The sequence below is a fragment of the Coptis chinensis genome, chromosome 1 (genome assembly GCF_015680905.1).
Source record: "Coptis chinensis isolate HL-2020 chromosome 1, ASM1568090v1, whole genome shotgun sequence".
Classification (NCBI taxonomy): domain Eukaryota; kingdom Viridiplantae; phylum Streptophyta; class Magnoliopsida; order Ranunculales; family Ranunculaceae; genus Coptis; species Coptis chinensis.
This window is the reverse complement of record NC_141456.1, coordinates 57,988,427-58,060,515: the sequence shown is the minus strand read 5'-3', so window position 1 is coordinate 58,060,515 and position 72,089 is coordinate 57,988,427. Positions and strand designations below refer to the sequence as shown.

General features: G+C 36.9%; 1 protein-coding gene, 3 long non-coding RNA genes and 1 pseudogene across 5 annotated transcripts; 3 read left to right on the top strand and 2 right to left on the bottom strand.

Annotated features, from left to right (window-relative positions):
• The first annotated feature begins 14,966 nt into the window (after positions 1-14,966).
• LOC147524688 (small nucleolar RNA R71) lies at positions 14,967-15,059 on the top strand (annotated as a pseudogene).
• Positions 15,060-20,431: 5,372 nt separating this feature from the next.
• Positions 20,432-23,664, top strand: LOC147524687 (uncharacterized). The gene is made up of 2 exons (XR_015197082.1): positions 20,432-21,255; positions 23,115-23,664. It is a non-coding gene; the product is annotated as an uncharacterized LOC147524687 (long non-coding RNA).
• Positions 23,665-28,964: 5,300 nt separating this feature from the next.
• LOC147524686 (uncharacterized) lies at positions 28,965-34,106 on the bottom strand. Its single transcript, XR_015197081.1, has 6 exons — positions 33,967-34,106; positions 33,805-33,879; positions 33,573-33,671; positions 31,694-31,784; positions 31,056-31,193; positions 28,965-29,142 (listed from the first exon to the last, which is right to left on the bottom strand). It is a non-coding gene; the product is annotated as an uncharacterized LOC147524686 (long non-coding RNA).
• A 32-nt stretch (positions 34,107-34,138) lies between these two features.
• LOC147524685 (uncharacterized) lies at positions 34,139-39,323 on the bottom strand. 2 transcript variants are annotated; one of them, XR_015197078.1, is made up of 4 exons: positions 38,942-39,323; positions 38,190-38,306; positions 37,547-37,626; positions 34,139-34,247 (listed from the first exon to the last, which is right to left on the bottom strand). It is a non-coding gene; the product is annotated as an uncharacterized LOC147524685 (long non-coding RNA). The 2 variants fall into 2 exon arrangements; XR_015197079.1 differs by having other exon boundaries at positions 34,139-34,209.
• A 6,520-nt stretch (positions 39,324-45,843) lies between these two features.
• LOC147524684 (E3 ubiquitin-protein ligase PUB23-like) lies at positions 45,844-47,463 on the top strand. The gene has a single exon (XM_086604027.1). It carries the CDS (start codon positions 45,921-45,923, stop codon positions 47,172-47,174), a length of 1,254 nt encoding a protein of 417 aa, XP_086460153.1. The 5' UTR covers positions 45,844-45,920; the 3' UTR covers positions 47,175-47,463.
• The last annotated feature ends 24,626 nt before the right edge of the window (positions 47,464-72,089 follow it).

The window sequence follows — 72,089 nt, the reverse complement described above, 5'->3', positions numbered from 1 at the left end:
TTGAACATAAGCTATACCCACAAGGTTTCAGTTTAGGATCCCAAGTGTTTTGAGCATTAATCTAATAACAAAAAACCAGGTGTCTCAGGAAGCACGTCGATCTACTTTTCGAGATGTGAACTGGATAGGAGCCGCGTCCGAGCATTGGACAATACAATTCCATTATTTGACTACGGAGCATCCCCGGCAGTTGTTGCATGCTCCATTAGTAGAAACAAATAAAAACTATTATTAACTATAAGTTCTTTGGGGGAATTGAATTTGTGCTCGTTGCTTATGTTGGATCGTTTGAACTTTGGAGGCAGTAGCTTGAAGAGGTATGATCTATAAGAGATGCACGTTCACATTCGCCTTGCCAAACGAATTGTTGTCATACAGGAAAATGTTTGCTCTTTATTTTCTTCGATTAGCTAATATGTTTTTGAGTATATGAAAATTTGATTTTCTATTTAGAAACCAACCTTGGTTATAGTACAGGTGTAGTTTTTCTATCATGTTTTTATCAGTTTTGTTGTGTTGCACACCATCAGATTTTGCTCAAGGATGGGAGAGAACAATGATGGGAATCCAAACGTGTTGGCAACAGTGAGGCCTTATTTGCCCACTTATTCATTTGTCCATTTTGCAATCCTACATTTTATTTCCTGAAATCACAAATCGAGTTTTTATAAGTCCCCCACCTACCTAATTTACGTTTTTTGTGATATAAATATTGATAGTGTTGTTCTAATTAATGTACTCAAATTTCATGGGTACCCAATTTAGTTTTGCATGCGTGTCTAATACAATCTGGAACTTGTCCATTCTTAAACTACTTTTGAATGTTAAATGGTTAGAGATTACCCAATCATTTTATTTGAAAACGCTGTGTGGTGTGATTCTCCAAATAGTTAAAGTTTGTTGTTTCACGCATTCCTTTCGAATCTTCATTTCAATAGTTACTACACTATCCATGTCCCAGTCTCCATCTTTGTAGATTATACACTACTAAAAAATTGACATTTCCGCCGGATCCAAAATAGATATGCCTCACGGATCCATCCATACTTCTATTGCTTTGATGCACAATATCCGTCGGCAAAAATCCCAGCCCGTCACAGCCAACTTTTCATCTATTCCAACCCGGTGACGGGTTTTCTTAGGGATCTAATCCGCAGCAAAAAATTGAACCCTAAAATCCCAATTTTCTTCTCGGTGGCTCTATTGTTATTTAGACAATAAAAAAATTCAGAAAACCATCGGCTTACATTTAGGCGCCAAGGTGAAAATCTCCCCCCAAAAATTTCTTCTCGGTGGCTCTAATGTTTCAAGAAAAGAAAGTTTTGCCTTAATTTTTTTAAGACGGCGATTCCGCTATTCCTTTGTGAGTTTGAAGACGGTACGTTTCAATCTCAAACTTGATTATTCAATTATTTAAAATGAATAAACTTTAAATAGTTTGGTTTTGCAACTTGATTTTCTGTCTAGGTTCGAGTGATTATTCAATCTCAAACACAAACTTTCCTTCTCTCTCTACAATTGTGGTAACCTTCTCACTTCTTAATTTGGTTTAGTATAATAAATTCGATAATTTGTTTTTCCTTGGCATGTTTTAATTTATTGCTTCAGTATAATTTGGGTGCTTGATTTTAGTGGTTTCTTTCTATTGATTTTATTACCGTTTTATACCGAATTTAATTGCTAGGAAACCGAGGGCGTCTTCCTCTTTTATGAGTTTTATCTCTCAGTAAATCTCTCCCTCATTAAATCTCTTAAAAAACTAAAAGCCCAAAAAAAACAGAGCACCCTCTCTCTGCCCGATTATCTATCCATTCTTGATTATTATTCATTACTCAAAACCACTACTATGAAACTAGATAAACCCGAAAACTTCGAGGAAGATGAAAATGGGAATAAAAAGAAATTGAGCTGTTTTGCTATGTTTGTTTGTTTGGGTGTGTTGAGATACTGGAGTGCTACTTCTAATATTATAAGTGATTGTGATGAAGTTTTCAATTATTGGGAACCTCTTCATTATGTGTTGTATAAATCTGGGTTCCAAACTTGGGAGTATAGTTTTTTTTTTTTTTTTTTTTTTTTTTTTTTAATATTTATTTGCATTTAATGTAGAAATTGGGTGATGGAGTTTATATTTGAATTCATGAATTTTTTAGCCAAGGGTATTTGTCTGTGTAATGTTATGTGTATTGCTTTTGTCGATATTGTAAATGAGCAATCTTTATATACTTGTCTGAGTGTTGTATGGTTTGATATATGTGTAGTGCAACTAGAATGATATTTAATGGAGTGATCAATGTCTGTGAATGAGAAAGTATGCTAGTCTCGTGATTTTTAAATCTATGTAAACCGGGTTCATCTGATTCCTTTGTGCCTAATTATTTGATTTGGTTGATGCTTCTTACATACTAGCTTTTCTTTGTTATATATAGTGGTATGGATGCTTTCGCTTCATCGATAGATAAGAGTTGGATTTCCTTAAAATATCCAGATAAGCGTTTTATAGCTGGTTTAGAGAAATTTGTGGAGTTCACGAAGATACACCATCATAATAAAAAGGTCATACCTTGTCCATGTGGCAAATGCCTAAACCAAGGCCCGGCCAAGACCCATAATGACGTCAAAGTAGATTGTTTTAGGCATGGCTTTGACGAAACATATAATGTGGTTCGTGCGCAGCTGAAGTAGCACAAAATCGAAGATGTTGAACAAGGATCAAGTTTTCGTGATAATGCATATAATGAAATGGACATGGCTAATGCCCTTAACACTGTGCTGGGGGAACTTGGTGGTGATAATTTGGACACGCTAATGGGAGAACATAATGAACAAAATGACTTATTTGAAGATGTTAAGTTTAGTTCTAATTTGCGTAAGGCGATGAGTGAATTGTATGCTGGAAATAAGGACTTCACCGTTCTTAGATTTGTAGTGAAATTATTTAATTTGAAGATCACACATGGGTGGACTGGCCAAAGTTTTACTGCATTGCTTCAACTATTCCAGTTGGTGCTTCCAAGTGGGAATAACACACCAAAAAATATGTATCATGCAAATAAGATAATCAAAGATTTAGGATTAAAGTATGATAAAATTGATGCGTGCAGAAATGATTGTATGTTATACTGGGGAGACTACAAATCTAAGGTTTCTTGTCATATTTGTGGGGTCTCGAGGTTTAAAACTTTAAGCATTGAGGAAAGAAAGAAAGGGGTCAGGTCTGGTGCTGCGAAGATCTTAAGATATTTTCCACTAGTAGATAGGTTAAAGAGATTATATAGAGTGGATTGGGTAGCAAAGGCTATGGGTTGGCATTCAACTGGAAAGTCACCTCCAGGTACTTTGGGGCATCCAGTTGACTCTGGGGTGTGGAAGCTAATTGATACACAATACCCAGATTTTGCTGCCGAGCCTCGAAATGTCCGTTTGGGGCTAGCAACTTATGGCTTCAATCCTTTTGGGTCATTAAGCTCATTGCATAGTTCATGGCCTGTGATGTGTGTGACTTACAACCTTCCACCTTGGTTGTGCATGAAACCCCAATTCACCATGCTCACAACACTCATCGAAGGTCCAAAACAGCCAGGTAAAGATAGTCATGTGTTTTTGCAACCATTGGTCAAGGAGTTGAATGACTTGTGGCATGAAGGGGTAATGGTAAAAGATGCATCAAAAGGAGACGTATTTAAAATGCGGCTGTTTTGATGTGGACAATAAATGACCTTCCAGCTTATGGAAATATCTCCGGTTGTAAGACTAAAGGAAAACTTGGTTGTCCAGCTTGTGGTCCAAAGACTGCTTCTTTTTGGCTTCGCAATGGAGGTAAGCATGTGTACATGAGAAGCAGACGTTGGTTGCCTTTGTTAGATGAAGCCAGAAATGATATAAAAGAAAGCACCTATGATAAAACTCAAGAGCTAGAGGAGCCACCGCAAGAAGGCTAACTGGGATCGAGGTTGATATTATGACAATGAACTTAAAAGCAAAAGTTGGGAAAGGCAAATAGAAACACAATGTTACTGAGTGTGATGATAACCGAGAAAATGAAGGTGAATCATGTTTTACCAATAGGTCGGATTCTTTGGGTTGGATTATTGGAAGTACATTCCAAATTCATAACTTTGATGTCATGCATATCGAGAAGAATTTTTGTGAAATCTTGATTGCAATGATGCTTAATTCGAAAAGAAGACCAAGGATAATGACAAGGCATGCAAAGACTTGAAGCTTTTGAAAATTAGAAGGAGGTATTGGTTATCCCGTGAATGGTAAAACTGTTATGAAGCCGAGAATTTTTGGCTTAACAAAGTGGAGAAGAAATACTTTCTTGATACATTCTTAATCTGAAAGTGTGCCCGTTGGTTTTAGTAGTAATTGGTCTAATATTGTCAAGGCTGATTCAATAGATTTAAAGGGATTGAAGTCACGGACTATCACATCTTGATGCAGCACTTGCTCCCTAGCGATTCAACATGCCTATATAGAGATGGCGTGAAAAGGAAGCTCGATCCATCATCAAAAGCATTTGTACTTTTTGGTGCTTTATGTGCTAGAACAATAGATGTCTAAACACTCAATGTACTCAAAAGAAATATGATTAAGACATTGTGCGCTTTCGAGAGATATTGCCCTCCATCACTTTTGTTATCATGATGCATTTGCCCATTCACCTTGCTCAAGAGGCTCGTGAATGTGGTCCCGTTTAGGCTTAGATGGATGTATACATTCGAAAGGTATTAGTTTTGTAATTGTTGTCTTGCAAATTCTATTTCCTATTAATGTTATTCCTATAATGTGTTCCTTTGTCGCTTAAAGGATGATGAAGACTTATAAGGGATCCGTCTCAAACAAAGCATGTCCCGAGGGTCAGATTATGAGCGCTTACTTGAAAGAAGAGACCCTTATTCATTGTGCAGGCTATAAAGGAGGGGGTGGTATTCTAGAGAAACTTGATAGGATGGCTGAAAATGAAGCTCCATTTGTACCTGATTTGTTTGATAAGATTCATGATCATACTATCAAGGAGGTTGGGCCAATTGGTGTGGATCACGGCTATGGGTTAGAAGGTGTTGAGTATGAACATGCACGGAATTGGGTATTAAAAAGCCATGCTAAATGATAAAGCATAAAAATGAATAGTTTACCTACGAAATGAACGATGAACTCAAAACGTAAGTAAACTAAACTAGCTTATGAGCCTATGTTTATCAAAGTTTCTACTCTCAGGTCTATCGAAATAAAGTTGAGTAGAGTGATTCGTTCCACTCCTAGTCCTTCCGCATGCTGTGTTCTCTACGTATAAGTATTCTTAACTCTAAAGTCTAATGAGAGATTTACGAAGTGGCAACTAGACTATGATGCAACTAGTCGACTATTAGAACAACTATGGGAATGCTACGTTGATTCTATGATAAGGAGTTAAAGGGGGATTGATTCCACCTTAACTCGACTTAATCCTACTAACGACGAATCAATCGTCCGAATTGAATTGAATCAGCTTCGCTAACAATATGGTTTCTCCTAATCCCTAATTACACATGGCATTCCTACCAATTCATAACTAGTATGTGAACGATTAAACCCATTCTCATGGTGAACTAATCGTTTCTAGAGTGGAAAGGAAATTACGACGACTCTACGATAATCGCAACCAAGCTTTCATCAAGGCTTCTCAACCCCCTCAATGGAGGTTTAGCCGAGAATCATCATGCTATCATTCCCAGTTAAATTAAAACTAAACATACTATAAAGAATTGAAATTTACTAATCTAATTTAAACAATAATTAAAATCTAATTAATAATTAAGACATGATATCAACAAGAATTTAAACTAGATCTATAAATGTAAATGACAAGAATCAAAATTGACAAACTAGCTAATTTATTAATCAAACTACTTAAGAATAATGATTCTAAGGATTTAATCTAAAACAAGAATTGAAATGGAACTAAACTTAATTAATCTACTGAAAACTAGATCTAGAATTCTATATATTTTTAGGTCTAACTAGCTACCATTAACTATCTACCATTAACCAAGAGTGAAGCTTTGGTTTTTATACATTCAGATCCAAAAATCATGCATGGGCTTGGAGCCATGTTTTGGGCTAGAGAATCAGGCCCAAAACCCAATTCTTTCAGTCCAAAAAGGCCTCTTCAACTGCAGTTGGCTTCAACAGACTTTTCGTCCACTTTTGCTCCTCTGATTGGGTCAAATCTTAGACCATTGGAAAGCTCTTTCCGAGCCGGTCGTTTTGACATAATGTAGGCCCCATTCCGAGGTCTGAGTCCAAAGATACGGCCTTCGAAGTTCTCTTGACCGATCTTTTTTTACTTCCGTCGACTTTTCAGCTTTTGATCGGGCTTTAGAAAGGCTTTGTCTTCTTCTTGAATCTTGGCCTTTAGTCACGGAACTCCTTACTAACCGACCTTTGCTCCTTTATCTTGCTAAAGTGGCACATTTCTGCACATAATGGACTTTGAAGCCTGAAATGCATAAAAACACGTCGGTCGTTAACTCTTAATTATTACTCACATAATTGGTCTAAAAGTATGATCTATTCTGGGTTAAAACTACAGTTTTGGGCTCTTATCAAACCATCCCCAAACAGCATTTTGCTTGTCCTCAAGCAAAGATGAGAAATTAGAATAAGTGACCAAAAAATGGAGTTCTAACTACTCGCTTTTCGAAAGCGATTGCATTGACCATATGCAACAAGGCCTTAAACCACTAGAGTTCCCTAGTGGACGAAGTTATAGCCTCGTGAGAGTTTTCCAATTGAAGGTACTCACAAACTTCATCTATACTACAAATCGACTAAGAAATAAAACTATTGTTTCCTTATCCATGCTCTAAATTTACTATTCCTCTCACTAGCAATGCATATAAAGTAATCAAGTCGAAACCTAAGCTAATATATGCATAATAATCAATCATCTACAATAAACATATATACAATGAGTAATATTATGGAATGCCTAGCAGGTTCGTTTATGAAACTCGGGATAGTGTCCTTAAGTAGGTTCTCACAATAATAGTCAAGATACAACACTCTGATTTTTCCACTCAAGTTTCGCTACTCCAGTGTGCAGTGGGCACACTTTACCTTACAATCTCAATGACAACAAGGAAGCCGGAGTCGATCAAACACATCTGCCACTTACTATCACACCAACCTATTCCTAATTGAGCTAGAGGTCTTTATTAGGTGTTGCGGGGATTAGGAGATGGTTTAAGAAGGAAGGAAATGGATATTCAAAAAGGACAAGTCTGAGATAATAGAGTCTTCAGATTATGTAACTAGAGAAAACTTTGTTATTTACTTTTGCTTCTACACTTTGTTTCCATCCTTAGCCATATATTTTTTTTCTTTGGCTTTTGACTCCCTTTTATTCTATTTTTGGAGTTTTTATTTTATTTCTATTTTTATTTTTCTTTTCTTTGGATGGAAACTTATTTTCTTTATTTTCTGAAGCCATTAACTAACTTTGTTTACACAAGTTTTTCTCTTCTTCTTTCTTCCTCATTCTATTTTTTCAGACTTATCTAAATTGGGTAGGTTGAATTTTTTATTTTGTTTTGTTTTGTAACAGGGGTAAAGGATTTGTGATTTATGGAAGGCTAAAGAAAGGCTCAGTGGGGCCTAGCGGAAAATAATTCATAGGTTTGAATTTCTCATATATCGATCCAAAGAGGGCCTAAATTCTCGCTTAGGATATGGCATAGTGATCAAGCAAGTGGACGGTGTGATTTCTCTATCCGGATTTTACTTCTCCCTTGTGTCATTTCTCAATTGTTTTTGCTCATATAAGGCTTTAGGCTATATTCTCACAGATTTGTAGAATAAGTACTCTAGCCTAGAGTTCGAAACTTATGCTAACAATCATAGATACTCATATAATATATTTATAGATAGATGCAAAGATTATTACCTACATATTAACCTAAGTTTCTAAAAATTATTCTAATGCAAAAGCTACGTGAGACTTCTAGATTATTAAGAGCATAGAGAAGGAAAACAATACCACTACTCCTAAGTGTATAGCATGAACTTATTTATTTATATTTTTGAATTTTTGACATTTTAACTAGAAAACAAATGCATATTATACATATATATATCCTAACAGATGCCTTAATTACACGTGTTTCTATGCCCCCCCCCCCCCCAAACAAGAAGCATGCTTTGTCCTCAAAGCATATAAATAAAGAGGGTAGGAAAATTACCATGAAAAGCGTGAAATTCAGGAACATCTGCAAAACAAAGTTAGAACGTACTAATATAGGAAATAAAAACTGACTCAACTCTATAAGAGTTCTACCCCCATCACTAACTAGAATTAAAACTTACCTTATCTTCCGCATTACTCATCATCTTCCTCATCCTCTTCTTCCATAAAGAAGTGAGGTTCCTTTGCGTCCTGCCATGCCATGATAATTTGCCAGGCTTCCCGCCATTTATCATCTATTATTGCTAACCTATTAAGAGCCACTTGGTTTGACGGGGTGTAGGGTGCAACCTGATGAGGTTGTATCCTCCACCCTTGCCAAGTCATTGCATGGAAAGATCGAATAATACTATTGGTGGGTCGTGCGATTAAGGTCGCATCGTAATTCAATCCGTGAAACGGTACAAAAAATGGAAAGAAACATAGCATAATACGGAATTAGAACAGGCATAAGAAGGTACTTATGCCTCATGGTATGGGATCGAGCTAAACTAGACATCAAGGTTCGGGGAAGGTCATGACACATACGTCCCGTGGCTAAAGCAAGGAAAACGCTGCAAGTGGCATCATTAACAGAAGAAAAATGTCATTCCCTAAAATGTTTAGCATGATCCAAAATATAACAGTTCCTATGTTCATGGACCCGAGCTACCAAAGGCGACGCTATAGTCCCCTTTGGTCCTCGATAATGAAAAATGCCTCGCCCCATAGGACTCATGCAAAACTCATAAGTGTAGACATACATATTATCTACCCAATAGCACCATGGGTCTTGTATTTCAAATGGCATAGCAAGTCCAAGAACAAATGCTAGCAAGAACCCGTAATTTCCATTGGTTCATTATCAATGTTGATGGAGAACACTTGTTCTCCATCCGGTCTTTCAAAGAAAATGCAGTTATCGTAAAAATAAGATGCTAGTGTTGGAGAATAAAGTGCATCGAGGTCTTACCATAAGCGGTTCCCAAAATTACATATGTGATCGCCAAAAACCAAGCACCGTAAGTAGTGCTTTGGAACAAATCTTTGAAAGACTGTTCCGTATCAATGTTGGAGATGTCATCTCAAAATTACGCCCGAATAGCTGCGAATGATCCGAAAACTACCCGCAGAAAACTGAATTTTTCAGTCCACGAAGTCCGGGCGTGAGAGTGCGCTCTCAAGATTTGAATTCCAGTGTTTGAGCTGTCGCAGCCACCTTGGTCGCGAGTGCACTCGACAAAAAAAAAAATATGAAAAAAATTGCGAAGACGAAAGTCGCTCCTCTTTGGCGCAGCGCTTCGGAGGTGCCAAACTTCGAAAATGAGACTAAAACGCGGGAATCGTGGGAGGAAAGGTGAGTGATGGAGGTTAGGTGTAGTGTGAGTTGTGAGTGTAGAATGTATGAAGTTTATATAGGTTTTAAGTTGCTAAATCAGATCAGGAAGTTGCCAAAAGGTTTTGACGGCAGTTTCCGGAAATACCAAGATTTCCAAACCCGAAAACGGAAACAACTCATTTTCTTGATTCTAAAACAAACCTAGTATCTTTTAGGTTGAATTTATGATAGAATCTACCTATTTAATCGATATTTCATCCTACCATGATACTTATTCATAGATATGCCTAAACGGCCATATTTTCACCTTGACTCCGCAATAAATTCTAAGACGAGGGTCATATAAAAATCATGCTGGAATAGATAACACCACCCCCAAACAATTTGGGAAGGTGGGATCAATATTAAACAACCACGATAATGAAAATAACCGTATTATATTAAAATTTTCATTCGAAGTACATTTCACTACAAAATTCAAATTACGGAAATAAAACTTACATTAAAATAAATGGCAATAATGAAACTACAAATAAAAATAGAAACATCAAACGATACTATCCCTAATCACTCCGATCGGGTAATGGAGGGCACACGGTCCGGGATGGCTCCCCGAGTTCCCGATGGGGGCCAGCACCATTCGCCTTTCGGGCGATGATGCTCGTGGCCTCGATGGTGTGTCCTCGTAAGGAGAATCCCCGTGAGGTGGGAATCGTGCAAGCATGTCACCCGAATCGGGCCGAGCTCCTAGCTCGCCCTCATATGTTCCCACCTCTCATCCTCTCTCGGGTAATGGATCTCGGTTATGATGGATAGTTGCCTGTCGAGTCCGAGGTCTTCGCAGATAGTGTTGAACTAACGCATGCCATGATGAATTACGCCATGCGTTCTCGTGATCCCACCAACACCTCCCGGGGCATCCGTATCAAAACAAGTTAAGTCCTCCTCATCCTCCGAGGCATTCTCATTTCCACCATCCTCCTCGGCGCTCTCGCTTTCCCCATCCTCCTCGCCCTCTACCCTATCCTCGGCAACCTCCAAACTCGTTGGACACACTCCTTATAGATGCGAGGATTTCGTGTAGGGTGATGTAAGACCTATCGACGCTCGAGCTGCTTCTCAACTTCAAAGATGATCTTGGTTATCAACACGTGGAGAGGTGCAACAGACTTCCCTACTCCCCTAATCATGCTAAGCAAAACTCCAAGATACGTAACTTCGTACTTCGCTCCCGAGTATCCATAAAATGTGGAGGCAGTCGCACCGATGTCGTCGACCTTCCCTTCCCCAGACGCCCGACCAATCCATCGAAGTTGCGGCCACCGGTTGGTTCTTAGGGATGCATGGCGAAACACAATGCGATTCAAGATTGTAGTTCCCTTCGTAATCGCTAAGTTCATCAACGGCTCTACCCCATTATATTGGGACTCCTGTAGAACGCGACATCCGGATGGATTCTAGGCGAATGCCTAGAATCTCCACCAACAACCCAAGAGTTACCTCCTTCCTCCTCTTCGCCACCATAACAAAATTTAGTCCCTCCACCTCCTTCGTGTTGTAAAACCGCCGGACTAAGTCTTCGTGGTAAAAGGCTTCAGTCGAAAGTACCACTAGCTATTCCAGCTTTCTATCGATCATTTCACACCGTGAAAACGGCGCGAAATGGTCGCCAGTAAAAGCTTGCTCCGGCAAAATTCGACGTTGTTGAGCCATTTTAGTGTTTGGAATGTAGTGGGGGTTTAAATGGGATGTGGTGTTGGAATTTGAATCGACGGACTTAAACAAACTGTGGTGGTGGCGCGGTGGTTGCGCGGCAGTTCAAAATTTGAAATTTTCGGTGGTTTTTGGTTATTTAATTTGGTGGAGATGGTGGTGGAAAGCTTTTAGATTAGATTGGAAGTAGATTTGAACTGTGGGCGTGGGTTAATTTGGTTTTCTTTTTATTTATTTTTAATTTTTTTTTTAGGTTTTTGGAGCTTTGGTGGGCGTTAATGGTGGTTTTGAGAAGATGAACGCATCGTTGGCTTAAGGTAAAGCTGGTGCGCTTCAATGGGCGGGTTGGGCCCAAGCCCAATTTGAAATTTTGAATTTTCGATTTTTCGCGAAACTTCAAATCGCAATTGCCACTTCGTTACCGGTCCGATTTTTGCGAATGAGATATGAAAATGATCAGGAGAGAATTTCCAATCCAATAATCCATAAAACACTCTATTCCAACCGTGTATGACATATAAGATAGTGGAAAATGCCTCGGCGCGTGCATGACGCGACGTTATCTAAGGCCCTAAATTTTAAATTCATGATTATGTCAACCCGGATCGAAATACAATTAAACGCCTAAGCAACTGTAATGGGACATAAACATTCTAGGATCGAAACATTTAACACTTGAACCCCAAACAAATTTTTTTTACAACGGCTTAGAAAATTTGTTTTTAGCAATGGTCTTTTAAAGTCGATTCCCGACTTCCTAAATTACTATGTTTATTCATTAATATATATATATATATATATTACTTTTGTAATGAAAAACAATAAACAAGAAAGACATAATTCACCCCATAGAGAAACATGACTAAAAAAATCGAGAAAATATGCAAGAGTGGAAAACGTGAATTATGTTAAACGTGGACTTAGGATCCGTACTTACAGCCACACACTCGTAGGGAGGGCCGGTTACCTTAATGGTGCACTCACCAATATATGGAAATGAAAGGAAATGCACCAAACACAAAAGTTGAGTCGCTTATAGTCGATACTCGAGACTTTATCTAAACATATGTATGAACATGCAGCTTTATCATATATCAACAACCTAAATAGTTGTGGATCATTCCATAAATAAATATCACAGAAAAAATATCCAAACACAATCAAGCACCAAGATTTCCTATGACGCAACCTAGTGAAATGAAAGCAAAGTCGGATAACCCTATTACGTAACCTAGCATGCACCTTCTTTTTCATTTTGAACGAGTGGGTGTTCTAGTAAATAAGTGTGGAAAAGTGAATGGTTGTGGAGAATATGGTGGATATGGTTAAGTTTAGTAGAAGGACAAATGTAAACAATGAGGATGTGGGTTTAGCACAAAACTCATTCATGGTGTGTGTAGGACTGCTTCAAGTCTAAAAATGAAGGTGTCAAATGCTTTTGTCTTCTGAATTATTTGTTTACTAGGTGGATTTAAAAAAATTATGAAGCATGAAGAAACAAAAGGATCGAAAGTGCAAACTCGAGATTCCTTTGAAAGGGTGGAAGGAGGGGAGTCGAGGTGGATGTTGTGCAAAGTAGTTCTTGATAGGGTGATTCATCACCGCTTCTAAGAAACTCATCAAATTCCTTATCTAGATTGGTCATATCCTCGTTACTATGATAGTCCTCTACATCTTTAAGAAAGTCATCTATCTCATACTCATCCATAATATGTGTATCGACTAGTGTAGGAATGGAAATGTTGGAGTCCGAACTTCCAAAGGAAAGAAATTTGGGCATATGATTATCATGGAACGTGTTGTTGAAATAATCTCGAGCAAAGCTCTCGATCATGCTAACCTCTCCATCCATGCATCTAATCGGGTAACCGTGTCTTTTTGTTTTAAAAACATTGACTTCAACAAAGAAGATGGCCAAAAAGACATGGACATTGAACCATCGCGGCAATTAATGAGCGCATTGGCAGTTGCCGAGAAAGGACGCCTAAATGATGATCGACAGAGTCGCTAACGACTTCTCGATCGAGGATGACAAAAATCAGCCTGGATAGTAAAAATCCTAAACTTTTACCGTAACATTTTCGACGACACCCTTAGGATACTTAATAGACCGATCGCCTAATTGCAACGCCATTTTAGTGGGTTGCATCTCGCCTAGACCTATTTGTCTATACAAATAAAATGGGAGTACGTTAATACTAGCCCCCAAGTCTAATAACGCTGGTCGTCGTATAAGAATCTCCTAAGGTGCATTGACAAGAGGAGGACTAATTGTGGTCCTCGTGACTTAACAATTCCATTATGTTCAAATAGAGTTGGGAATTGTTCGCTAAAAGGCGCCTTTTGGTATATTGGTCTTATGCCTAGTAGTACACAACTCCTTAAGAAACTTAGCATGGTGTGGTAGCTTTTAATAGCTTCGAGGAAGGGAAGGTTTATAGTTAGATTCTTGAAAACGTCCCTAATCTCCTCATAATTAGTATCCCTAGTTAACACGGCTAATTTTGTGGAAATGGTGGTTTCGTCTATATTTAGGAATGGTATCACCCGGATGTTTAACCGCGGCTTTCTCGTTTCTTAGGTTGTGGTTGTAACCGGGTACCTCTACGGTGATAGGGCTCTTCAGTTTCTATTTCGTATCTAGTAAAATAGCAGTGTAGGGGCTACTAGTGGGGTAACTATAGGCATAGTTACTTTGTTATCAACCACTCTGCCGGAGAGTGGTGATGGCTTTTAGCTCACCTACATTTTCATATTCATTACTAGTATTATCGGTTACCTCGTGAGGCTATATTTGTTGTTTTAGGATTAGGTATTTCATGACCTAGAAACACACCTTTGGGTTGGGCTTTATCTTGAGCCAACCGTTGGGTTAAATTATTAATGGATTGTAGAAGTTTGGTTAGATTGAGCCATGGTTTGGAAAAGTTTTTTGGCTCACTTGTATGAAGGTTTCAAGACGATCCGTTGTGTTAGTAGTAGTCAGTCACGGGGTGTGTGATGAACTATTTCACGTGAATTATTTATTGGTGGATTTTGATAGTTATTATTTACCGGAACGATACCTCTATTAGCATTATAATTATTATAACTACCTTGACTTTGTGCTTGACCTTGTCGAGGTTGCACTTGGTTGTTATAATTATTAAAATTACCCTGACCATGTCCGTGTCATGGTGGAGCTTGGTTAAAACTTTGTGTTGGCCTAACATATTGATTATTGTACCCTGGAGGTGTGACGTGTTGGTTATTTCACCAACCGAAGTTGGGATTTTGTCTCCAAGGGGCGTTAGGTTCACTATTAATGGAACAAGCCTGTTCATAGGCTATAGGACGCTGGAAGTCGGATGCTCGTGGCTCCAAATGTAAACTACATGGATTTGAATTTACATTCATGACGGGATAGGCTTTTGTTGAACGTAAATGGCCTCTACCTTTTAGTGAGTGATTTGATTAGAGTTTTCAGCTCGAGATCGTGTTTAATTTCAAACATACCATACGCCTTAATCAGATTAGAAGAACTAGCGAGCGGTGGATATCGCCACTACCACCCCCCAAGTTATTTCGCTTTAGTTTGATCCTCTAAAAATTTATAAGCCTCCGGGCTCCTTTGCTTAAGAAACTACCCCCATTCATTATGTCTAGGACTTCTTTATGGTGGTGTAGAAGTCCTTTGAAAAAGGCACAAACTAACGGTTCTTTTAAGCTAAGTTATGATGTGGACACTCTATAAGGAGATCGGTGAAACGATTCCAAGCCTCAAAATGATTCATGAGGATTTTGTCGAAAAGAAATGAATCTTGGAAAGCATCTCATCGGTCTTTAGGGGTGGGTAAAAATGTTCCATAAACAAATTTGAACAAGTTTAGCCCACGAAGTCCACGTAATTAGGCGCCAGGCGCTTAACCAAAGACGCCTTTATCGGGCTAAGGTGAAAGGGAATACCCTTAGTTTAATTTGTTCCGCACCAACCGTAGGATGGTGGAATGTTGTTAGGACTTGTTCAATCCCACGATGTTGATAAGGTTTTTCATGGTCTAAACCATGGAAAACGGGTAACAAATTAAAAATATTTGGGGATTCGAAATCCCCACCGGGTCCGCTAGAACGATGCAAGATTTGGGGCTATCGCCAAGGCTTTATAAAAGTCCGAGAGGAGTTTCTCCTTCGTCGGGCATCAGGTCGTGGTGTGTGTGAAATAGTAGCTAGAGGTGTAGTGGGTGGTATACTAGATAGACTTGTTTGTTGACGCTGTTATGTAATTACGCTCGGTGTTTTGTTCGCCGGACCTTAATCTCATACAAGGCTAAAACCAAACTTAGCTAAACACATCAACACTCCAAACAATTCGATATACTAATATAGACCTCTAACAGGAGATCGCGAGGTGTGGAAGAAAGGAATACCTGATTGCGCCCTTGCTTCGCTTTATGAATAGCGTTTTGTTTACGCGTGTTCAGTGTATATAACAAGTTAGAACACTGAAAAACTTGAAAAATCAAAATTCGAATCAAAACTGTAGAAACCGGAAAAATCTAGCTTAGGCGCCAAGGCGCAAGATAGGGTCATGTCAAGCTCCGTGTAACTTCAAGTTACAATGATTTAGGCGGTCGCTCAGCCCACATGGGGCTGGTCGCTCGATGTTCCAGTTTATGGGCGCAGTGCGCGGTTAGGGCGCCGGTCGCATCGCGTATATATTTTTTTAAACTTTTCAACGGTGAAACGGACAACCACGCGATGAATCAAACAAGGTGGGTGGGTTTAATGGGACTTTAAGAAAAGTACTTACACTACAAAAACAATGCGAAAGTGAAACTAAGATGGCAGCGGCGCCATTTGATAAAGCATAAAAATGAATAGTTTACCTATGAAATGAACGATGAACTCAAAACGTAAGTAAACTAAACTAGTTTATGAGCCTATGTTTATCAAAGTTTCTACTCTCAGGTCTATCGAAATAAAGTGGAGTAGAGTGATTCGTTCCACTCCTAGTCCTTCCGCATGCTGTGTTCTCTACGTATAAGTATTCTTAACTCTAAAGTCTAATGAAAGATTTACGAAGTGGCAACTAGACTGCGATGCAACTACCCACAAGATGCAACTAGTCGACTATTAGAACAACTATGAGAATGCTACGTTGATTCTATGAGAAGGAGTTAGAGGGGGATTGATTCCACCTTAACTCGACTTAATCCTACTAACAACGAATCGTCGTAATCCAAATTGAACTGCTTCGCAGAACAATATGGTTTCTCCTAATCCCTAATTACACATGACATTCCTACCAATTCATAACTAGTATGTGAACGATTAAACCCATTATCATTGTGAACTAATCGTTTCTAGAGTGGAAAGGAAATTACGACGACTCTACGATAATCGGAATCAAGCTTTCATCAAGGCTTCTCAACCCCCTCAATGGAGGTTTAGCCGAGAATCATCACGCTTATCATTCCCAGTTAAATTAAAACTAAACATACTATAAAGAATTGAAATTTACTAATCTAATTTAAACAATAATTAAAATCTAATTAATAATTAAGACATGATATCAACAAGAATTTAAACTAGATCTATAAATGTAAATAAGAAGAATCAAAATTGACAAACTAGCTAATTTATTAATCAAACTAATTAAGAATAATGATTCTAAGAATTTAATCTAAAACAAGAATTGAAATGGAACTAAACTTAATTAATCTACTGAAAACTAGATCTAGAATTCTATATATTTGTAGGTCTAACTAGCTACCATTAACTATCTACCATTAACCAAGAGTGAAGCTTTGGTTTTTATATATTCAGATCCAAAAATCGTGCATGGGCTTGGAGCCATGTTTTGGGCCAGAGAATCAGGCCCAAAACCCAATTCTTTCAGTCCAAAAAGGCCTCTTCAGCTGCAGTTGGCTTTAACAGACTTTTCGTCCACTTCTACTCCTCTGATTGGATCAAGGCTTGGACCATTGGAAAGCTTTTTCCGAGCCGGTCGTTTTGACATAAGGTAGGCCCCATTCTGAGGTCTGAGTCCAAAGATACGGCCTTCGGAAGTTCTTGGACTGTGTCTTTGTTTTACGCCTCGTCGACTTTTCAGCTTTTGATCGGGCTTTAGAAAGGCTTTGTCTTCTTGAATCTTGGCCTTTAGTCACGGAACTCCTTAGTAACTGACCTTTGCTCTTTTATCTTGCTAAAGTGGCACATTTCTGCATATAATGGACTTTGAAGCCTGAAATGCATAAAAACACGTAATCAGTGTTAACTCTTAATTATTACTCACATAATTGATCTAAAAGTATGACTGTTACAGGGTTAAAACTACAGTTTTGGGCTCTTATCACTAAATATGATTATTGGCAGGATTAAGTATACCTTAACATTATTGTTTGGAATTGCATACTAGTTTAATCAAATGCAATTTCTTTCTAACATGTTAAATAATGTGTAGGAAGTACACCAAATTTCTTGATAACCGGAGAAGAACCGGGAGGAAGAGGGCAGGGCATTTAAGGATACCTTTGTGTGATAATTTCGCATCATGGTTGAAAACACAGGTTGAGTACATAGAGTCAAATGATGTCTAGTTCAAAGATGTTGTGAGAGGACCTATAGGTTTGGCAACAACATACACAAAGTATTGTGTAAATGGTTTTCTCTTTGTCACCAAGGATCATGAACGAACACAAAGGAACCAAAACAGCGGTGTTAGCACAAGATGCATGACTACTTTACGGTCTAGTGCTAGACTATGTCGAATACTATAGTGTTCTTCGGAAAATTGTCCAGCTATAGTATCGAGAGGGGTACAAGCCTGTTTTGTTCAAGTGTGATTGGGTAAAATGCTCCCAAACTGGTGTGAAAATAGATGTAGAAGCAAACCTCAAATTGGTGAACTTGTCTAACCTAATGAGTTCAGACTGCATGGCTGATGAACCATTTATTTTCGCGGAGCGTGCTAGACAGGTTTTTTATTCGAGGGATCCAATGGATCCTGATTGGCATGTAGTCATAGAGGTTCCAAAAAGGTTGTATTCTAATCATGATGAAGTGTGTCTGCTATCAGATGATAGAACGATAAATATTAATATTGATATAGGAGGGCCTTCCAATGTGGAAACCGTGGAGGATGATCTAGTACCTAATGACCCAGAAGATGTGTTTGTGGTTGTTGAGAATAGGAGAAATAAAAAGAGACAAAGATCTAATAGACCCTAGACCATGACTTGGTCGTTGTCTTTTTTTTTAATTTTTTTTTTTTTTTTTGACTGTTTTGTTTCCATGCTATGTATTTTGTTGGTTGCAATGACTTGTGTATTTCTTTGTTGGTTATTGCATTATATAAAAGTAAACTATTTGGTTATGTCCTTATGTCATTGATTGTATCCTTATGTCCTTATGTCATTGGTTATGTCCTTATGTCATTAAACTATTGTAATTGATTGTGAAGTGTCATCATGGGAGTAGAAAATCAGCACAAGTATAGGATTAATAACTTCTTTTTCCCTATGTTATGTTATTAGAATCTTATAATTTGACCAGTATGTTCTCTTTGAAATGTCAATTGCTTTCTTTATTTTCTTTTGCTTTTTGCTTCATGAAATTCCACATTTTATTTAGTGAACATGGACACTCACTCATCGACACGGTCGCTCAAACTCACATGATCACTTCAATGAAGACATGGGTAATTAATATTAGTTTAACATTTAAGATTTCTTTTAATAATTATGATATGGTACAAGCTTAATTGTGGCATGTTGTTTGTTTGTGCAGGTGATGATGCCACAAACATTCTGGGTTCATTTGTATCCGTGATCTTCTAAAAGAGGCCCTTCAATTGGCATCAAGAAATTGAGGGGTCAACCACGTCCGAAACTTGTAATGCAGACTGACTGAAAAGGCCAACCAGTCACACCCATAGACGTTGTTAGTGAATTTGGCACAAGATTGGGATACATTGCTCGTTGAGACTTTCCAGTATGCTATGAGGATTGGCGACATATTGGTAAGGATCTCAAAGACAAAGTTGTTAAGACTTTGGGACGCCAATTTGTGTTTGAATATGAGAAGACGATAGATACTGACTACACAAGGCAGAAATTGAATGAAGCATGGAGGAACTACAAGCACACGTTGTATGAAACTTTTGTCGAAGATGAAGATCCTTCCTTGGTGAAAGAAGTTGTGCCGTGTAACATTCCCTTGGAGGATTGGCACAAATTTGTTGATTATTGCAATATAGATAAGTTTAAGGTATGTGTCAATGTTTTAATAGGTAGTGCTTCATGTTAGTTTGATTTGACATTGCTTTAAATATGTAGGCCATGAGTGCAAGGAACAAACTGAATAGCGAAAGCAACAGATCATGCCTTCATCTCTTGGCAGAACTTCAGTTGCTATAGCTCGGAACGAGCTAGCTTTGGAGAAAGGTATTCCTGAATCGGAGATTACAAGGGCAGACTCCAATATGCTTATTCACAAACCAAAGGAAACTGTTCCACAAAACCAGGAAGTATTGGTTAGTGTTTTAGTATGTATATAGCTTATATATACATCTTTAGTTTAACATGAATGACTTTCATCTTATTTTTGTAATTTTAACAGAATTCGATTAAGAATCACATCTCTCGAAGCACCCGTGAGTCGCAATATGATTTGTCTGGAGACACAATTGCTACGGTATAGTTGTTTCAATATCATGATAGATATTTATTTTAGTTTTTGTACTTGCTATAAATTGCTCAATGAAAACAGGTGGTTGGGCCAGATAAAAGAGGTTGTTTCCGAGGTCTAGGTACAGGGGTTTGTAAAACTGTACTACAAAAGGGAGACTCTTTGATGAAAAAGAATGATGGCTTGATGGAGGCAAATACTCTCCTTGAGAGGAGGATGGAGACTATGGAGGCGAATATGGATGCTAAAATGTCGAGGCACATGGAAGAGGTTAGAGGCCTGTTTATGAGCCAAAGGGGAACTTTCAACGACAATGTTCCATCGCCACATTCTCATGCCACCATCACAAGATCTTTGCTCGTAACTATCAAGTTGCTTTTCTTTTTAGTTAATAACTTTCTTGTTTTGTGTGAGTTGGGTTATGTGGAGATTTGGGTTTTGTAGAGTGTAGCTAGGCATTATTTGATTTTGTTTGGTGTTGGGCCATGTGACACGTTGCATTTTGAATATTTTTATGGACTGAAAAAGAAACAAATAGATACTAGTTATTCAATCTAAAGTAGATCATTTGGGAGTCATTCATCACGCTTAGCTTCTGAGGGATCTCCTTACAACCAAAACCATGAATTGCAGCAGTAGAGTCTACTTCTATCATATCCATAGGTTCAGCTACCCCTCATTTACGGCTCTTTCAGCTAACAGTTCAAGACACTATGTAAGCAGTTATAGTGTCATAGTGGATTAGACTCTATATACATCCCCATTTTGGTTCTTTGGTCTAATTTTATTTTCTATTATTTTTGTGATTTGTTTTCAGTCTTTGGGGGTGGGGTTGTTTAAATTGTTGGGTAATTCAAGTCCCTGATTCTAGAGAAATAGATGGATGGATGAGTTTTGGGATATTAGATGTTGCATTAGAATGTATTATGGGATATATAGATGATGCAAGGGATCGAGATGTGGTTTCTTTGGTGTGTCGTAGATGGTATGAGATTGATTCGTTAACTAGGAAGCATGTAACGATTGCATTTTGTTATACAACTACGCCTCGTTGTCTTAGGCAGAGATTTCCACGTCTTGAATCGCTTAAATTGAAAGGGAAACCTAGGGCTTCTATGTTTAATCTCATACCGGAAGATTGGGGAGGATTTTCTGGACCGTGGATTAGGGAGATTGTAGAAGGGTTTAACTGTTTAAAGTGTTTGCATTTTCGGAGGATGATTGTAATGGATAAGGATTTGGAGATTCTTGCTCGTTCTCACGGTCGATGCTCCAAATCACTTAAACCGATAAATGTTCTTTTTTTTTCTCTTGATGGTCTACTAATTAGGTATGAGATAAATGTTCCGGTCTTTCATGAACATTTTCCTTTATAATTTGTTCCAAGTTGACTCATCTTGTGCTAAACTAATTAAGGAGACTATTTATATAGATATATGAGTTTCTCTCCTCAAGCTACTTAATGTAAGATCGTCTTTGTCTTCAATATTTAGAGTGATAGTGTCCTTTTGAGAAAAGAGAAAGATACAGGGCTTTCCGATTTAGCTATTGTTGTTTTAAAATTTGTACTTTATCTTTTAGAGAGTGACCGTAATAGACCACAAGGTGTCGTGTGTTCTGTTAAAGATCATACATATGAACTAAGTTCTAATCTTGCAATTGGTTCTAGCTGGTTTACTTGTTATTAATTAAAATGTTTTATATGTACATGAAAAGAAACCTATCGGGGAAGATCAAGTAACAAATGATGATTAGAACTTAGTCATCAGCGCCATTCTCATCTTCATTGGCTTCTTCGTCCATATCTTCTCCAAGTGTCCTCTTCATTTTCGGTCCGCTCCTCGAAAGTGCTTTTCTACGACTTTTCTTTTCTTAGTTTCTATTTACCTTTGCTGCTCCCTTCTTTCCAGCATTTTTCCATCTAAAATCATCTAAGGAGGCCTTATACGAGGTCCGACGAACTCGAAACTCAATCTCTTCAATTGCTTTTAAAATATATCACATTGATTGTTTGTCGCTTTGATTCCTTACATATATCATTTGCCTTGGCAGAGATAATGGATGAAGATTTTGGCACTTTCAGAGAAAGCAAGGAGAGCATCTTTTAATTGCAACACTCTCCCTTGTTCGCTTGTTGATTGATTAGAGAGCTTGTCCTTCACTACCCTCGCACTCTTTGAGTCTTCTCACTAATCTTTCTCCTCCTTTGTCTAGCTGTAACACTTCTGCTACCGACAAACCCCTTTCGCTCGACTTCTTCACACTCTCGACAAAGACCGCCGAATAAATGTAGGGGAACCTGAATTTGCTCTGTTTTGGGAAACACTGCTAGTTCAGGCAATAAGTATGTAGGATATTGATAGGTACTATTCACAGCGTAGCCGTCCAAGCAATCAAACATAATATCGGAGCAATGTAGGTTATCATAGCAAGCCTTTCGGTGTTTGGGATGTTGATAACAATCTAAGTCGTTGTCAATGGGAAGGATATCAGGTTTTAGAGAAATGAGTGGATTAGTACGATAACACAAGTATTGTAAGAAACTAGAGTAAGTATTGTTCTCTGCTGGGTCAGCAGAGTACATGAAATCATTTGGCTCAAAGAAAAAGCAATGATCAACATTAATTAGTCGAAGCATTTCTAAGTATCTATCTTTGTGTTTGTTTGTTGTGTCTGTTCGTGCGTGCAAGTGTCTGTGTGCCCGCATTAATGGTGGAGTCTAAGAAGACTGACATGCACTTGGTTTTTTTTAGTGTTATCTATGATACGTCAGATTTCTATAGATACAAGCAACTTTTCAGTAAATATTCTAGTTCAATTTGTGTTTGAATATCTTGCTGCCACTGATTTCTTTGTGAGGCTTTTGGGGCTATGAACATTTATGTGCGCATTTACACACATTGATTGAGTTAGGAAATGGGTTTGTAGACCTGCATAGGACATGCAGTACGTTTGTCCTTATCGTTATTTGTTGATGTACTTTCTAGGTATATACTGTTTAGTAGTCCTATGGCGTGTTATATAGAAATAATTTTCAAATGTTGATTATAGTATTATGAGCTTCATCAGCTTGATAACTTGAGGTGTGGGTGGGTGGGTGGGTGGTCTAGTGGTCTAGTTTAGTATGTCTTTGTGTGTATGTATTGTTTTAATGTGAAATCTTTATTAATTAAAAGGTTTTCTTTTCAGCTGGAAAATGCCTACTATATTGGCAAAGACTGTGAGTTGCGTGGAGGTTGGCCGCTTGAACTTGTTGCTAGAGGCGTTGTGCAAGACGTCGACCCTAACACAGAGTATGGTGAAAGGACTTTAGAAGAAGGGAACTTCAAAGTTTATGTCCAGGTCGTGCGTAGGCCTGATGCTATCCTGCCTTTCCCTCACAATGCATGACAAAGAACACTTGGTCAAGTTGTGCAAGGAGCTGTCATTTGGCCTAAAGAGTTCTTGGTGTTTGCATCTCGCAGTTCGTCTTCTTGAAGTGTTTATTCAACTTCTCTTTTGTCTAAAACTAGTAGTTAGTGATCTTAATTTATTTTGACTTCTTTTGCCATGTAACTTAAGAAATTAAATTGACTTGGTGGAAGACGTGAACTTGATAGGTACTTAACTGATCGCACGACTATGGTTTTATTTTCTAGACTGAATTCGATCTTTTTTAAGTTCAGGACGTGAACTTATTTTGTAAGATGAGAATTGAATTGAATTGAACATCTTTTTTGTGTTATGAACACAAGTTATATATATATATATATATATATGTTGATACCCATGAGTTCATGCTAGACAGTTGTGTATGGATTCAAATATAGGATTTTGGTAAACATTGATTGAATTAGCAAAATATGAGTATCTAAAAAAAATAATTAATAGAAAAAAAATAAAAAAAATCAGACGTACAAAATCCCTAGCTGACATCACCTATGATTCATATTGTTCCTTCACCATAGGTACCATACAACGACAGATAAAATCCCACACGTAACCGTCGCCAAAGGTGACCTATACCGACAGATAACATCCCACACATAACCATCGGCATAGATATTATATACCGACGGATAAAATCCCACACACAACCGCCGACATAGATATTATATATCAACGGATAACATCCCACACACAACCGTCGGCATAGATATAGGTCCTTCCCAACAGTTTTTGTCCATAACTAAAGCAATGGTGACAGAGCAAATTAGGACGGCCTAGGGACGGTTTGCATCTGTCGGCGTAGCTCTACCAGGACGGTTTTTGCCCGTCGGTATATGTCGATTATTTTGTAGTGATACTACTATCATAATTTTGTTTACATGACATGTAGACTCTGTTTGGCTGCAAGAGATATTGTATTACTTAACTATGATTAGGTGATACAAGTCATGAGATGAAGTACTTGTGTGTATGCCTCTTATCCTGTCACATGTTTTACTTGGCTACTGTTTGGTTGACATTCACACCTATATACTCATTTTTTATATCAAAACTAAAAAAAAAAAAAAAAAAAAAAAAAAAAAAAAAAATCATATACAAAATTTGCAAATAAAAACTTAAAAACAAATAAAAACTCGTAAACAAATAAAAGGAAAAAAAAAAAAATTCTAATTAAATATTGAATACATAAGCACCCAATTGATTTATACAAAAAACATTCCCAAAAAAAGGAAAATCCTAATTTGATGAATAATGTGAAGATTTAAACACCACTTTTTGGAGGAAAAAAAAAGTTTTAGTGTGAGAAAATAAAAAAGGCAGAGAGAGAGAGAAAATACATAATGTTTATGGTTCTATTACTAGGATTCCCATGAAGGAGAAAGAGAGAGAGAGGAAAAGAAAGAGATAGGGAGAGCATTCTTTATGTGTTATTATTATTATTATTATTTCTCTCTCATGGATAGAAAACACGTTTTAGCGAATCTGGGCTTTTCCTTTGGATTTGCTTATCCACACTTTTGTGTTCCTGCAATTCAAGGGGCTTACTAGAGTATCCACGTACATTTAAGACAGACCAAACAACTATACAAGGTAAACATGACTACCACATCACCAATTTTTGAATATGGACTCTCTATTCACACTGCCAAACAGAGCCGTACAGTTCATTTATACTCCTACTTATTATTTCATTATATTAAATTCTACACTACTGGTATAAATCAATACTGTGACACATACATTTTCCCATTTGTATCTTCTTTTTTTAATAGTGATTCGTTTCAAATATAGATTGATCAAATTGATAGTTCCCTTATGACAGACATGATTTGTTTTTCTTTATTTGAGTTTTCTGCTGAGTTTGAGCATGTTTGTATCTTTGTCCCTGTCTTGAGAAGTCAATATTGTTTCTCTATTCCCACGTCAAAAACCGTAAGGCTACCACCTTCTTCACCAAAGGCTACCCGCTATGTTAATCAAGTCCATATACGTTGAAAGAGATTTTTGATATATATTTTTTTAAATTGTGTAGTTGCTTGAGGCGGCTTGGTGCTTGACAGACACAACGGCTAGAGAATTAAAGCAAACAAAAACTTTACTTCCTGCACATTACCTAACCTTATTGCTTATCTAGGAGGTTTGTGGTTGCTTTTGGATTCTCTTTGAAAATTGTATGTTGTTTTTTTATAGTTTTAATTGCAAAGTTATTATTTCCTTTAATTGCTGTTGTTTTTGTGTCTTTGGTGATAACAAACCAGTAGCTACCTGCTTCTTCTAGCCTTGAGCCCAGTCTTTAAGACCTTGAAAAGTTTAGGGTCATTGATTGGTAGAGAAAAAAAAGAAAAGAAATGCTAGGACATATTTATTACTCTATTAGCCCATATGAGGGGTTGCATTCAACTGGTGAAATTCGATATCCAATTAAAGAGTCTAAAGTCGTCTAATTAGGATTGCCATATGTTCTATTGGTTGTACTTGGTGAGTTGATGAGAAATTGAATTTGTATCCTACCACATGGTTGTTGTTGCAAGTAACATGTGGTGCACAATACTTTTTTTGGAAAAATAAAATAAAAAGATCAATTGTATCATGGAAATTTGATGGAGTCATTCTTCAAATCTATCATATGTTTTATTTTTTAGCATGCTCTTTGTTATTATTCGTTGTTGTAAGTTGTGGATTAAATATTGAAATGGTAATATGTTGCAGAAAACATATATTTTGCATGAAATTGGAGATTCTTATATTTTTAGCAAGTTGTTAGTTGAAATTAAGACCCCAAGGATGAGTCTCAAAAAATAGGTAAGTGTCACATTTGGTTTTTCCATTGCTATTGAGGGTATCACACAAGAGATGATGATAAGGGATGTGGATTAATAGCCAGGACTTTGGCTACTAATTGGGTGATTCTCATCTCAACTAAAAGAGTCGAGTACTGACCCGTCGGTTTGGCACTCTCAAGAAGGATCTTAGAAAATATGAAGAAACTCAAGTGACTAGGGAAAACTTAAACTATTGCATGTTTCGTTTATTGGTGAATTCTTATTATGCAAAAGCTACTATTCAATTAGTTTTCTGGAATTCTCTAAGTGCTTCATCAAAGGTGAGTATCTTAATTATGTTATTTTATATGCATATGATATCAACAATGTAACGTGTGTGTATATATATATTTATATGTTGAACATAAGCTTAATGATTATGAACAATTCTTTTATCTTTTTTTTTTATGCAAGAACAATTCTTTTGGAATTCCACCTCAGTAGTGAAGACATTAGCAAGTAAAGTTTGGTTTTCTTTCTGATTTAGTTTTATATCTCATTAACCTCTATCTTCATGTTTCTATGAGCTAATCCAACTTATATCATGCCCATCATCTTTAAGAGTTAATGTGAAGGGAAGAGCTAAGTAGCTAACAAGCCAGGAAGAACTAGATAACAATGTCATTACTACTGTATATGAGGACAAGTCAGAGTGACCTACTACATATAGTGACTAAGGGGTGTACTTTAATTCTTATTGATGTAATCTCTTATGTAGATTCAATATGACCCTTTGCAATACATGGTAACTAGGTAATATGCCTCAGATGCTATTGTAACTCCATTTTTTCGATGAATGATTGACCAACCAACTGACTATTATTGGAAATTTAAGAGATTTTATTTTCTATTTTAGTTTTACCTATTGAATCCAAGTCCATGCCCAAGGTTTTTCCATTGTTACAGAGATGCACTAACCTTTTTTCTTTCTCATCTACAACTACAACGTGCACTTGTTAGGATAAGTCTAACAAACATAATTGAAAGGTTCAAATTACGTGTGATTTGGAAATCAACTTATTGGTATATTACTTATATATATATTTCTTTTTAAGATATTTCCTGGGTCATCAAATGGAATTGAAGTTCCACTGAGTAAAATTTTGAATGCTCGAGCATAATTTGGCTATAAGTTTCTATTAGTTTTATCCATGTCATTTTTTTTGTTTTCCCTCTTAACAACTCATTTGTACTTCATCTCTACATTGAATTGTTTGCACAAGGCGCCTTTGCTCTCCTTTCTCTAGCTTTTTAATTTTAGCATTTGCAGTACACCACAATACCACATTACTAAATAATTTGGAAGTACCCAAATTAAACATCACACGTCAAATTTACAAGTCTTAAATTAACAAGCCCGACCATAGGACGGGCAGAATAGCTAGTGTTATATGGTTTAACTAGTTTTCAAACTCGTTCTATGAACGGGTGCCGATATATTAAATTATTATGAAAATTATAGTTACTATGTGGAGCTATGAAATATGAATATTATATTGGCTTTTACTTAATTTTTTATGTGGATGGTTCTTTTTCTTCTCCAGTTCGATTGTGTAACTGTTATCCACATGTTCTATGTAGAGCTATAAAATATGAATATTATATTAGCTTTTACTTAATTTTTTATCTAGACGGTTATTTGTCTTTTCCAGTTCGATTGTGTAACTGTTATCCACATGTTCTATGTAGAGCTGTGAGATATGAATATTATATTGGCTTTCACTAAAATTTTTATGTGATTCCTATGAATATCATTAATCAGTATATCATTAATCATTTTCTAGAAAGAAACTTTATTATGTTAAACTTCACCTGAGATTAGTGTGGAAAGTATTCTTTGTGGCGTAAGGGTTTTAGGAAAATCGTTTTCGGTTGAAACTATTGTTTTTAGCAATTTCATTTTTTGTCTCTTTTTTTTTTCGTAATTAGCTATATTGTTTAGGAAAAGTTAGAGATTTATTTATATTCTACTTTTTCATAATTAGTAATAGAGTTTAGAAAAAACTGGAGTCTCTGTGAGTACTCCAAAAAATAGATTGGTGAGGGTATAGCTATAATATATATAAGGATTTGGAATTCTATTTTTTTTGTAATTAGTATTAGAGTTTACAAAAAATTGGAGACTCTATGAAGCCTTAAAAAATATAACCAAGAGGGAGGGTATAGCTATAATATATATCTAAGGATATGACTTCATAAATCACTGGATACTTTTAGATTGAAACAACTACCCCTATATAGAGTTCAAAATAATTTTCAATCAACTAAAACAGTATAACCAAAGCATATAAATGGCGAAGAATCATTTGTACTATTATGATGGATTATTATTATTTGTAAGAGTTTAATTAGTAGAAGAATTAGATCACTATTACATGCACCCACACCCACACCCGCACCCACACCCACACACATTAGCACATACAACATATGCAGTGAATGCGTGAAATCACATTGCGCTATAAGTTATTTGGACATAATTTTCATCAAGATTGATGGGAGCTTGGGAAGTTAGAACTGAGTATAAAGAAGTCATATTATCTAATACCCTTTATTATTGGATGATTGTTTCATAAAATCATATTCGCAAAGACTTGTACATATAGGTGCGACACAGACTGACTAGCGAAAAGGCGGTTACCTAAGATGCTGATTAGGGGAAATTTACAAATAACCATATGCATTGCCTAGATTACAAAATGATTCTCATTCCTCTGAAGTTTCACAAGAATGGCTGTTGAAGCACATCTAAGAACTATTCAACGATACAATCAGAACAATGATCTACTTAAACATCACAGATTTTACCATAAGAAATTCTTCTTTCGATCACCTCTTCAAGATCATTATGTAAATATATTCATTGTTGATCAAGGTCCAAGGGCCTGAAATGTTTCCCATCTATTAGATATGTACCAATAGCAAGCTGAACTGCCCATACATCTTTTGGCTTTCTTGCAACGATTCTGCACAAAATAAGTAACTGCATTAATATTTACAATGCATGGACAAAACACTCAAGCTCTAAGTTCAATTCAACTTGGGATAGCGTGACATGCACACACACATGTAGGAGCAAATTAAAAGCAAGGCTTAATTGAGCTTGAAATAATTAGATGAGTTTACACTACTTACCTTCCTACATCACCTGTCTTGACTAAGTCTGCGTTAACTTTGAGACACGATATTAAAGCAGCTGTTTTAATGGTTTTTGGAGCATCAACCACTATGATCACAGACCCTATCTTGAGTGTTGAATTTTGGTCTGTAGATAACTCTGATGAATCATTTGTTTGTTCACATTTTGTGATAATAAGGGACTTTTGGAATACATGATTAGAGACTGAATTGGTTGGGAACTTTGAGGATGGAAGTGTAACACTTGAGAAAGACAAAGCCATCAGTGCTAACAACAACAACAAAGAGTTAAGAATTAAGGAAATGGTGCTCGTGTGGTTCCTAAGGATGCAAACCATACAATATCTTTTCAGTTTTCTGATGAAAAAAAATAAAAAAATAAAAAATACCTACATGGTTGGGCTAGAATAGTGTGCAAGCCCAAGACTGCCTCAACAAAACCTACTGGGTTGTGCTAATGAACCCAATCAAAAAAAGTACCCAATGCCATAAACTAAGTATCAGAGTTCTCCAAAATTCCAAGTTTTAAGATGTGTAATTCTATAGGAGATAATCAAACTCTACAATAAATATCATGGTAAGAAAACTCTACCATCATTCAATCAATAACAGTTGCAATGTCATGAGCTTCTTGCGACGAAACCACATGAAGTAATCATTTGTAGTATTTTATATACAAAGTTAGGATGTTTGTGTGGAATAAGCATCATACCAAAGACTGAAAAATAACACTGATTGAAAAAACCATTTTCGGTGAGCAACAGGTTTGGGAATGGCAACAAAAAAAAACACGGTATGTGAGAGGTGAAGAATGAAGTCAAGATGCTAAGTTACAGTCTTATGTCAAACCCAAGATGCTAGGTTACAGACCTATATCAAACATGGTATTTGCTTCCTTTCGAAACTGCTTAAAACAAACCTATCATCACAATAATGCATATGCACATCCATTGGATACTTCTAGATTGAAACAACTACCCATATATAGAGTTCAGACTACTTTTCAATCAACTAACACAGTATAACCAAAACATATAAATGGCGAATAACCATCGGTACTATTATGATGGATTATTATTATTTGTAAGAGTTTAATCGGCAGAAGAATCAGATCACTGCAAAAAAGAAAAATATTGGAAGCTAGACATCATGCAAATGAACAAAGACTAACAACTAACAATACCATATCACATATCACATTTTAGAACAAAAATATTAATCATACTGGTCAAATATTGATAAAAAAAATCATACTGGTCAAATCACAGTAAAAAAAAAACTGATAACGAAAAATTCAAGCGAATGAAATATATCTATAAACAACGATTCCACCAAGAAGCTTATCTAGAATAGACAACTTTAGCAATAACACGTTGACCTTCTTTCCTTTTCACCTAAAGTCCTAAACCAACCAATTTAAAAATCAATGCCAGGCTTAACTAATAGTCAAATTTGGATTAAACTTCAGTAGTTAGATCTAATGAAAATTCTAAATGGAGTGTAGAAGAAGGTAACACTCAATTCATTACAGGACAGTGTGTTCAACCATTTGTTTTTCATGCAACCAATGATTAAATAAACTTATAGTGTGTCCTAGAATCGATGTAAAATGAACGAAAAATGAAATGGTCAAATAAAAACACTCATGTTCAAATGTGAGCAGTTGGGCTGTAAATAATATATGCACTCAAAGGTTTCTCAATCTTTGTATATTAGAACTTTTATAGAGAAAGGAACTTACCAACAACAAAGTTTCAGGTAATGCTAACAATGAGAGTCCATGAGTCTGAGAGATCCCACGACAAAAAATCCACCGTTGAAAGTTCCCACAATATCCACCAGAAGGACCTCCTTCAACTTTTCATGCCTAATCTTGACTCTGCTCAATCACCATATCACCAAAATCTCAGACATCTAACATTAAAAATCTTCTCTTTGTAAATATCAATAATCTAAAGGCATATCAAGGAAGCATCCAAAATAACCTCTAACCCTTACGTAAACATTGAAACAAATTGATTTGGCAATTCAAATGGTAAAGTGATTGTCAAAGGACATATCTTAGGCAAAGCAGGTCAAGCTGGGTTGGGTGATATTTTCATGGATTATGAGGATGTCATTTCTTACAATGTCACTTTTATGCAATGGTTTTGTAGCTAGGTGGGATGCAACTTTCAGGGATTGTGAGGGTGTCTTGAAATTGATTTCATAGACTCATGCAACTACTTTAAAGGCATAGACAAAAAGGCAACTTTTGGTACTACATAGGCTTCCCAGGAAATGCATGCATATTAGGTAGAAAATTATTAAATTGCAAGTCTTTTAGCATATTCCTTGTTCATGTGTAAACTACTGATACACAACAAAACTCAGACTCACTATCAATGCTCCAACCTCCAAGAGATCAAATCGCCTATGTGCTTCAGCGCTTGTATACCATCCAAATCTTTTGTAGCGTATTTGGTGTGAACTGAGAACAGAGAACAAACAACTAAGTAAACTTCGGTTTCTATGGCGTGGGCATATTTTAGTAAACATCTCACTGTAGTCATGGTTTGAAGATATTATGACACTTATTGTAGTCTGCTAGTGGTAGACCCGAGGAAATTTAGAGTTCGTTACAACTTGTACTAAACTACTCAGTAAGGTGTTGGGTAATAGCTAAGTTATGGAAAAGCTTTCCAAAGGAGTTTAGGAGGATGAAAACGCAAGCTTTTTTTAGATGATGTGAATAAACACAAAGTACATCAAGAAGCAAAATTAAATTGTAAAGAAATATATTTCAGTTCAAGCTGCTTCACTCTTTCTTTGTTTTACTTAAAGACTTGAACACTCAATGAATTGCTTCTCAACTTGAAGAGTATTATAAATAAGGGTTAGTTAGACTTACCCCCCCCCCCCCATTTTCAAAAATATTTGAGTGATCTAATGGTCAAATTTCTTCATCTGAAAAAAAAAATTCATCTCGTAACCGTTGGATCTTGCAATTGGGGGGAGGGGGTATCACTAATATTTTTGAAAATGGGGTAACACTAATTGCAACTAGTAATGGGGGGGGGGGGGGTAAGTCTAACTAACCCTATAAATAAATAAATAATGAATCACAAAACACAATCAACATTCGATCATAACACAATGTTTGCTAAAGAAAATGAAAATGTACTTACATATGCAACTTTAGTGGAAATATCTACCTCAACTTTAGTATGTGTTCTACACAGTTTGGATGATATAAGTTTGTCCATTTGTTACGCCTCTAATAAGTTTCTTTTGCTGGTCAAATCAAACGTCCAGAGAGTGAGCAGATTGATATATTACAACAGGAGGAAAAAAAACCAAACCACCTTTTTTAGATTGTGGCTATATAACACATTAGACTAAACAAAATTTATTTGATTGATAGTAAGCAGTCTCCCAACCCAAAGATACTTAAAAATCACCCAACATTCCCACACTTACAAATTAGGGTTCATTGAGTGTTATACGGATCACTGATTTTATATTTTTGGTTTAATTAAGAAGGACCTGAGGTGTTTCATTTAATCCCATTGGATATAAAGTAGGGTTCTAAAGCAGTATATTGAACATAAAAACCATATAGAAACATACAAAGACTAAACAGTAAATAATTATCATACTATATACAACACCAAAAATGCTAGCACCCACCCGCCAAACCCCTAAAGTTTAATGATGTTGAAGAGAGAAATTAATAACTTCTCTAGGTGATTGACTCTTTGATGCAGTGACCAAGCTTACAGAAACAACAATTTAATGGCCTCAAATGTTTAAGAGAAGAATTTAGACAATAAAATAAGCTCGCATGCTAATCACGTCATCTAAGTATTGAAATAAATTAAGCTATTTTATCGTAATTAGCTTTGGGGCTCTATTAACGCTTCCTCAATTGAGGAGGGTTGAGCGATATATCTTAAAAATCATAATTGAAACAAAATAGTAATTCATGAATTGAAACAAAAGTCTAAGAAAATGTGATCTAAACTTTGTGACGTTCAAATGACCTTTGTCGGTAGACTACAGCAGTGTTAAGACTCATCTAGTAATACAAATGGACTTTCAAACCTGATTGCCTAAAATGAGTAGACTACAACAGTGTTAAAACTCATCTAGTAATACAAAAACACTTTCAAACCTGATTGCCTAAAATGAGTTATTACATTTCAGTTGTATCACACTAAATCCATGGATGATATCATACTCTAATCCTCACGACATACTAAAAAACTAACAATGTTACCTTGTAGTAGACTTTTTGTGTTGAAGTGAAAAGCAAGCGAGTATTATGATCATTGCTTCCTCAAGCTAGATGGTTCAGCTTAACTGCAAAGAACATGCACTATAACAGAGAATAAAAAATATTAATGCTAAATGGAGATTAGATGTGTTGGAAAGAAGGGGGAGGGGGATGAATCATAGCACCAAAACATAAAGATGTAAAATATTGGGATTTTAAGCAAATGCAATGTTACCATCATTGTAAAGGCATGTTCACCAATTGACTTCTAGACTATTTTGGTCATTAATCAGTAGTTTTGCGCGTTGCACTATTCAAAGAAAGTGTTACTGAAAGCTTAAGTAATCCTCAATATGCAAATAATGTGAAAACAACTTACGATAAAAAAATATCTTACCAAAGTGTTGTAAGAGGCAAAAAAAATATTATAAGGCCATGCATACAATCCGATCCCTTGCATACTTAGCATTAGCTTGTAATGCTCTTGATCCAGTGGTAGCAACTAATGTCTCTCCTTGATAAACTATATGTCAAAGCTAGTGTTGTGCGTAATAATAGCACCGACACTGTAAAACCCGACAAACAACATAAACAACAGGTCCATCACTTCGCTTTCTCAACCTTCCGCAACTCACCATACCTATATAAGAACTTGAAAGATAACAATTTTGTTTTAACCTGCAATTAGGTGTAAATTTATAAATTTGAATTTAGAGGTCATGGAAAACATATATATTTACGAAAATGCCAGCCAAGAAGTGTCATTATTCAATGTTGTTGGCTAGCATACACACCCCATCATCTAGAAATAAAAGCGTGCCAATCGACCTAATGTAGGTAAAATGATCAATTTCAAAAGAAAACTTAGTTATATATGAAAATACCCTATTTTGGTTCACCAATTATTGAATGAAATATACAACTCTACAAGTCTGGGTTGGTCGTTCACATGATAAGCAAGTTTATTAAACCCGTTCACTATGACAAAATGAAAATTCTCTTATTAAACCTTGCATCAATTACAGGCTTGCACCGTACCAAAGCCCTATTTCAGAAAATCAAGTTAGCAAATTATATTTCGTTGCAAGAAAATTCGCTTAATATAAGTTTGATCACTTACGGTTGGTTGTATCCGTGTTTGGTGGTGCTGTTATTGGAGTGGGAGGAGGAGCTAAATGAATGCTTCCGGTCCAAAGAAGTTGTAAATCTCAAACCTTATGTTTTGGTGGTGTGATAAATCAGGAACGGAAAAAACTGGAGAAAAAAACTGCAACAACTCAAAATAGGAAAGTCTTAACAAAACCCTATTCACCTTCGTTCTAAAAAACCCTATCTTCTTCTTCCAAAATCTCCTTGAATTCCTTTCTTATTCTTATTCTTTTTTTTTTTTTCTTTATTTATTCTATATATATTTATTATTATTATTTTAATTCATAAGTGATCTATGAGAATCCAACCAGCTTCTTCTTTCTACATACTACACATTCTATGAAATTTCAACGATCTGGTACTCCAAATTCCACAAAGATACAAAAGTTAGCAAAAACACATTCTAAATAAAATAATTAAAAAACACACTATCTAAAGAACCACATTACATTTTTGGAGAAATTTAGGATTCTTCAGATACAATATTTAAAAAGTAAAAAAAATATATCAACCCTTACTCGACCAATTATCTTGATGAAAGAAACAATAGTTATTATAGAATACACACGAAACAAAATATTCAACGATAATCAAAATAGAAAAGAATCCATATCATGGTTTTGTTTGTGAAATGATAAAAAACCCAAAAACAAAAATTATTACATATAAAAATCGTTTGAGGCTATCAAGCAAAGCAGTACTATGGCATTGGATGGAAGGCAACGAACACCAACGGACGGGTTATAGTTTGAAACTCTCGTCTTCTACAGATGATAGGAAGTTGTTTTTGTCTCCCTAAGTGGTGACCTATACTACTTACCCAGGTTATTTTTAGTGGGAAAAGCTATTTTTAGTTGCCTTCTAAAGCACTGTGTTACTTGAAGTGCCTACAACACAAATAACCACAAATACAGATTTGTTGTTACCAACATGGCAACATGTGACTATTACAGTAATGAAGCCTTGTGTTGCAGTGATGCTCTCTCCTTGGTATTTAAATCCTTCCAGCCTAAAGTGTTAATCACATTAAAGAAAAAAATCATCTGAATTAGACCCGATAAACATGACATTCGAGGTGGGCGATATAGTGGTATTGGTATTAATTAAAACTACAATAAGATTCAATTGCAATATTTATCAAAAAAACATAAATAAAATGAATATACAATGAAAATGAGAATGCAAAAGAATCGCCAATCTGGTTTTGTATGTAAAAAAGCTAGCTGAAAAGAAAACACCTACTTATATACACATATTTCCAAAATTAATTGAGGATTAAAGGATAAATCTAAAACTTTATTTATTTTTTCTTAATGAATAAGAATGGCTACTGCATGTAAATGTGTCAAAACAGCATAAAGAAATATTATGTTTTTCTAAACCACTCCGTCTATAACGGTAGAATCTGTAGCGCAAAAGAATCTAGATATTGCTTCAAAGAGGCAACATCATTTAACTCATATTTTTTGGTCAACTTCCAGGCAAACCTATGAAAGCTAAATGAACTTCTAGTGCTAAAAAGCAATAAAGAAAGATTTATGTAACTGCTCATACTCTTAAAACCTAAACCAAATATATGTATACATGAACAACTTGCTCAACATCCACATTTAATCTTAAACCAAATTTGAATTGGCTGTTACCCACTTTTCAATAGCCAGCCAACATAAAACATCATGAATATATGTGGCCTAACTGCACTTATGAAGTTTTGGATACTCATAATGCACAATAAACAAATATTCCTAATTTTTCACTTCTAAGAATTATAAATTAACTACGCATAATTATTTGTATGCCAACTACAATGACTGCGTCAAGATTATTACGATTAGCTAATTAACTAGGATTAATTAAACAAAATACGTAAAAGCTTAGAAAATGTTTGTCAAAGATTGGAACTTCAACCCCCAAGTTGGGTTGAGTTGTGCGAGCGTGATGTTACACTACTCGCCTCGCATATCCAACCGGTCCAAGTAGGTTGAATCCCCAACTCTTGGTAAGTAAACTTAAATCAAAAGACTAAACTTCCTAAACTTAAACTTTGTCTGAGCCTTATACGTACTAAGAATCGCTATGAATAGAATAAGCTCCATAACAGCAGAGACTTTCTAATGGCACTAACGTAGAACAAAGTTACACAGGTTTGGCTGGTAAGAGGTAATAAGTATTTTTTGTGATTGAAGCTAAAAGAAGTTTCATTTAGTAGGACAATTGACACTGATTAATTACATAAACATAAAAGATGGAATTAATGTGGGAACTATTAATCAAAGAAAAACTCTGAGAATCCAGAAGCTCCCGTAATTGGTGTGTATTTTGTGACCAAAGCTAAAGTAAACAATTAATTGATAACCTAAAAAATAGATGGAGAAAACACTTCCAAATTCTAAGTATGGTCCTTTTTCTCAAGAAGAAAAGAAAGAGTGGCAAATAGACTAGAGAAGAAAAAAAGATACTTGTGAGAGGAATAGGCGAACATTATCCATGTTTTGCTAATTGAGAGAGAAAGAACTCAGGAAAAGTGACGAAGAAAGAGTGGCAAATAGGCTAGAGAAGAAAAAAAGATACTTATGAGAGGAATAGGCAAACGTTATCCATGTTTTGCTAATTGAGAGAGAAAGAACTCAGGAAAAGTGACGGACAAAATGATGAGTGAGAGACTCGAAAGTACAAATGTGAAGAAAGAGATAAATAACAACTAATGATAGACACATAATTTTCTCATGCAATACGTAGATTTCAGTCCTCAAGCCAAAGATAATAAAAAGGTGAGTCTATACTTCCTACCAATATCACAAATTTATTAATTTAGCTCTAATTCATACCTTCGGGTAATGGAGCAGGCTCTTCCTCAAGTGCCAAAGACCGAAAACCAATATTTTGGTTATTGATTTCCTGCACCAAACTGAACCAAATGCCATTACAAAAAAACCATGATAAATCCAAAAACAATAAACTCAATCAAAAACCCAATTTACCACCAATAATAAATACCCACTGTTCTAGAGAGAGAAGGGGGGAGTAGTAACTCTCGTAAATACAGAAGAGAGAGAAGAAAAACAATAGACATGGAGATGTTGTCAAAGAGAAAAAACAATTTTTGATTTAAGTAGTTTACTTAACTTATTTAAGGTATATAACCTTCTGCTACTTTGAAGGTGTTATTGATACAAACAGTGAACACAGAAAAACCGTAATACACTAAATCCTTCATAGGAACAAACGCTTGAATATGCAAAAATACAATTTCTACTTAGTCTGGAATTTGATTCAAAACTGAGTCTAGTTAATATAGACTGTTCGACCTAAAGGACGGGTGGATATGGACTATGAAAGTCTGCTATGACTTGGATATGGTCTACTCATTAACTCTAGATCTAATCCCAACAACGTACTGCAATTTCCATAAAAGTTGGATATAATGCAATATATGGTGGGAAGCACACCAAAGTCAAAACCTGGACTTACATGGATCTTCTGTCCTTGGATTATTCGATTTCAGCATAGTCACATCACTTTTGTTCGTTGCAATCTTCGCCATCATTGGTCTTTTACCTCTGTCTCTATCTCCACCACAACCAATGACTTCAATGAAAGCACAAAATAATCAATCAGCCAAGTAAAGAATACAAAGTTCGAAAACCATCTACACATAATTTTGATCATGTTATTCAGAGAGCTCCATTAACAATGTATACGACTATACTATACGATATTCTCGCATCATCTTATGCGCTAATATCATTACAGATGTTGTCAAAAAGAAAAAACAGTTATTGATTTAAGTAGTTTACTTAAGTTATTTAAGGTATATAACATTTTGCTACTTTGAAGGTGTTATTGATACAAACAGTGAACATAGAAAAACTGTAATACACCAAATCCTTCATAGGAACAAACACTTGAATATGCAAAAACATAATTTCTACTAAGTCTGGAATTTGATTCAAAACGGAGTCTAGTTAATATAGACTGTTCGACCTAAAGGACGGGTGGATATGGACTATGAAAATCTGCTATGACTTGGATATGGTATACTCATTAACTCAAGATCTAATCCCAACAACGCATTGCAATTTCCATAAAAGTTGGATATGGACAAATGACGACTCAAATATATTATTTAACTAACAAAACACAATGCGTCTTTTTTAGTTTCAGAACATTGCTAGCTGTGACCAATTAATTCAGAGAAAATGAAATGAAAGGAACCAACATACCAGTAATGATTCTCCGTGGGCTCAACTCCCTCACTGTGTCAAGTAGTCTAGACAAAGCATCGGGAGTATGTGCATAGTCTACAATTACTCCAAATGCCTGTTCTTCATCTATCAATTGACACCTTTCTGGAACTGAATTGACCTCCTCAATACCTCGAACAATGCCTTCCAATGGTGCTCCCACAACAATTCCAACTGCTACAGTAGCAACGATATTGTAGATATTGTGCCTCCCAAGCAACCCTGAAAATATCTCTAATATGCCTTGAGGAGTATTAACCAATACCTGGGTCTCAAATAGAGAAAGCTCAACGAAGCGATTTTCTTATTAAGAGACTGATTTGAAGAGAGTCTCTCACTTATTATTTAAATTCGATTTTGCCTAATATATATGCTGGGAAGAATAGATCATTCAAACCCCCCCTTTTTTTTTTTTTCTTATAGAAGTGATGGATGGGGAAGAAAGGTTTTTTTTTTTTTTTTTTTTTTTTTTTTTTTTTTTTAATGTGAGGAATTGTTTTTTCTTTTGGGTCTAAGTGTTTAACTTTTCGTGGGGTTTTTGGTTTAAATCGAGGGGTTTTTTAGGTTTAGGTTTGATCACTTTTCAGAGTTTAAATTGTGGGGTTTTTCCTGATTTCTCGTGATAAATTTATTAATTCAGCTCTAATTCATACCTTTGGGTAATGAAACAACATCTTCCTCAAGTGCCACAGACCCAAAACCAATATTTTGGTTATTGATTTCCTGCACCAAACTGAACCAAATGCCATTACAAAAAAACCATGCTAAATCCAAAAACAATAAACTCAATCAAAAACCCAATTTACCACCAATAAAAAATACCCATTGTTCTAGAGAGAGAGGGCGGGGGAGTAGTAACTCTCGTAAATAAAGAAGAGAGAGAAAAGAAAAACAATTGACATGGACTTCAAATTTACCTTGTAGATCTAAAGCTTTATTTGTTAGCTTTTGGCTTATACTGAGAAGCAGTGAACTTCTCCTTCGTCAGATTTAGGTGAAGAAGAAGTGTATAGAATTTTTTTGAGAGAGAGATACCGATAATAAGTTTGGATGGCACTTTAAATTTGAATTTGACGCTAGAGATTCGTTACCTAGTTTTATTACTATCTCTTCCATTTTTTTTATAGGTTGACCAGCATATTGCAGTTGTAGGGGCGTGGAATAGCATCTTGGGTTTCCATCCTCTTGTACTTAGCAGCAATTGGTACATAGAAAGTACATTTATTATTATTACCTAATGAACTTTTAAGCAACATAGATCATATTATTAAAGTTAGAGATTCTGGGTTACCTTGAAAGAGATGGTGAAGATAGCATAGTCAGAGTGCCATAGGGGAGAATTTTAGGTGGGGTTTTTGTAATGGGTTTTATATCTTGTATATATCTTTGACGAATTGTTTTTTCTTTGGGTTTGGGTCTAAGTGTTTAACTTTTGGGAGTTTAAATCGCGGGGTTTCTCCTGATTTCTTATGAGTAAAGAGGGTACTTAAAATTTGTCGACGTGGACACCCTCATAAAAAAATGACAAAATGGACTGCTATTATATATCTAAATTTAAGTAAAGTAATGAGCCTCCAAAAAGGTGAGCAAATGAGTTTGGGAATGGCAACAAAAAAAACACAGTATGTGAGAGGTGAAGAATTAAGTCAAGATGCTAAGTTACAGTCTTATGTCAAACCCAAGATGCTAGGTTACAGACCTATATCAAACATGGTATTTGCTTTCGAAATTAAATTATTATGAAAATTATAGTTACTATGTGGAGCTATGAAATATGAATATTATATTGGCTTTTACTTAATTTTTTATGTGGATGGTTCTTTTTCTTCTCCAGTTCGATTGTGTAACTGTTATCCACATGTTCTATGTAGAGCTATGAAATATGAATATTATATTAGTTTTTACTTAATTTTTGATCTGGACGGTTCTTTGTCTTTTCCAGTTCGGTTGTGTAACTGTTATCCACATGTTCTATGTAGAGCTGTGAGATATGAATATTATATTGGCTTTCACTAAATTTTTTTTATGTGATTCCTATGAATATCATTAATCAGTATATCATTAATCATTTTATAGAAAGAAACTTTGTTATGTTAAACTTCACCTGAGATTAGTGTGGAAAGTATTCTTTGTGGCGTAAGGGTTTTAGGAAAATCGTTTTCGGTTGAAACTATTGTTTTTAGCAATTTCGTTTTTTGTCTCTTTTTTTTTCCGTAATTAGCTATATTGTTTAGGAAAAGTTAGAGATTTATTTATATTCTACTTTTTCGTAATTAGTAATAGAGTTTAGAAAAAACTGGAGTCTCTGTGAGTGCTCCAAAAAATAGATTGGTGGGGGTAAAATTATAGTTACTATGTGGAGCTATGAAATATGAATATTATATTGGCTTTTACTTAATTTTTTATGTGGATGGTTATTTTTCTTCTCCAGTTCGATTGTGTAACTGTTATCCACATGTTCTATGTAGAGCTATGAAATATGAATATTATATTAGCTTTTACTTAATTTTTTATCTAGACGGTTCTTTGTCTTTTCCAGTTCGGTTGTGTAACTGTTATCCACATGTTCTATGTAGAGCTGTGAGATATGAATATTATATTGGCTTTCACTATTTATTTTTTATGTGATTCCTATGAATATCATTAATCAGTATATCATTAATCATTTTCTAGAAAGAAACTTTGTTATGTTAAACTTCACCTGAGATTAGTGTGGAAAGTATTCTTTGTGGCGTAAGGGTTTTAGGAAAATCGTTTTCGGTTGAAACTATTGTTTTTAGCAATTTCGTTTTTTGTCTCTTTTTTTTTCCTGTAATTAGCTATATTGTTTAGGAAAAGTTAGAGATTTATTTATATTCTACTTTTTTGATTTTGAAGCCATTGCCTACACTATGAAAAAGCTGGATACATTCATGTTCTTTTGCTGAAGTGTTTCATTCCTTTCATAGTTGGTCCCTTTATCACATTTTACTTTTGTAAATGAGTATGGGTAACCAAATCAACCTAAGTGTTTATGAGATAGTGAGATGTATCAGGCTACCATGAAAGAAATCTCTCCATTAGTCATCCTTCAAATGGAAAATTTGATCCTTGATGGACTTTTGCAACTCTTTAAAGAGTACATTTACAGTCTTGAAAGGGCCATCTCTTCTAAAGCTGATGTTCCGGATAGAATTGGTTCTAGAATTGTTTTGGCAGAGACACACTCTCAGCAGCTTTCAGTTTTGGCCAATTCATCACCCGATACAAATAGTTTCTAACATCGACATAAAACGTATTCAAGGGCTTCAAAGTTTCGATGGTCACCGTTAGGTTAACGACGTTGAAATGGTTTTGCTTTATAAAGAACTTGACAATTGGATTTTCTCAATTCAAGATCTTTGCCGATCAGCTCAAAAATGTTTTCTATCGACAAACTATATATAAAGTTACTTTTCCAAAAGGAGAATCGATTATTTGGTGCAGAAACTTACTGTGGTGACCATGGTGACTCTGACGCTTCCTATGATTTGATGCCCTCTATTGCATTTCAGGTTTGCCTTGCTTTTACTGCTAAATTATGATAAATGTGACACCACATAATACTTGTTGACAAAACCAACGCCGCCTCTCAAAAAGCGTATGTCCTTTCCAATTCAGGGTGATAGTAGTGCCTCTGATATAAACAAAACTAGGAACTTTTTTATCATCGATTTATTTGGAAAGTCTTCATAGCAAGATGGTACCATAACAAACCAATAATAGAGGAGATTATTGGGGATTTGATGTTTTGGTGTTTCAGGAGCAAGCCTTTGCAGATATGGGATAAAGAAGGTATGTGAATTACGGTCAATCTATTTGATCGGTCTTTTTTATGTAATTCTTTAGGTGTTTTAAAACGAAACGAAGGTTTTGCAAGCTTTTTAAGTTGTTCGCCAATTTTTTCTCTGTTTTTTTCTTTCTTAATCCGTTAATCCGTCCTGATTTCTCGTGAGTAAATAGGGTACTTAAAATTTGCCGACGTGGACACCCTCACAGCGCAGCAAAAGGGACTGCTGCTATTATATATATATAAAGATGTTTATATTCCCTTTCACAAATCATTTTTCTTGATTACTAACCTCACCAATATGGCAATTAACATGATAACCATCTGAGAATTCCAAGTAATTAAGTTTCTAATCATTATTAATGAAGTGTCGTGTTTATCTATATATTTTTTTGCAACTTAACAATATTGCGCTGTTATTTTCAGACTACTATATGAAAGCACATATTAAGCATTTTTTTTCACATTTTTTAAAAAGTATCCAAACTCACGCATTTGATTTTGTAACATGTAAGTTTATATTTGGGTGAAGAGTGAACCATACCTAAAGTCAAGCAAGACGAGTCCTTCAGAGGATAGACGTTTATCTTCGAAAGACGACATGATTAATTACTAGGTATTTGTATTTTCCCTATTTTTAAGCATTGTTTGTAAATTAATTGAAGGCAAAAGTCTACTAAACAAAATATTTGTTTGCAAACAAATTGGTGAATTCCTTTGAATTGCAACATAGTCCAACTTTGATCGAGGTAGCATGACAATGAAAATACAGAGTTTATCCGCAAACAATCCAATTGTAAAATGAAGTACACAAAGTTTTTACTAAATTATATATTATATCATTGACATTTATGCTATGACTTCCCATACAGAATTATCCTGCTGCTTTGTTTGAACTGAGACGCGATCCACTTGGTAGATAGGATTTTGAAGATAAATGACCTGATAAAACGATCTGGATTAGTGGATAATTGATAGCTATTACCAATTCGCAATTGGAATATAATTTTGCGGGCTCGACTAGTATACGTAAATTAGACTAGTATACCAATCTTATCATAAAAAAAAAATGGTATAACAATGGGCAATAATCAGTGTTCTAAAAAACGCTAGGGCGTAGTCGAGCCGGTGGGAGTTTAGTCTAATTTAGCTTTTAAAGATTTAGGCCTTGTCTGAGAAGGAAGCGATGCCTAGGAAGCCAGGCTAGGCTTTTTTCCTAATATATATAGTAATACACACATATACTACAAGAAATGAAGAAAATCATTTACCATAACTCAACAAATAAATACAAACAAAGATATTTATTACAAAAATGCGTAATAGTTGAAGAATATTGACTTCATATAAAAATATACTCTTTGTTATAGTGACATATAATTTACATTAGACTTAAGTCTTTTAAACTCATTCAAATCTTAGTTAGAGGCAGAGAGGTTTTACTCTATCAAGCGTGGTCTGGGCGGGGGAGAAGCATAAACCTCGAATCCCTCTGGAATGAATAGGTATAGGGGCTATTTGTTCTCGAATCGGGAGGGTGGGGCGTCCATGCACCGGAGGTCGGAATCACGCTTACTTAACGCGTCGGGATCTCGCCCCTATGGCTACTACTATTGGTGCTTCTTACGCCAGGATCGAGACTCCCCACTCCTCCCGAATATTCTCCCCTACCAATCGATCGCCCCATAGGTTTCTACGGGTGCTTTGTCTTTTCTTTTCATCTTCTTAAGCCTACACGGGCCTTTATTTTTCGAAATTTAATCATTCAAAAAAAAAAAACCTTGACTGGACCGCCTAGAGGCCACCTAGACCCGCCTAGTTGGTCCACCGATTTTTTTAGCGACTAGGGCCTAGACGAGTCAGTTGGGCACCGTCTAGCGCTAGAGACCATTTATCGACGCCTAGACCGATTTTTAGAACAGTGGCAATAACTAAGACATTGTTTTAGAAGTTCTTTGGTCATTTTATGTTGTTTAATGCAGCTTTAAAACAGGTACCGACACATGACAATGTTTAGCGACTTAGTTGGTATTTTGGATGGTCTACTTGGTGTTACAAATAACTCTTTTGGCTGGTTTTTGTTAGGACTATGGCTAACCAATGTGAACAAAGAAGACGATGGATTTGGTTTATAAATTTGTAACTTAGGAGGAAATGAGGAATGAAGTAACCCCATTGACAAGCGGTTAATTAGAGAAGGCAAACTCATAGCTGAGGCAGCTCAACCATCCACAACTTTCCATCCATAAATAAAACAAAGTAAACTCCGCCGCTCTCCGTGTACAGTTGATTGCCATATTAATAACCAAAACTAAATTTTGGTTGTTTGAAAATTTTCAAATTTCACACTTGTTCTTGAGTTACTTGTGTGGTTGTGTTATGTCGACCACAATCTGTCAATGTCTCAAAGTCTGTCACAACGGTCGATTAACTACGCGGGACCAATTATAAAACTTAGGTTGATCCCATGCTTTTAGGTGTTATGTTGCTGTCCACTCCAAATCTTCGATCGTGGGACACATTTTAGGTATATATTTATTGGTTATGCTTAAACGTTCCGATATTTTTTATCTATTTGATCATTGGTCAACTTATTCATTTTGATACACATATCTTTCATCATGTACCTCAATGTGAATATTATAATTTGTTAAATGAAAACCTGCTGCTGCTTGGATCAAGATTGATTTCGAATATAGCCTAAAGTAGATTATATTTTTTTTATATTTTTTTATATTAATTTCTTTTGAGAAGCATAACGCAACTTAAAATTCATATTACAATTTTTTTTTTCTTGTCCATTATTTATCGGTTCATACTAATAGTACCTAAAATTGAAGCTCAAAAAAAAAATCATACACAAAAAAAGTTCTAATTAAACTGTCTGTCGAATACAGAAGATTGTAGAGTCAACACGGCAATGTTACGCCGTGTGGCATAAGATCTCAACTCATATTGACAAAATTCAAAATTTCCCACTCCCTTGCTTGTAGGAGAACTCATGTTACACAGCTTGCAAAAAGCATCTCAATTTTGACTTTGATTTTTCTTTTTGCTTCAATCCCTTTCTCACTGACTATATCATCTCATATCCCATATATATATATTTCCGTTCATCATTTCTTATCTTTACTCTCGTTTCAAAGCACCATGGAGAAGGAGACCAAAGTTGATCCAACAATGGAAATGCCATTGTATTTCAGGTGCCCCATTTCAATGGAAGTCATGAAAGAGCCAGTGACAATCTCAACTGGAGTCACGTACGAAAAGAAGAACATTGAAAAATGGTTCTTTACATACAAGAAGAAGACATGCCCCGCAACGATGCAAGGCGTCGAAAATTTTAATCTTACACCCAATCATACACTGAAGCGCCTGATCCTCTCATGGCAAGAAGGAGATCCAAACTCAGTTCTGCCGTCTCCATTGGTCATTTCAACCAAACACAACGAGTTAGTATCGCTTTTGGCTACAATGGAAGCAACTCCATTTAAGGTAAGTTCATTGAAAAAACTTCGAATAACTATTGAGATGGGTGATGATATCAAATTAGATTTTGTACAGTCAGGAGGCGTAGAGGTCTTAAGTCGCATCATTGTACAAATATTAATTGATTGGGGTGATTTTGTCGCATTTCGTGCTTGCGAAGAGGCTTTAAGTATTCTACACCAGCTCCCACTGTCCGACCAGGCGTCTTCTGTGGAGTTGCTATCCAAGCCTGAATGCATGAAGGCCATGGCAATCATGCTACAACGTGGAAGCGCCGAGGCACGCTTGCATACCATAACCATATTTCGAAATATGGCAAAAGCTGGATACAATTGGGGCTGGGTTGTACAAGATCAAGGCATGGATTTGTTTAAGTCCTTGTTAGAGTTGTTATCAGATGAGATTAACAACAAAGCAAGTTCATGTGCCTTGGATGCTTTGATTGAAATTCTACGAGCATCAAAGAAAAATCGATTGAAGGTGATCGAAGCAGGTGCAATGTGCGTCCTCATTGAGCTTCTTGTGGATTCAGCCAAATCAAAGTGTGAGAGAATGTTATTAATCATCAAGCTTCTATGTGAATGCGCAGAAGGAAGATTAGCCATAGTGGATCACAGTTTAGGGATTGTCGCAATCTCTAAGAAGATACTAAGAGTTTCAGAGCTTGCGACTAAACTTGGAATTAAGATCATATGGTTGATCACTAATTTCCATCCCACGGAGAAGGTTTTAGAGGAAATGTTAATGTCTGGATCTGTAAAAAAACTTCTGGGCTTGTTGCACATCGACGGGCGATCCTCAACCAAGGATAAGGCAATGAAGATCATCAAGTTGCATGGAGATACATGGAGAAAGTACCCTTGTTTCCCTAATGAATTAAGGGATTATTTAGGTTTAATGCATGATTCAAACTAGAAAAACTGTTTATATATAAATCACAAAACTTCTATGGTTTGGAATTTTCTTGCACTAGGAATGTTGCTGTGTTCATGTTACGTTGTTGAAGTTATTTTTGAGGGATGGTGGTCAATTTCTTATGATCTCTCCTTGTACATTTTGCTTTTCTTCTTGTAAGTTATTGCAAGAATGATGCCTTTGACCAGAAAAGTATATGTAACAAACCATGCGTAAGACAAATCACGATTTGTTTGACTTTCTTTTCTACATGTAATGAATGAAAACCATGTATCTGATCTGAGCTAAATGCTTGTTATTATAATGCCTAAACATGATATGCTACAGGAGACACGTAGGGAACACGAAGCATAGAAAGTTCAGATTCTATGCTGTTTGGAGCCAACATAATTAGGGTAATTTGAATAGAAGTCATTTCTTGATTCAGATCCAGATTTCTTTTACTTATACTCAAAAAGGAATTTGATCATGACGATTAAAGTTACAGCCAACCACTGTTAAAATGTATCAAATAAGATCCGATCTAATTGTGTTTCAGACAAAAATTATTGAGTAGACTATTAGAAATTGAAAAAATATGGTAGAAGATCCTAAATGGATCATCCCATGTGAAGTGAATATGACTTCTCTAAAACAAATGGGCTCAGCTAGTAAACAGTAACGCCCACCCTCCCCATTTAACTCTATCTATATAAACCAAGAAACTGCAAAGAAAATCTTCTCTACTTTTGTAACACCCTACTACCACATACTTAAACAATACCGATATTGTCCCCACTTACGTCACCCAAAGGTCCAGGTTCAAAATTTGCCCAACCATGGATGTGAGGTTTTAGCTCAAAAAGCCTCGACATTAGGAAGTAAGTAAGTGATAGTTGATCCAATATAAACAGAATCCAAGACGACTTCCTAACCGATGTGGGACTAAACCCAATCCAGGATTCACAACTTTCCCATCTTAGATTTCCAATTTCATACCATATACAGGTTGGTGTTTCTTTTTGTTTGCTTGTTTTTTTGTCTTCTTGGCTGGAGAGAAACTTTTGCAAATTGCAAAAATGTTAACAGGACAAGGTCTTCACTAAATATTAGCACCTTCCACAGTGCTATGTTCAGACGTGGATAGTGAGAACAGCCTACTTACACTTTATTAGAAATGATAAACATGCGCGCAGGGCCTTTGAGAGCAATTTCCCTTGTCTCAGCACGGCTCCAAAACTCCACTTGAACTAAGGGTGACCATCGCAGAAAAGTTTCAGGGCCCCCGAACATTAGGTGGTCAAAGACTGGGATTTCCCCACTAACTTAGAATTGTAAGACTGTGTCATAGTCTAAGAATGTAATAAAAATGGCTTCCTTTTTCTCAGAGTGTAAATGATGGTATTCTTCCTAAGATTACTCTCTAATTGATTGTAGTCTGAGTACTCTTGTATATCTTAGGCTGAAAGTTTCGAATGTAAAAGACCAATTTAAAAAAAAAAAAAAAAAAAATCCCTAATGAAATAACTACACTAGTCTGATTTTTTTTTTTTTATGAACTATGATTGGAACCTTGCACATAATCTAACACAAGGTTTTCTCATCTCTATAAGCATGTTGGACAAGCTCTTTTCAGAATAAACAGATATATCGAAATCAGGAGTACGTCTATCAATCTCCAAAAGAAGAAACCTCTAAAACAAAAGTCAGACATGATAGAATGCACTATACCCAGAGCAAGGAACTAAAGTCTAAAGGCACACAGACACTTAACAGAATTAAAGCAATCAGCTTACAAGTCAATATGAGGCTTTTTGTATCACAGGGAATTGAAACCATATTGCAATGTGAAAGACTTGGAGTGACTAATAATATGAACTTATAATTCTGGGTAATTTAATTATGTAGAAACAGGTGCTTAAGTATTCAAGAGCCTTACAGAAACTCGTTGTTGATTGAGAGTTGAGACCACCATTTCCCTTCACCAATATAAGCCAGTGCTTTTAGTATGCTCTCCTGCCCAACAACATAAACCAATTACGACAAGGCTTCAGGGAAATCTTAACCAATAACTAGTGCAAACTGAATAACCTATTTATATTACCAATGTAGTTATTATATTGACAAAGAAATGCTCAACAGAAGTGAAGAGATCTGCTTGTATTGCCCCCCCCCCCGTGGCATAGATGAATAATGTTTAGACTCTCCTCAACATCCATGTCGTGCAAGACTGAGCTTGTGTCAGGCACATACAGTGCCTTTTCCTCATATCTGAAGTCAGTTCTTTGAGGTCCTCCCCAATCTCCAAATCTGGATGAGATTTATCACCTACGAGGAAGTGGGGGACCTTATTCTTCACCTTCAACCAACTTATTCCCGGCTGCTTCACTTTCTTATCTCTCATAGTTTTTTCGCACTTTCTGAGACATCCCCTAATCCTTTGCAGAAGCATGAATGCTTGAAAGTAATACCTAAGGTGCAGTGTCCTGTGTCCAGAGGATCAAGCCTAAGCACATCCTCAGCTACTCTTCTTGCCATCTCGGTGTTCTTACGGATTCTATAGGGAACAAGGGCATCCAAATAAACGAAACTGTTTTCATAGGCACTGATTTGATCAAAGCTTCTGCGTCCATCAAACAACCAGAGAGCCCAAGGAGATCAACCATACAATTGTAAAGCCCCAATGTAGGTGTCAATTTGTACTTGTCTACTATCAACTTACAAAATTCAATTTTTCAGTTCTTTCAATCCACCATGACTACTAGCATAGAGCAAGCTAAGAATGTACCATCCTTTGGTTCAATTCCATTTTTCACCATCCTCTCAACCATGTGTTATAATAGTTGTATGAACACAAAGAACTAAAGTAGAAACGAAGAACAAAAGAGCAATAAAGAAACAAGGACAAAGCAGATGGCGGGATAACCAAGGCGCTGGATTAGGGTCAGTCCCTTAAGGAAAGATTTCGCCCCTTCCAATGGTGCGTAAAGGCAACAAAGGGCGTCTTCCTCACAGATTCAATGGTTAACAAAGCACTGACTTTGCACTAGAAACGGACTACCCTCTAGAACAGCAATATAACTCTCTCTGGCGGCTGACAGGAAGAAGAGAAGAAGAAAAGGACTGGTTTTAGTTTTCTGTTTCTCTGAGTTGAGTTTCTGATCAAGTCTATTTTCTCTATGGACTCACAGTCCTATTTATAGAGGTTAGGAGAAAGAGAGACCAACTCCTAATAGAACACCTTTGAAACTTGCCACTTTCCAAGAAAAAGGCAAAACAAGTTTAGGCTATTGGTCAAACCACTACCCACAACAGTAAGCCCAAGCCCAGGCCTGAATCCTACCCGATGTGGTGGATAACCAATGTGGGACTATCTACTATGCACTAAAGTGGAGAGAACACATATGGTTCATTTCCTCCACTTTGCACACACTCACAAGTATTTCGAAATACACTTAGAGATTCCAACAATCCCCCACTATTTCAAAATACTAATAGTCCCCCACTATTTTGGAATAGGATATTACAAAAGAAATGGGTTAACGAAATGCCAGAGAGAATCGAAAAACAATGCATAAGATAATTGGTGCTTTTCGGCTTGAACCATCATAGGGTAACATGTCTTATAATACGTGAAAGTGGTGGATTAAAAATCTTTGAACCAACATTCCCTTGTAGTAAAATAGAGGACATGCACCCACATTACTCTTTCATTATATGCCCGTTTCAAGGTGTTTGCTTTTGGCCCTTTATGCTTACGTGTTATGTGAATGCTCTAGAGTATTTGCCTGAATACTCATAAGAACCGACCCAGTTCTACATTCACGTAGGTGGATATCCATCAAGTGTACATAGCAGCTAAAATACACTATCTCATAAAAATAATGGACTATGGATTCCATTAAGAGTAAAATAACTCATCCTTTTCTCATTGCTATTCAAGTTATACAAAGTATACAATAATGCTATCTAGTCATAGGGTGGGGATCGCCTCAAAAAAAAGACAATAGCATACCGTGGCGACGAGGTGACTTGTTTTTCCCTTTGAACCTAATTCATGGGATCTCCAATCACATAGGTGGGTTTGCCGTGTCGCCTCTATCTAAGGCAAAAGTCCCATCCCCTCGACGATATAACCACTTGCCTCCAAAGAAGTGGTGCAGTTAGACATGTGGCCAAACTAAGTCCAACCTAACATAATCTCTAGCAACTACTTGATTAAGTTATATCTCAACTTACATGTATTCTTTTCCCATTGCACATAAGTTAATATGTCTTAGCTATTGCAATGAGACAGGTTGCAAAGCATATACACATTAGGAGGTCATGTTTAGAGCCAATGGGAAGATTTGCCAAGAGGTTGCTAACCCACTCAAGATCATCACATGCCTTTTCTAAGGCGATTAGCTTGATGATATCCAAGACACTCAATTTCCACCAAAGGTAAACACATAAACATTACTGGATCCAGGTTTATAACATATTACCCTTCTAACAATGATGGAAATCTACTAAATATCAGTCCATAATCAATGGCTCTGCTATAGTACTTGGATAATCTGACAATATACATCAAAGTGCCTTATAAGGACACAATGGGTTATCACCAAGATGCCATTAATGTAGGCAATGTCATGTCTCACATACATTATCCATCAAGTACAATTGGCTACCAATGATATTGACTTATTTAGTATGAGAAAACACAATGAGATTATTTTTCATAAGATGGATATTTGCCACAAAAGGTGTTAACACATGCTTACTATCATAATATCCATACTTTTCAATGAAAAATATTTCTACTAAGTGTTATAACAATATAATGAGACCAACATGAGTTTTAATTCCTATATTCACCAGTCATTCAATTCTATAGTGCCTGAAATTCCCCTATACCATCCGGGTTGGTCCGGTTTAAGGTACTGTTGTGGCCTTCAACCATATTCAAACGCCAACATCTTGACAACCAATATAGCGATTCTGAAAATGAGTTTAACAACATAATAAACTATCATTTTCAATGACGGTTTATGATGTGTTTCAAATAGGAATTCTCTGTCTCATACACATTCTCAATGCTAGCACTCATGATATTAAATCATCTAAACAAAGAGAGATTAACACATATGTCTTGCTTTGCCTCTAAAGAAAGTACACATTTTTTATCAACAACGGTGCTTTGACATCCATATGACACTAATATGTTGTTGAATTGCTCATGCCATTTATAGGCTTGAATCAACTCATACAAAGATTTAACTAAATTGTATACCTTTACTCATTTCCCTCGGGTACTACTTAGTATTGTAGTTCCAAGACAACTACTCAACTAGAGTCTTTAGAATTCTGTAAAGAAATTCTAGTTATATGAGCAAGGTTTCAAAATAGTATAAATCTTGTCTCTGATTGAAACCCCCTGGCTATTATTATTAGCATTGTATTTTGCAATACAACTATCACGTTTTAGTTTTCTTTTGAAGATCCAATTCAACCTATAGATCCCCCAATAAATCAAGAGTCCAGTTTAGAGGAGTTGTATCCTTCAAAAAGGACACTTCTCATAGACAGACAATTTCCTTATAGGTTAATGAATCTTCCTCAAGAAACATATAAACATCATCACCGTGAATGGTGGAAATACTCATTGATAGTCTTCCAAATTTCTTGTGCAGAAATAATGGGATTATCTTATGTAGTTCATTATGCCAATTTCTCAGAAAGCACAACCTCAAATAAAATTAGCATATAAGACATTCAATAATAGTGTGGTATCTACAAAATTGTTATCACTCATGACAACTGAAAACAAACATCACTATTATGAGTTTCACCAATGAATATCTACTAGATAATTCTAGGTCTCAAAAAAAAAATTCTTTTAGATTCATTCACAATAGCCTTGGCAAGACACCCCCCACATTTTGAAACATTTTTGGATAGGCCCAAGACCTTTCCATACTTTGTAGTTCAGTGTCTTTCCAATTATCTTGTGAGATGAACTATGGTAAAACAATGTCATGCATATGGGTCACCACCCCCCACAGTTCAATGGTTACTCAACCTAATCAAACTTATATGCAAAACACATTATACCGCTACAAACACTAAAAGAAACAACAACAATAAAATGCACTCTTATGACAAGAATATACTTTACTCAAGTCTATGATTCTGGATCATATAAACATAGTCATATTATGTTCATGCTATCTATATGAAAGGAAATTCACGAGTGATTCAAATGAATTTTAAAGAATAGAAGAATTAGATGAAAAAGGTTTTACCCAAGATAATATCATTATCATTCTTCTTTTCATCATTCAACATTCCAATTTACATAGAGAGACAATCCACGCACTTGTACATCACCTTGGCTATTTATTCATAGTCATAGGAGGATAATGCCTAATAAGACAATCCACAAGCGTTACATCTCCTTGTCTAAAATAGTCACTGGAGGATATTATCTAAGAAGACAATCCATAACCTTACATCTCCTTGACTAAATTAGGTTTAGGAGGATATTGATTGTTTCTCATATTGTTTCCTCTCATAGACAACGATGCTCATTACTTAATAATATATGACATGGTTAAACTTCATGCCTATGTTAAATAATGCATTCATGCCAAACATGGTTAATATCATATCATAGGTTCAGAAAAAGTAAACTTTAACTGTACCCCTCACAACAAAAAGTATACGATATTTAAGCAAATCTAGCCACTGAATATGCAAAACAACTGAGGACTTCACCTCCTCTTTTTACATGAGCTCAAGCAAGATAGGATACCCTATCAACAAGACCTCAAGTACTACCACAACATCTAATGGCTCAACCCATTAATGTCTTCAACTAGAAAAATTTACCAATAAACTATTATCAAGTTTAAAGTAAATCCATCCACGATGATTAATATCCAAAACTAGCATGCTACACAACTTTAACATATGCTATATTGGATATATGCTACAAGTTACTTCATCTAACATGTATTTTCACAACAATACAATTATAACCATCGTCTAACAACACGTTCACTCAATAAAGGTAAGCAATTTATGCATTGAATACATTATAATTACTATCCAAGATTTGAGTGTGGTTGATATTAAATATCTTAAGGTCACTCTTAGACCATCTACATACATCTACATATGTACAAAGAAAATAATATCAAACTACTTCTAGTCAAACCAATTAATTCCTCAGTGATAAACACGTATAATTTGTTGACTAGGTTATTAAAGAAGTTTAAGCTTAGGGATTTCCCTCCTAAGAAAACTAGCATGCAACTCAAGGCAAGAATATCACTATATAATCAAACCAAAAGAATTGCAAATAGTGAAAGAATACGATACCTAACCGATTGAAAAACCGGATTACCATATTTTCTTCCTTCCAGAAAAACAGTTCAAAAGAACTGTAACTCTGAACCAGCTCAGGACGAATTAGGTATCAAGCCTTATACCACTGGAAAGCTCTTTGAATCAGCTATCCAACACAAGAAGCGGATTGCAAAACCGAGCTCTGAGCTGAAAGTTATAGCAGTTTCCGTAACGAGTGACGCAGCTGTCAAAAAGACGAACTTTGACGTGTTTCTTGATAGAAATCTCATATTTGACTCCCACAAACGTAGGAGAAAAGTCTACAACCATATAGGGTTTGATAAACCACAAAAGATCAATAAATATTCAATCTTTAATTGGTTTCCCTATCAAAAACGAAATTATTAGAAAATTTCTAAAGTCATAACCCAATAACACAAACAATAACTCAAAGTAAAAGACTTATCTTTTGATTGTCGATTAAAAAACTCTCCCTTTGTTCTACTACAAAACTCTTTCCTTAAGATTGTTATAATAGTTGTATGAACACAGCAACTAAAAGTAGAAATGTAGAAGGAACAGTAGCAATAAAGAAACAAGGAAGGACAGCGAAGAATCGAATAACCAAGGCGCTGATTAGTCAGTCCTTAAGGAAAGATTTCGCCCTTCCAATGGTGCGTAAAGGCAACAAAGCGCGCTTCCTCTCACAGGATTCAATGGTTAACAGCAGCCTGACTTTGCACTAGAAACGGACTACCCTCTAGAACAGCAATATAACTCTCTCAAGGGCCGACAGAAGAAGAGAAGAAGAAAAGGACTGGTTTTAGTTTTACGTTTCTCCGAGTTGAGTTTCGATCAAGTCTATTTTCTCTATGGACTCACAAATCCTATTTATAGAGGTTAGGAGAAAGAGAGACCAACTCCTAATAGAACACCTGAAACTTGCTGCTCAAGAAAAAGGCAAAACAAGTTTAGGCTATTGGTCAAACCACTACCCACAACAGTAAGCCCAAGCCCAGGCCTGAACCCTACCCGATGTGGTGGATAACCAATGTGGGACTATCTACTATGCACTAAAGTGGAGAGAACACATATGGTTCATTTCCTCCACTTTGCACACACTCACAAGTATTTCGAAATACACTTAGAGATTCCAACACCATGTTGGTCCGTTCCAGCCATGTCCACGAAAGCCGTATTGTTGCAACCCACTGAGCTCCACCATACATCATCGTCATCTTCAGGTTCTGTGAAAACCTTCACACAGGATCTTCCAAAACATCCAAACCTCAACGGACTAATGTGCGAAGCTTCGACGGACACACGATGCATCGCGCCAGACTTCATCGCTTCGCAAGAACCTCACCGCCTTGTCCAAGAGTTGCTAACGCTGAACACGCTTTGATAACACACGAAAAAGTAACTTTGTCAAGGCCATAATCCCCGACATCTTTAAATTAAACCGGTCCAAAGCTCCCTCCGTAACCATTTTGAGTCCTCCCTAACATAATGAAACAGTGAAACACTCTCTGCTCCAGTCATGTTTCCACATTAACTTGCTTACATACCCATTTACAAAATCAAACCCGGACTTGATCAAATACCCACTAACTTGTCGACCAAGTTTCAAAGATTCTCCGCACAACCCCTTAAAACACCACCCAATTAAATTCATCTAACAAAGTTCCTACTCCACGCGATTAGTTAAAAACAAATAAAATCCATCTTCATTAAATTCAAATTGAGGCGCCTAGTAACCATGGCATTATATTCCATCTCGCCAGGTTTCTCTCAGGCATTTCATCAAACAATATCCTCAAACTCCCCAAAACACCATTTTGAACAAACCCACCAATCAAAATGTTGGAACAAACAAAACATTTTTTGCCGCATTACATCAAAAATCCATACCATTATGTAAAAATCCCCACATTATATAAAGAACATTATTTAAAACAACAGGGAGTGAATCTCAAGGACAAAACTGCCGAAAAAGTAATTCTCAAGGACATCTTTTTTTTTTGTAACTCACAAGGACCGGGTAGATGAAATGTCAAGTATACTCTTGACGCGAAATAAAAAATGGATCGGGTAGATGAAATATTAAGTATACCCCTGACACGAAATAATTAACGGCCCGGCCCAGACGAAATGACCCGGTGTATTTAGTATGAACATTGAATGTTTATAGTCCTTTGGGTATGTAAATTTGATGTTCATAGTCCTTTGGGTATGAACATTGATTGGGTATGAACATTGAATGTTTATAGTCCTTTGGGTATGAACATTTGATGTTCATAGTCTTTAGGTATGTAAATTCGATGTTCATAGTCCTTTGGGTATGAACATTCAATGTTCATACATCAATATATTGTATAAGGTACATTCACCTATTTGGATATGAACAATCATTGTTCATACACCAGCAGAAGGTATAAACACTCATTGTTCATAGTAAAATGACAGAAAGAGTAAAATCGGAAAATATTTATTTTAAATCCAGGCCATTTGTCCTTGAGGGTTATTTTCACGGAAGGGTATAACTGGCATTTAAAAAAAGTAAAAGGGCCGGGCTAACTTATTTTGTCCTTGAGGGTTCCTAATTTTGAAATAGTGGGTTCGTGAGTTACTTTTCCCCAAAATTTGTCCTTGCGAGTTACTTACAAAAAACAGTGTCCTCTAGAGTTACTTTTTCCCCAAATTGGTCATCTGGACTATTTTCTTGTTAAAACAAACTAGTCTAAAGAACAATCAGAAAAGCCCACATTTGTAAAAGCCCAGCCACTTTTTCTTGGGCCTGAAAAAAGCAACAGTTGACAGTGTACTGTCCAAAGACTTTAAGACGGCTCATGGACCTGAAGCGGCCCACCCAAACAACTTATTGAGAAAGTGTTGGGTCCTTAATGGTCCAACACCCAAACAACTATTCGATGGAACTTGGATTTAAGGCGCAATATTATTATTCTCAATGACCCAAATGAAGGTGAGGACACCATGGCTAGGCCTTTAATTGAAGATGGAAATATCAATACTGTCGTGGGCAAATATTGTCACCCCAATATTTCAGCCTAAATATCGTGGTTATTAAGAAATATTGACATGATTGTCGATATTTCGCAATATAGTTTGTATGTTGCAGGTTCAGAGCGGGAAAAAGAGGAAGAGGAAGGAAAAGAACACGTGGCAGGAAGTAAGTGGATAAAGCTACAATTGCAACACTATATAAAGATTGGAAGGAGGAAGAAAGAGTGATTCCAGATTCATTAAACAAAAAGTTGCAAACCGAGAGCAGAGAGAGAGAGAAAAAGAGAAACTTGTAACCACCATTGATAGTTAATAAAAAAGCTTACTTCGATATCGATCATTTCATGATTATTTCAAGATTAACCCTTCTTTAGTTTATTAGTTTACAATCATTGATCTTAGATAGATTTCTAGAACACTACATTGGCGCCGTCTGTGATTCAAAGACAAGAAAAGATTGTCTTTCTTTTCTTCTTTCTTTGATAATCGAGTCCTTTTTAGAAGTTAGTGTTCAAAAAACGTCGGTAAGATCAGTGAAGAATTGAAGAAGGTAATCAAGATGCCTCCAAAGCGTACTACAGCGAGCAAAGCGGTGATGATGAATGAAGGAAGTACTTCTCAAGCCGTTTCTAAGAATGAGGAACGAAGAACAAGACGATCAACAAGCAGAGTACTGGAAGAAGTAGAGGAGGTACAAGAGAAGAGGTGTCATTGAAAGTTTTGCTGCAAAGGTTGGAGGATTTGGAGAAGCAAAACAAAATGTTAATGGCTGATAATAAGGCTGCAAGAGAGGAGAATGAGAAGCGTGCAGAAGACGCAATGTATGAGAAGGATGGCGAAGCATCGAGTCTGGCACTCCAATAATTAGAAGGAGCCATGTCGAGGAAGTGCAAAGAAGCCATCATGAAGAAGTCCAATCAAAAGCAAGATCGACACCAAAGGTGCTGCAGGAGGAAGAGACACATGCACCGATCACGAAGGAAATGATACAAGAGATGTTACAGAAGCAATTTGGAGGCAAATTGTTGGAAAATGTATCAACTTCGATACGAAAGCTGGCAGATGATGTGGGTAGAAATCCATTACAAAAGGATATCGAGAGGCCCCCTTTACCTCCAAAGTTCAAGAATCCAAAGTTCACTCAGTATGAGGGGGCCACTGATCCCATGGACCATCTTTTCAGCTATCGACATCAGTTCTCGATATATTAGGATACCGAGTATTGGGATACTATACTATGTCGATCGTTTTCTTCAAGCTTAAAGGGCAAAGCACTGAAATGGTTTTGTACAATTCCCGGCGGATCCATGTCATGCTTTTTGGGAAATTGAAGAAAGATTCCTCACTAATTACGGTCATCAGAGGGTGAAGCTAAAGTAGGTGTCAGTCTTATTTCAATTAAAGCAAGGAAAGAAGGAATCATTGAAAGACTTCTTGACAAGATTCAAGGCTGAAACTCAGTCTGTGGAAAGGTTGGATGAATCGGAAATGACAGCTGTCATAGCTTTCCAAGCAGGTGTAATACCATGATCTTTTATTATGCACAAATATTTGTTGAGAAAAGAAGTTAAAACTCTGCAAGAGTTGTATGATAAAGCTGATATGGATATCAGAGTCGAGGAAGGGTTGAAGACAGCCACTGCGCAAGCAGTGTTGCAAGTCACTGATGCAGGGAAAAGAGATAAGGATAGTAATGATCGCTATGAAAGTCGAGACGCCTTGAGGTCAGATAATAAACGACCTCAGGAGAATTATCCAAGCCAAGATAGTCATCCACAACATCGAAGGAAGTATGAGAGAACACTGAAAGAGGAACTCCCCAGTAATTTCATAACTCTCAATTCCCCGCCGGAAGATATCTTGCGGAGGATATCAAAAGAAGATTTCGTGACTTGGCCGAAATACACCCTCAGAGAGATGAAGGGTAGGCCTTACTGTCAATTCCATAAGATTGAGAACCATGAAACTAATAGGTGTCTGTAGCTGTTAAAAGAGATTGACAGGCTCATGAAGGATCGGAAGTTGAGGGAATTTTGAGCTGATGTTAGACCTGTAGAAATGACAACCATACATGATAAGCCATTGGGGGTAATCAACATGGTTTACAAAGGAGAAATTCCCCAGAAAAAAATCCTTCGAGATAAAATAAGGAAGATATCGACGGTAAAAGAGGTGCTCGAGGTCAATATCGAGCCAATTCCAGTTAATCCGCAGCTGGTGTCGGCTAGCATTCCTAGGGCAATTATGTTCGTACCAGCGGACCTATCCAAGGTAATGTTACCACATGACAATGCTTTGTTGATTACTGATAAGAGCCCAAAACTGTAGTTTTAACCCCTTAATAATCATACTGTTAGACCAATTATGTGAATAATAAGTAAGAGTTAATACCGACATGTGTTTTATGCATTTCAAAGCTTCAAAGTCCATTATGCTGTAAATGTGCCACTTTAGCGAGATAAAGGAGCAAAAAGTCAGCAGAACTTCCGAATGCCATATCTTTGGACTCAGACCTCGGATTGAGGCCTACCTTATGTCAAAACGACCGGCTCGGAAAGAGCTTTGCAATGGTCCAAGCCTTGACCCAATCAGAGGAGCAGAAGTGGACGAAAAGTCTGTGGAAGCTAACTGCAGCTGAAGAGGCCTTTTGATCGAAGACTGGGTTTTGGGCCCGATTCTCCTCGCCCAACCCATGGCTCCAAGCCCATGCACGAATTTTGATCTGGATGTATAAAACAAAAGCTTAGCTCTTTGTTAATGGTAGCTAGTTAGACCTAAATTAAGATATAGAATTATAGATCTAGTTTTATTAATTAAATTAAGTTTTAGTCCCATTTAAATTTTGTTTTAGATTAAATCCTTGAATCATTGTTCTTGATAGATTAGATAAATAAAGTAGTATTTTTATCAAGTTCGAATTGTCATTTCCATTTTAGATCTAAATTCAATTCTTGTCATTGTTTTATTCCACCATTAAATTAGATTCATTATTGCTAAATTAAGTAATTCTCAAATTCTCACATTATGCTTAGTTTAGATTCAATGGTAAATGTTAGATTGATGACTCAAGGCTAAACCTCCATTAGAGGGGTTGATGAAGCCTTGATGAAACCTTAGTTGTTTAGTATAGAAACGCTGTAGCATCTATTCCACTCTAGAAGGTCGGTTTTAGCCATGAGAATGGGTGGACGACCTCACATGCTAGTTAGTATCCCAGTAGTAATGCCATGAACACTAGGGATTAGAACTCCAATTTCTCACAGAAGAACGGAGAATCGAGATACAACATTCTACGCTAGGTTGTTAAGTTGGATTCGAGGTGGATTCAATTCCCCTCTAATCTCTTTATCTAGAGTCAACAATAGTATTTCCATAGCAATTGTAGTTAATTTCTAGTAATCATCTTAATTAAGTACCGTAGTATAATATTTCGTAAAGCTCTCATTGACTTAAGAGCGACTAGTTAGACTTAGAAAACAATCCATGCTAGGGAACTAGGAGTGGAACGAACTTCGTACTCCATTTAGTGCAATTCGCATTGAGAGTAGAAGATTTGATAATTGACACGTAAAAGTATTAAGTTTAGTTTACTTACGTTTTGGATTCGTAGTTCATTTCGTAGGTAAACTACTCATTTTATATTCATCAAATGGCGCCGCTGCCATCTTAGTTGCACTTTAGCATTGTTTTCATAATATAATTAGTTATTTTTAAGTCCCATTTCACCCACCCACCCTTGTTTGATTCATACTGTGGTTGCCGTTTCAGTTTTGGAAAAATTCCGCCGAAAACGCGACTGAAGGCCACGCTTCAAAGAGAGCGCCACCCGCTTATCTTATCGACTTCGCTTATACATTGAGCTACGCTTCAAAGAGAGCGACCAGCCATCTTATCTTTCGAGGTCGACTTACCTTTGAGCGCTTGCTAAGATAGAGCCGATACCACTCCCTCCTCTGAAAAAATACGTGATTTCCAAAATTTTGTTTCAACTTCGAAGTTGTCAAGTTTTTCGTTCTAATATCTTATTACATCAACACGCTGCATACAAGACGCTATTCATAAGCCGGGCAAAGGACGCTTATCGTATTCCTTTCTTCCATACCTCGTGATTTCCGGTTAGAGGTTTTATACTAGTATATCGAATTGTTTGAGTGTTGCATGTTTAGTTAAGCTTAACTTAGTCTTGCATGAGATTAAGGTCCGGTCTAACAAAACAACAAACGTAATTACACCACAACAAACAAATCTATCTAGTACACCACCCACGACACACCTCTAACTAATATCACATACACCATACCCGACATAATGGCGAAGAAAGAGAGACTCCTCTCTCCGACTTCTACAAAGCTTTGAGCGATAGCCCTAAATCTTGCATCGCTCTAGCAGAATCTCCAAAGGGGATTTTCAATTCCCCAAACATATTTAATTGTTATCCGCTTTCCATGGTCTAGACCATGAAAAACCTTACCAACACATAGGGGGATTGAACAAGTCCTTACAACATTCCATCATCCTACGGTTGGTAAATTTTAAATGATTAAACTAAGGGTATTTCCTTTCACATTAGCCGATAAGGCGCGCTTTGGTTAACTGCCCAAGCTTAATTCTCAGGTGGACTCGCGGGCTAAACTTGTTCACCTGTTTATGGAACATTTTTACCCACCCCTAAAGACGGATGAAATGCTTTCCAAGATTCATTTCTTCCTACGTAACCCTCATGAATCATTTTCTCGAGGCATGGAATCGCTTTCACCGATCTCCTTATAGAGTGTCCACACTATAACCTAGCAAAAGACACGCTAGTTCGCGGCTTTTTCAAAGGACTTCAACATCACCATAAAGAAGTCCTTGACATAATGACCGGGGTAGTTTCCTAAGTAAAGGAGCCACGAGGCTTACAAATTTTTAGAAGACCAAACTAAACGAAATAATAATTGGGGGTAGTGATGATATCCCCCGCTCAGCTAGTTCTTCTTCAACAGTAAAGGCTGCCGGTATATTTGAGAATAAAACCGATCCAGAACTTAAAAATTTACTCGAATCTCTAACTAAAAAGTAGAGGCTATTTCGCTCAACAAAAGCCTATCCCCGGCCATGAATGTAAATTCCAACCCATGTACTTTCTGCTTTGAGTCCAGAGCACCGACAATTATTGTCCTCTAGCTTATGAACAACAACCACCGTAATGTGATAATGTTTACTCTATTAATAACTATCCTATTCCTAACGCCCTTTGAGATGAAAGATCCCAACTTCATGAGAAATAATCAACAAGTAACACCTCCGTGGTACAATAATCAAAACGCTAGGCAAGCAAACAATTATAACCAAGCTTCACTTAGACAAGGACAAGGACAAAGTCAAGGAATTATAATAATTATAACACCCAAGCGCAACCTAGGCAAGGTCAAGCACAAGGTCAAAATAATTATAATAATTATAATACCAATAGAGGTATCGTTCTGCTAATAATAATAACTATCACAACCCACCCATAAATAATCAACGAGAGATAGTTCCAAATGCATCTCCACCCGCGACTACTACACCTACACAACCGGATCGATCGACGCTTTTTATACGTTTACCCAACAACTTTTCCAATCAATGACTAAATCAAACTAACGATCTTACAATCAATAAATCGTGGCATACAACAGCTTAGCCCAAGAGAAAGCCCAACCAAAAGGCGGTTTCCAGTCAAGCTATACCAAACCCTAAAACAAAGAACACAAAATTTTGAGGTAAACGGTAATTTAGTACGGACACTACAATCGTAGGTGACCTAAATGCCATCACCACTCTCTCGAAGAAGAGTGGTTGATAACAAAGTAATCGCCCTATAGTTACCCCATCAAGATTCTCTACACCGATATCGAACTAGATAATCAAATAGAAACCGAGGAGCCTACCACGGTAGAGGTACCAGCTTAAACCACAACCAAAGAAACCGAAAGCCAAGGTTACACAGCCAAGTAGAGCCATATGCTAAATATAGAGCTTAAACCACCGCTCTCAAAAAATTAGCCATGCTAACTAGGGATACAAACTTTGAGGAAATTAGGAACGCTTTCAAGAATCTAACGATAAACCTCCCTTTTCTCGGCTATTAAAAAGCTTCCTAACCACGCTTAAGTTTCTTAAAGAGTTGTGGCACTACTAGGCGAAGACTAACATACCCAAAGACGCTTTTAACCGAACAGCTCCCAACTTTATCCGAAAATAATGGAATTGTTAAGTACAAGGACCCCGGTCGCCCCATCAGAAATGCACCTTAGAGATTCACACACGACGACCGCTTTATTAGACCTCGGGGCGAAAGTGTTAACTTACTCCCGTGATACTTGTATAAACAAATAGGTCTACAGAAATGCAACCTACAAAAAAAAACGCGCTGCAATTAGCGGACAGTCAATTAAGTATCCTAAAGGTGTAGTGGAAAACGTGTTGTTAAGGTTCAGGATTTCTACTATCCCGCTGATTTTGTTATCCTCGATACGTAAGTCGCTAATGACTCCGCATCGATCATCTTAGGATTCTTCTTGGCAACCGCCAACGCGCTTTTATAAATTGTCGCGATGGAAAGATGTCCTTATCTTTTGGCCATCTTTTCTTTCGTCGAGGTAAATGTTTTAAAATGATGAAACAGCTTACCGATTCGCTCTATAGATGGGGAGGTTAGCATGATCGAGAGTTTAGCTCAAGATTATTTTAACAACACGCTTCCCCGAAAACAATATGTACAAATTCCTTTCTTTTGAACTTCGATTTTGTAAATGACTCCTACTTAGAGGAAGTCAACACCATCCTAGAGTCCACACCAATTGTAGACCCGCCGGGTTGCTCCATACACGGATTATGAAGACTTGCTACCGAAAGGTGTATTCATTATGCAAAATGAGGACCCGGACGAAATATCTATTGATTTTCCACCCACCCCGTGCTTAAACCTCTTCCCCGAATTAAAATATATATTAACTTGATCCGATGGTAGTCATCCGTAATTATATCTTCTTTGTTATCTAAAGATGAAGAGACATCTTTAATAAGGGTGATTAGGGAACATCGGTCTCAGGATTGGTTGGTCCTTAGTCGACATTAAGGGCATCGAATTCTAATGTCCGTGACTCATCGTGATCCATTTGAGGATAACGCCAAGACTTCTCGCTAACCTCGGCCGCTTTGAAACCCCGCCATGAAAGAGGTGGTTAGGGAAGAAGTCTTGCATGACACTGATGCGGTATTATATACCCAATCTCCGATAGCGAATGGGTAAGTCCCATTCATGTAGTTCCTAAGAAGTCGGAATTACCATGGTATCGTGAACGGAAGCGGTGACTATGTTGTCACCAAGGTCCTATGAAATGGAGAATCAGATTGATTACGACGCTTAAATGCTATGACACGAAAGGATCACTTTCCCTTACCATTTATAGATCGATGCTAGAACGCCTAGCGTGTCATGCCTTTTATTGTTTTCCTCGATGGCTACTCCGCTATTTTCAGATTATTATTGATATCGATGACCAAGAAAAGATAACCTTCACATGTCCCTTCGAACATATGCCTATAAACGAATGCCTTTTGGCCTTTGTAATGCTCCCCGAACCTTCCAAATGATGTATGCTTCATATATTTAGTGACATGGTAGAGCCGCTTTTATGGAAGTTTTCATGGATGATTTTTCTATCTATGGAGACTCCTTCACGATCGCTTTGTCTAACCTGCCTAAGGTTTTGACACGTGTGAAGAAAAGAGCCTCGCTTTTAAATTGGGAAAAGTGTCATTTCATGGTCAAAAAGGGCATAGTCCTAGGTCATATTGTATCTAGTGATGGCATCAAGAGATAAAGCCAAACTAGATAAGATAGCGAATTTACCTAAAACCACGGATCGTCCGCGGAGATTAGAGCCTTTCTAGGCCATGCAGGGTTTTATAGGCGCTTCATCAAAGATTTTTCAAAATAGCTAGGCCTTTAACTAACCTCCTTTGAAAGATGCAATCTTTGATTTTAATTTTAACTCAGAAACAGGCTTTTGAAACCTTAAAAAGTCACCTAACCATCGCACCTATTATACAGCCTCCCGATTGGTCTAAACCATTCAACTCATGTGTGATGCTAGTGACTATGCAGCTTGGTGCCGCTTTTAGGACGTAAAACTAGATAATAAGTCCACTCAAGTATTTATTATGCTAGTAAAACTTTAAACGATGCTCAACGGAATTATACAACTACTGAAAAAGAATTTTTAGTCAGCATTTATGCTTTAGATAAATTTCGGCCCTTATTTGGTTGGTTCTAAACTTTAGTTTACACGGACCATGCAGCTTCTTTAGGTACCTTCTTGCAAAGAAGGATGCTAAGCGAGATTAATCCGATGGATTCTTCTCCGCAAGAGTTCACATTAGAAATAAAGGACAAAAAGAGGGGTCGAAAACGAGTTGCCGCCATTCACTTATCTAGACTTACAAATGACGATAGTAGTGATTCCGAGTCCATACCGACTCTTTTCCCCGATGAACATCCGTATGCTATTTTTTCATCACCATGGTATGGACATCGTGAAATTATTTAGCGGCTGATGTTATGCCTCATAATTGGTCAAGAAATGAACGTAGAAATTCTTGGCCGAGTCAAGTTATACTATCGATGAGCCCTACCTTTTAAGTATTGTGTATGGATCGATTATTCGCCGCTGCATTCCCCAAAGGGGAATATAATGAAGTCCTATCGCTCTGCCATGACAAAGAGTGTGGTGGCCACTTTAGCGAATGAAAACAGCCGCTAAAGTTCTTCAATGTGGATTTTATTGGCCTACCCTTTTAAGGATGCCCAAGCGCATTGCAAAGACGGTATTCGCTTGCCAACAACTTGGGCTTAATCACGGCCGCGAATATGATGCCTTTAAATCCAATCTTGATAGTAGAAATTTTCGATGTTTGGGGTATTGATTTCATGGGCCCTTTCCTATTTCCCACGGTTATATTTATATCCTAGTTGCCGCGACTACGGTCTAAATGGATAGAGGCCCTAGCTTGTCGTGAGCAAATGACCATAAGACCGCTTGTATTTTTATTAAAGAATATATTTTCAGTCGGTTTGGCATTCCTAAAGCCATCATTAGTGATGGTGGAACACATTTTTGCAACAGAGTTGTTGTGGCATCCCTAGTTAAAAAGTATGGAGTTACACATAAAATAGCAACTCCTTATCATCCACAAACTAGCGGACAAGTAGAAGTTTCTAATAGGGAAATCAAAAAGATTTTAGAAACAACAAGAAACCCCGATAGGAAAGACCGGTCGGCTGCCTATCGGATGCCTTATGGGCATATAGAACTGCTTTCAAAACTCCTATAGGTATGTCTCCCTTTAGACTTGTATTTGGGAAACCATGTCATTTGCCCGTCGAATTAGAGCACCGCGGCTCGCGGGCTATAAAAAGCCTTAACTTCAATATTGATGAGGCGGTGTCAAACGCAGTTACAATTAAATGAGCTTGAAGAAATCCGCAGCCATTCTTACGATCTCGCCAAGGATTATAAAGCCAACATGAAACGGTTCATGATAAGCATATCTTGCGAAAGAGTTTGTGGTCGGACAAAAGGTTTTGCTTTACAACTCCCCGCCTACATATTTTCCTGTGGAAACTAAAACCCGCTGGTCCGGTCCTTTTCGTTATCAAGTCACCCCCTTTACGGGCAATTACCTTGGTAAACCCCAATGACAACAAAGTATCTTTCAAGTTAATGGTCAACGGTTAAAACATTTTCACTTAACTTTTGTCCCCCTCGATGTGGAGGAAGTCCTTTTACAGACCCTCGCCTATGAGGATCGACCTTTGTCATTTGGTGTACTTACTTTCATTTCCATTTACCGATAAGTACACCATTCAGTAACCGGCCCTCCTTATGGAGTGTGTGTGGTCAGTAAGTACCGGATCCTAAGTCCACAGCTCACATAATTCACGCTTCCACTTTCTCGCGATGTTTTTCTCGATTTTGAGTCATGTTCCTCTATGGAGTGAATTATGTATTTATTGTTTTTCGTGGTTTATTATAGTAAACAAATAAAAATAAATTAAAATTCATAAAAATCATAGACATAGCAATCCAACAAGTCTTGGGAATCGACTTTAAACGACTACGCTGTAAAACAAATTTTGTGGTTAAAAATTTGTTTGGGGTGGGAAATCAGTCTTTCCATCCGGATTGCTCGAACTTTCTAGTTGTGTTGTGTAGGTCCATTAGTATAGTTCATTTGGGTTGACGCTATCAAATTTAGTGTTCATTCGCTCGCGATAACTTACGCCATGCACGCACTACGGTATGTTTTCCACTATCTTATTCGTCACCCCCGGTTGAATCGAAAGTGTTTTATGGATCATTGATTGGAAATTCTCCCCTGATCATTTCCATATCTCATTCGCAAGAATCGGACCGATAACGGCTGGAAATCTAGTTTGAAATTGCGCTAAAAAATCGAAAAAGTCGAAAAATACGAATCGGGCTTGGGGCCTTCGCTTTATATAATCGAAGGCCGCTTCAATCAATCATAGCGCCGAATTCGCGCCAAACTCTGTAAGTCCAAAATCCAAAGAGCCGACTCAAGCTTATAATGAAGCGCCACTTTTTCCAAAACCAGATCGCGATCTTCTTCTTCTCCAGCCGCTTGACACAAAGTATAAATCAAAACCCTAGCAACCTAAAAATAAAAAAAAAAAATAATAATAATAATAAATAATAGAATATATCCATAATAGAAACACCACCCACGCCCATAATAGAAACTCAACACCAATCTTCCACAATCTCCAACCGATCCCACCATCGAAAACCACCAACCAATTCGAAGTTTCAACCCGCCAATAACCTACCATAACCACCACATCGTTGGTTTGGTTTTGTTTTCATCAAACTCGCATCCACCACCATCTACAAACCCCAAATCAGTAAATAACTTCAATGGCGAACGACGAAATTCTGGCCGAAAACGCTTTGAGCCTCGATAGCCATTTTTATGACGCTGAGATGTTAAAGAGACATTGAACGGACTCGTGGTATTCGACGAGGATTTCTATCACTATGAATTGGTAGAACAGTTTTATAAGAAACGAAGTGGAGGGAAATAGGATTTTCATTAGGATAGCAGGAACGCCGAAGGAAGTTACGAGACGCTTGTTGGTCGAGCTATTAGGAATCACCCCAGAACTAACCTAGATAATGCACCATTCAGAATCCAAGAATACCGCAGCCTCGCTTTGATGAAAGATACGGTCATAGAGGGTGAATACAATACGATATCTCATTGCGGCTCGCCAGACTACCCCTCGAGAACTAATCAACCGGCCAGAGCTTCGCTGATTGGTAAGAACGCCCCTGAGAGACAAAGTCACCGACATCGACTTCAAAGTTCCGCGACGCTCTCCTCGAATTTGCAAACGGCGGAGTATAATTTCTGCATCCTTGATTTAATTTTGAATGTGATTAGAGGAGGGAAAGAGCCTAGCCTCTTCCCCGTGATTGATCACTAAGATTATGCTCTCATTTAGAGCCGCCGCTAGTTCCGCTCCTATTAAGATCAAATTGCCTTCTAATGCAAGTATTTATAAAGAATGCATTCAAAAGACTTGGCCGCTGTCCGCAGAGAAGGAAGTTGAGTCGGATAATGAAGGGGAAGATATGACATGGTTGGTTGAGGATAATTTTGATAGTCATACTTCTAATTTAGAGCTTAATGATAATGCCGCGAACCGGTTTCATGATGCAGCTTATAATATCCGTGGAAGATATGAGACATAGACAAATTGCACTTCGCGAATAAGCAAACGGACCTTCGAGAGGACATGCTTGAAATGCTCAGAAAGGGTCGCAAGATATAATGTTTAACTTGAGGTTATCCACAAGAATCACCAAGCCCAAGATGCGACTTAAGATCGAGATGGAAGCAACGCTTTGTTCAGATAGAGATGCTACGACGATGCCACTCATTGATGAGTCCTCTCCGCTGAAGTCCGAGAGGCATGAGCCGCCGCCGCCAAGAGCCAGATGGCTCAAGCCATTCGACACCACGAGCCAGCCCCATCTCGTGGACCATCTTCTTCACACGCCTAGGTGTGCACCATCACTTGTGGTCCTTTTATTTCATTGTTTTTATTGTTTTGTAGTGGAATTTTACTTCAAAGAGTTAGATTTGAATATTAAGTTGTTTGTTTTAGATTATTTGATTCCATATTATTTTAATATAATTTATTTTGATCATCTTTCAAAGGTTGTCTTGGAGTAAAGTTGAAATTAGGCCGACATCGCATATCTATGATTTTTTGTAGTGGTAGTATGATATATAGGAGAGTTTAGAAGTTACTATTCTAAACCAAGTTTAGAAGATACCGTGGTTGTTAGGAAATCAAAGACATGGTTAGTTCCGCTTTTTTTGGCGCTTCCTATTTCCTCGAAATGGCCTTAAAACAATTTGGCAACTTGCCGATTCGCTTTGGAAACCCGTAACCTATTTAAACTTCCATCATACTACACTCACAACACACACTACACCCCACAATCATCTTTCACTTTTCACTCCACCCCTTTTTCTTGTTTTTCTTGTTTTTCTTAGAAACTCAATTTCTGCATTCTTCACGAAGCCAGCTCAAGGCCAAGCCGAGCCGACTCGCCTCTACTTTTATCAGAACTGAAAATCACTCGAAGGCCACTACGCTTCAAGTAGAGCTGACTCGCCCAAACACCGGAAATCGGTAAATTTAACAGAAGATACCTACCGCTTCAAGTAGAGCCGAATTCGCTTAAAACACCAGTAATTCCAAAACTCCAAACCCAAGATAGAGCTAAAGATAGAAGATAGCTAAGATAGATAGCTCTCCAAGAAAGAAACACAGAAATTTTAGATTTTCTGAGGTTCTTCCAGGTTTTCGCAGCCTATTCTACAAAGTAGTGTTGAGATGACACCACCTATAGTCATTCCCCAACAGCCTTTTGAAGACTTGATGGGAACTTATACCTATGGAGCATCGCTTCCGCCGAAATGATCTTGCAATTAGGATGGCTTACATCTTCCTCGTGAGTGATGACGATTCTTTTCACCTAAGCTAACGGAATTCTTTTTATAATAATATTACTTTCTTTTGTACCCAAGAAGGAGAACAAAAGTTTTCCCTTACTATTGATGGTACGCCTATGGAATTCAATAAAGCACTTGATAGCTTTGGTTTCGGATTGCCATTACCCCCAATCTCTATGCACACATGGGGATATATGATGATAACGATACCTATATGAATATGCCTATTTCCATGAGTATTATGGGGGGGGGTATTTCAGATCATGGACCAAGACCAATATAACATCGCCTCGAAAGTAGCCTATCACCGAATGTAGGCATTAACCATGTTGTTCATCATGATGAACATTCTAGGGGAACGGCAGCTTTTTCTGCCAATAATAATACCGCCGGTGACGCTTTTCCTTTGCTTTAGCCGAGGGACGCCGCCGGGTATGACATTCCCCGAAGTTTTAGTTGCTACGCTGAAGCGAAAGCCATACCTTGAGGCATAAGTACCTTCTTATGCCCGCCTTGGTTTGTCGCCTTTACGCTTTTGCCTACCCGATTCTCGCATTACGCATTACCGATTGAAAAGGGTCGAAATCATGAGACCTACCAATCGTGGTGGTAAGATCATTCCGAGCCATGACTTGGTCGATGGCAGGTGCAACCACATTTGGTTGCTCCTTACACCCCATCGCACCAAATAACACTGTAGAGGTTAGCATTAGTTGATGATACACCACGAAGGCGGGGCAGTTGTTATGGCATGGCAGATGCGAAAGAACCTCATATAGAAGAGGAGGACGACGAAGTAAATGCCGGGTAAGTTTTAGTTCAGTTAGTGTCCGCTTATGTCCCAAGCAATTTAATTCCTTTAACCCCATAATGGGTGGAACTCTTTATAGAGGTGCCGCTTTTTATTTCATATATTAGTACGTTCTAACATTGTTGTTTTGCGATGTTCCCGAATTTCACGCTGCTTCAATGGTATTTTTCTACCCTCTTTATTTAAATGCTTTGAGGACAAAGCATGCTTTTTGTTTGGGGGGCATAGAAACCGTGGTAATTAAGGCATCCGTTAGATATAGATATGTATAATATGCACTTGTTTTCTAGTTAAAATTTCAAAAATTCAAAAATATAAATAAAAAGTATGCTATACACTTAGGAATATTGGTATTGTTTTCTTTCTCCATGCTTTTAACAATCTAGAAGTCTCAATGAGTTTGCATCGTAATAATTGTTAGAAACTTAGGTTAATATGTAGGTAATAATCTTTGCATCTATCTATAAATTTATTACATGAGTATCTATGATTGTTAGCAAGAAGTTTCAAATCTAGGCTAGAGTACTTATTCTACAAATCCCGGAGAATATAGCCTAAAGCCTTATATGAGTGAAACATTTGAGAAATGACACAAGGGAGAAGTAAAACCGATAGAGAAATCACACGCCCACTTGCTTGATCACTATGCCATATCCTAAGCTTTAGAATTTAGGCCGCCTTTTTGATCGATA

Excerpts from the sequence above, each read along its gene's own strand:
- LOC147524684 (XM_086604027.1), top strand. The coding sequence starts at position 45,921 with ATGGAGAAGGAGACCAAAGTTGATCCAACAATGGAAATGCCATTGTAT.